Source organism: Diuraphis noxia, unplaced genomic scaffold (assembly GCF_037042655.1).
Source record: "Diuraphis noxia isolate RWA-SAM2 unplaced genomic scaffold, SU_Dnox_SAM2 contig0004, whole genome shotgun sequence".
Lineage (NCBI taxonomy): Eukaryota > Metazoa > Arthropoda > Insecta > Hemiptera > Aphididae > Diuraphis > Diuraphis noxia.
Window position 1 is genome coordinate 41,071,382 of NW_028301714.1, and position 69,945 is coordinate 41,141,326.

The 69,945-nt window shown below is 29.3% G+C and overlaps 1 protein-coding gene across 1 annotated transcript; it reads right to left on the bottom strand.

Moving 5' to 3' along the window:
• Window positions 1-21,091: 21,091 nt before the first annotated feature.
• mthl1 (adhesion G-protein coupled receptor methuselah-like 1) lies at window positions 21,092-60,513 on the bottom strand. The gene is made up of 5 exons (XM_089225939.1): window positions 59,220-60,513; window positions 31,664-31,742; window positions 28,517-28,701; window positions 27,223-27,361; window positions 21,092-23,131 (listed from the first exon to the last, which is right to left on the bottom strand). The coding sequence occupies exons 1-5, from the start codon at window positions 60,244-60,246 to the stop codon at window positions 22,816-22,818; spliced, it is 1,746 nt and encodes a 581-aa protein (XP_089082065.1). The 5' UTR covers window positions 60,247-60,513; the 3' UTR covers window positions 21,092-22,815.
• Between the last annotated feature and the right edge of the window lie 9,432 nt (window positions 60,514-69,945).

Consider the following 69,945-nt stretch of genomic DNA (forward strand, 5'->3'; position numbering starts at 1 on the left):
ATAACTAACTCATGATAAAATTATGGTTTTTAGTTGAACTTGGTCAAAAAATTTTGAAAATTGTGACCACAAAAATAAACTAGAGCTATATTTTGAAAATAAAAATGGAAAGGGGGTATTGGCGCCCGCAGGCAAATGTATTTTAAGGATCGAAAAAAAAATTTGGAAAAAATTATAGTCTTAAAATACAGTATAAATACTGCATTATTTATTATCAAGAAAAATGAATGAAGGATAATTGAATCATGATAAAATTATATTTTTTAGTTGGTAGTGGATAAAAAGTTTAAAAATTGTCAACACAAAAATAAAGTATATATATATATTGATAGGAAAAATGGAAAGGGGGTATTGGCGCCCTCAGGCAAATGTTTTTTAAGGATCAAAAAAAAAATTTGGAAAAAATGATGGTCTTTGAACACACAATGTAGACTGCAGTATGCATTTTCAAGAAAATCAAAAGAAGGATAATTAAATCATGATAAAACTATATTTTATAATTTGAAGTTGCTAATAAAGTTTAAAAATTGAGTCCAAAAAAATAAAGTGTAGCTATATTTTGAAAATAAAAATGGAAAGGGGGTATTGGCGCCCGCAGGCACATGATTTTTAAGGATCAAAAAATAATTTCAAAAAATTATGGTCTTTGAATACACAATGAAGACTACACAATGCATTTTCAAGAAAAATAATTGAAGGATAATTGAATCATGATAAAATTATGTTTTTTAGTTGAACATTGTTAAAAAAGTTTAAAAATTGAGTCCAAAAAAATAAAGTACAGCTATATTTTGATAATAAAAATGTAAAGGGGGATTTGGTGCCCGCAGGCAAATGATTTTTAATGATCGAAAAAAAAAGGTTGGAAAAAATGATGGTCTTTGAATACATAATGAAGACTTCAATATGTTATCTCAAGAAAAACAAAAGAAGGATAATTAAATCATGATAAAATTATGTTATTTCGTGGGAAGTGGCTAATAATATTTAAAAATTGTGACCACAAAAATAAACCAGTTATATTTTGAAAATAAAAATGGATAGGGGGTATTTGTACCTGCAGGCAAATGATTTTTTAAGGATCGAAACAAAAATTTGGAAAAAATTATAGTCTTAAAATACAGTATAAATACTGCATTATTTATTATCAAGAAAAATAAATGAAGGATAATTGTTTCATGATAAAATTATATTTTTTAGTTGGTAGTGGATAAAAAGGTTAAAAATTGTCAACACAAAAATAAAGTATATATATATTTTGAAAGGAAAAATGGAAAGGGGGTATTGGCGCCCGCAGGCAAATGATTTTTAGGGATCAAAAAAAAAAATTTGGAAAAAATGATGGTCTTTGAATACACTATGAAGACTGCATTATGCATTTTCAAGAAAAATGAAAAATGAAAGACAATTAAATCATGAAAAAATTATGTTTTTTAGTTGAACATGGTTAAAAAAGTTTGAAAATTGTGATCACAAAAATAAACGTGTTATATTTTGAAAATAAAAATGGAAAGGGGGTATTGGCGCCCTCAGGCAAATGATTTTTAAGGATCAAAAAATAATTTCAAAAAATTATGGTCTTTGAATACACAATGCATTTTCAAGAAAAATAAATGAAATAAAATATGAAGGATAACTAAATCATGATAAAATTATGGTTTTTAGTTGAACATGGTCAAAAAATTTTGAAAATTGTAACCACAAAAATAAACTAGTGCTATATTTTTAAAATAAAAATGGAAAGGGGGTATTGGCGCCCTCAGGCAAATGAGTTTTAAGGATCAAAAAAAAAATTTGGAAAAAATGATGGTCTTTGAATACACAATGAGGGCTGCACTATGGATTTTCAAGCAAAATAATTGAAGGATAATTAAATCATGATAAAATTATATTTAATAATTGGAAGTTGCTAATAAAGTTTAAAAATTGAGTCCAAAAAAATAAAGTATAGCTATATTTTGAAAATAAAAATGGAAAGTGGGTATTGGCGCCCGCAGGCAAATGATTTTTAATGATCAATAAAAAAAGGTTGGAAAAAATGATGGTCTTTGAATACATAATGAAGATTTCAATATGTTATCTCAAGAAAAACAAAAGAAGGATAATTGAATCATGATAAAATTATATTTTTTAGTTGGTAGTGGATAAAAAGTTTAAAAATTGTCAACACAAAAATAAAGTATATATATATTTTGAAAGGAAAAATGGAAAGGGGGTATTGGCGCCCGCAGGCAAATGATTTTTGAGGATCAAAAAAAAAATTTGGAAAAAATGATGGTCTTTGAATACACAATGAAGACTACACAATACATTTTCAAGAAAAATAAATGAAATAAAAAATGAAAGACAATTAAATCATGATAAAATTATGTTTTTTAGTTGAACATGGTTAAATAAGTTTGAAAATTGTGATCACAAAAATAAACGAGTTATATTTTGAAAATAAAAATGGAAAAGGGGTATTGGCGCCCTCAGGCAAATGATTTTTAAGGATCAAAAAATAATTTCAAAAAATTATGGTCTTTGAATACACAATGAAGACTACACAATGCATTTTCAAGAAAATAAATGAAATAAAATATGAAGGATAATTGAATCATGATAAAATTATGTTTTTTAGTTGAACATGGTTAAAAAAGTTTGAAAATTTTGACCACAAATATAAACTAGACCTATAATTTGAAAATAAAAATGGAAAGGGGATATTGGCGCCCGCAGGCAAATGATTTTTAAGGATCAAAAAAAAAATTTGGAAAAAATGATGGTCTTTGAACACACAATGTAGACTGCAGTATGCATTTTCAAGAAAATCAAAAGAAGGATAATTTAATCATGATAAAATTATATTTTATAATTGGAAGTTGCTAATAAAGTTTAAAAATTGAGTCCAAAAAAATAAAGTATAGCTATATTTTGAAAATAAAAATGGAAAGGGGGTATTGGCGCCCGCAGGCAAATGATTTTTAAGGATCAAAAAATAATTTCAAAAAATTATGGTCTTTGAATACACAATGAAGACTACACAATGCATTTTCAAGAAAATAAATGAAATAAAATATGAAGGATAAATAAATCATGATAAAATTATGGTTTTTAGTTGAACTTGGTCAAAAAATTTTGAAAATTGTGACCACAAAAATAAACTAGAGCTATAATTTGAAAATAAAAATGGAAAGGGGATATTGGCGCCCGCAGGCAAATGATTTTTAAGGATCAAAAAAAAAATTTGGAAAAAATGATGGTCTTTGAACACACAATGTAGACTGCAGTATGCATTTTCAAGAAAATCAAAAGAAGGATAATTAAATCATGATAAAATTATATTTTATAATTGGAAGTTGCTAATAAAGTTTAAAAATTGAGTCCAAAAAAATAAAGTATAGCTTTATTTTGAAAATAAAAATGGAAAGGGGGTATTGGCGCCCGCAGGCAAATGATTTTTAAGGATCAAAAAAAAAAGGTTGGAAAAAATGATGGTCTTTGAATACATAATGAAGACTTCAATATGTTATCTCAAGAAAAACAAAAGAAGGATAATTAAATCATGAAAAAATTATGTTATTTCGTGGGAAGTGGCTAATAATATTTAAAAATTGTGACCACAAAAATAAACGAGTTATATTTTGAAAATAAAAATTGAAAGGGGGTATTGTCGCCCACAAGCAAATTATTATTAAGGATCAAAAAAGAAATTTGGAAAAAATTATGGTCTTGGATAACACAATAAAGACTGCTCTATGTATTCTCAAGAAAAACAATAGAAGCATAATTAAATCATGATAAATTTATGTTTTTTAGTGGCAAGTGGTTTTTAAAGTTTATAAATTGTCAACACAAAAATAAAGTATATATATATTTTGAAAGGAAAAATGGAAAGGGGGTATTGGCGCCCGCAGGCAAATGATTTTTAAGGATCAAAAAAAAAAGGTTGGAAAAAATGATGGTCTTTGAATACACAATGAAGACTACACAATACATTTTCAAAAAAATTAAATGAAATAAAATATGAATGATAACTAAATCATGATAAAATTATGGTTTTTAGTTGAACATGTTCAAAAAATTTTGAAAATTGTGACCACAAAAATAAACTAGTGCTGTATTTTGAAAATGAAAATGGAAAGGTGGTATTGGCACCTGCAGGCAAATGATTTTTTAGGATCGAAAAAAAAATTTGGAAAAAATTATAGTCTTAAAATACAGTATAAATACTGCATTATTTATTATCAAGAAAAATAAATGAAGGATAATTGAATCATGATAAAATTATATTTTTTAGTTGGTAGTTGATAAAAAGTTTAAAAATTGTCAACACAAAAATAAAGTATATATATATTTTGAAAGGAAAAATGGAAAGAGGGTATTGGCGCCCGCAGGCAAATGATTTTTAAGGATCGAAAAAAAAATTTGGAAAAAATGATGGTCTTTGAATACACTATGAAGACTGCATTATGCATTTTCAAGAAAAATGAAAAATGAAAGACAATTAAATCATGAAAAAATTATGTTTTTTAGTTGAACATGGTTAAAAAAGTTTGAAAATTGTGATCACAAAAATAAACGTGTTATATTTTGAAAATAAAAATGGAAAGGGGTTATTGGCGCCCTCAGGCAAATGATTTTTAAGGATCAAAAAATAATTTCAAAAAATTATGGTCTTTGAATACACAATGCATTTTCAAGAAAAATAAATGAAATAAAATATGAAGGATAACTAAATCATGATAAAATTATGGTTTTTAGTTGAACATGGTCAAAAAATTTTGAAAATTGTAACAACAAAAATAAACTAGTGCTATATTTTTAAAATAAAAATGGAAAGGGGGTATTGGCACCTGCAGGCAAATGATTTTTAAGGATCAAAAAAAAAAGGTTGGAAAAAATGATAGTCTTTGAATACATAATGAAGACTTCAATATGTTATCTCAAGAAAAACAAAAGAAGGATAATTAAATCATGATAAATTTATGTTTTTTAGTGGCAAGTGGTTTTTAAAGTTTAAAAATTGTCAACACAAAAATAAAGTATATATATATTTTGAAAGGAAAAATGGAAAGGGGGTATTGGCGCCCGCAGGCAAATGATTTTTAAGGATCAAAAAAAAATTTGGAAAAAATTATGGTCTTGGATAACACAATAAAGACTGCTCTATGTATTCTCAAGAAAAACAATAGAAGGATAATTAAATCATGATAAATTTATGTTTTTTAGTGGCAAGTGGTTTTTAAAGTTTAAAAATTGTCAACACAAAAATAAAGTATATATATATTTTGAAAGGAAAAATGGAAAGGGGGTATTGGCGCCCGCAGGCAAATGATTTTTAAGGATCAAAAAAAAATTTGGAAAAAATGATGGTCTTTGAATACACAATGAAGACTGCACTATGCATTTTCAAGAAAAATAAATGAAATAAAAATGAAAGATAACTAAATCATGATAAAATTATGGTTTTTAGTTGAACTTGGTCAAAAAACATTGAAAATTGTGTCCACAAAATTAAACTAGAGCTATATTTTGAAAATAAAAATGGAAAGGGGGTATTGGCGCCAGCAGGCAAATGTATTTTAAGGATCGAAAAAAAAATTTGGAAAAAATTATAGTCTTAAAATACAGTATAAATACTGCATTATTTATTATCAAGAAACATGAATGAAGGATAATTGAATCATGATAAAATTATATTTTTTAGTTGGTAGTGGATAAAAAGTTTAAAAATTGTCAACACAAAAATAAAGTATATATATATATTGATAGGAAAAATGGAAAGGGGGTATTGGTGCCCGAAGGCAAATGATTTTTAAGGATCAAAAAAAAAATTTGGAAAAAATGATGGTCTTTGAACACACAATGTAGACTGCAGTATGCATTTTCAAGAAAATCAAAAGAAGGATAATTAAATCATGATAAAACTATATTTTATAATTTGAAGTTGCTAATAAAGTTTAAAAATTGAGTCCAAAAAAATAAAGTGTAGCTATATTTTGAAAATAAAAATGGAAAGGGGGTATTGGCGCCCGCAGGCACATGATTTTTAAGGATCAAAAAATAATTTCAAAAAATTATGGTCTTTGAATACCCAATGAAGACTACACAATGCATTTTCAAGAAAAATAATTGAAGGATAATTGAATCATGATAAAATTATGTTTTTTAGTTGAACATTGTTAAAAAAGTTTAAAAATTGAGTCCAAAAAAATAAAGTACAGCTATATTTTGATAATAAAAATGTAAAGGGGGATTTGGTGCCCGCAGGCAAATGATTTTTAATGATCGAAAAAAAAAGGTTGGAAAAAATGATGGTCTTTGAATACATAATGAAGACTTCAATATGTTATCTCAAGAAAAACAAAAGAAGGATAATTAAATCATGATAAAATTATGTTATTTCGTGGGAAGTGGCTAATAATATTTAAAAATTGTGACCACAAAAATAAACGAGTTATATTTTGAAAATAAAAATTGAAAGGGGGTATTGTCGCCCACAAGCAAATTATTATTAAGGATCAAAAAAGAAATTTGGAAAAAATTATGGTCTTGGATAACACAATAAAGACTGCTCTATGTATTCTCAAGAAAAACAATAGAAGCATAATTAAATCATGATAAATTTATGTTTTTTAGTGGCAAGTGGTTTTTAAAGTTTATAAATTGTCAACACAAAAATAAAGTATATATATATTTTGAAAGGAAAAATGGAAAGGGGGTATTGGCGCCCGCAGGCAAATGATTTTTAATGATCAAAAAAAAAAGGTTGGAAAAAATGATGGTCTTTGAATACACAATGAAGACTACACAATACATTTTCAAAAAAATTAAATGAAATAAAATATGAAGGATAACTAAATCATGATAAAATTATGGTTTTTAGTTGAACATGTTCAAAAAATTTTGAAAATTGTGATCACAAAAATAAACTAGTGCTGTATTTTGAAAATAAAAATGGAAAGGTGGTATTGGCACCTGCAGGCAAATGATTTTTTAGGATCGAAAAAAAAATTTGGAAAAAATTATAGTCTTAAAATACAGTATAAATACTGCATTATTTATTATCAAGAAAAATAAATGAAGGATAATTGAATCATGATAAAATTATATTTTTTAGTTGGTAGTTGATAAAAAGTTTAAAAATTGTCAACACAAAAATAAAGTATATATATATTTTGAAAGGAAAAATGGAAAGGGGGTATTGGCGCCCGCAGGCAAATGATTTTTAAGGATCGAAAAAAAAATTTGGAAAAAATGATGGTCTTTGAATACACAATGAAGACTACACAATGCATTTTCAAGAAAAATAAATTAAATAAAAAATGAAAGATAACTAAATCATGATAAAATTATGGTTTTTAGTTGAACTTGGTCAAAAAACTTTGAAAATTGTGTCCACAAAAATACACTAGAGCTATATTTTGAAAATAAAAATGGAAAGGGGGTATTGGCGCCCGCAGGCAAATGATTTTTAAGGATCAAAAAAAAAAGGTTGGAAAAAATGATGGTCTTTGAATACATAATTAAGACTTCAATATGTTATCTCAAGAAAAACAAAAGTAGGATAATTAAATCATGATAAAATTATGTTATTTCGTGGGAAGTGGCTAATAATATTTAAAAATTGTGACCACAAAAATAAACGAGTTATATTTTGAAAATAAAAATTGAAAGGGGGTATTGTCGCCCACAAGCAAATTATTATTAAGGATCAAAAAAGAAATTTGTAAAAAATTATGGTCTTGGATAACACGATAAAGACTGCTCTATGTATTCTCAAGAAAAACAATAGAAGGATAATTAAATCATGATAAATTTATGTTTTTTAGTGGCAAGTGGTTTTTAAAGTTTGAAAATTGTGAACACAAAAATAAACTTGATTTTTATATAGTTTGTTGTACTAATTATGATCTGAGTACGCATTATTTACTGTGATTGACATTAGTTCATATGAAATACTGGTATAACACTACTACTCGTATGGCTTTAAAACCGTGATCCAAATTATGTCAATATTAATCAGGTATATGTTATATTTTAAGTTTTAAGTATTCTTTATAAAAGCTAAAAAAAAAGTATGTATAATTAACTAATATATAAGTATAATATTATATTTTAGTATAAATGCATTATTAATATTTTCCTCGTTAATTTTTAAATATTTTTCATTGTTATGTTGACAATTTCGAATACCTTGTTAGTTAGTAAGAAAAGATCTATGCAAAGGTCACGACCAGTGATGATAGTCATCTATCAACACTTGAGCTCAACTTACCATTGTCGATAGGTACCTAACCTAAACTAACCTTCTGATGACTTATGTAGGTAACCATCTACTTGTCCGCGGGGAAGGCAGTGCCGTAGCCAGGGTTAGGATTTGAGGAGGGAAGAAGTGTATACAGTACTATACACTCAATACCCCTCGGGAAGGCTGACTACGACACTGGGTTTAATAAGTATCAATCTAAATGATCGTAGAACAATAAATGCTATTTGGGTAACGCGTGACAAACGGATGGTTAACTAGGACACTTTGAATAAAAAGATCCATAGTTGATTTCCGATATATAATTGTTTACTTATCAAGTTGTTCTATTGATTGTTAACCTCTTAGAAATAGCTCTTATTATTAAGATGTTGAGCCTCTTGAAATATTTTTCCCCCTACTAGATTTTTAGGACTTCGGTGCAACTGCTTCTTAGATAATATATTACCTATGAATAGAGCCATGCCTATTTTTTTGATGTATATAACTTTAAGCACATATTTATATGACGACGAGTGTCTGGCCGCGATGAGTGCATAAATGAGTATACGTGAAGGGAATTGTTGTTAACACATCCATAGTAGTACGTTCTATCAAGTCTTAATCGAAAATTGTCATCTTAACTCGCAAATATGATTGGATGTAAATTGTACTAGTAATAACTAATAATTATTAAAGATTTATGTGTTTTTATTGTCTCCTTTTGAAGAGAATGAGAGTGCGACATCCTCATTAAAGCAAAACAACTTTTGAATTATTATTACATAAATTGTGTAATATCTAAATTATTTCCCCTTCCAACACACCAAAATTATAATATTTATCATGCTTTTCTGGGCCCAAAAACGTCGGGTGGTACCATAATGGTAATTTTATTTTTATTTTTATATGGTACCTAATAAAAACGACCCTAGACACCAAATATTGAATTATTACGATTTTGAATATTTTTTAAATGAAACGATCTAAAAAAAATGTTTACACAATCTTTTCTACAATAGAATATTATTATTTATTATTTCAACATAACATGTTGCTGTGTGATTGGTAATCTTTACATCACAGTGTCTGTACATTTTTTTTAACAAAGGTCAAGTGTCCAGAAGAAAATTTAATCATCTAAAATATCTCAAATTACATACTTATTGTTAATTATTATTATTAAAAAGTTATGATATGAAGTATAATATCTCATATAGACTTAAACAATGTACAATTGGTTTCTTATTATTTTTTATTATTACATAATATACTTTTTTTTTTTTTTTTAACAAATCCTTCCGCAATTATATATCCATAATGCGTGTGTTTGTTTAGAAACACGTGAGTATGTGGGGTAAGGATTCGTCACTAAGAACCCAGGTGGTCACCCATCCAGGAGCTAGTGACGCCAGACGATGTTTGACCACGGCAAATCACCGCGCCACACCATACCCCAAAATACAGTATACGACTAGTGTGCAGTGCACATATCAGGCCAGAGGCAATTTTTTTGTTTTCAAGATATCAACTGCATAACCTGATTTTACTGTTTGGTTTTAAACACATGTAAACAAGACGAGGATTCGTCACTAAGAACCCAGGTGGTTGCCCATCCGGGAACTAGCGAGTAGCGACGACAGTCGATGTGTTGACCTTTAGGTCCAAAATTTACTTTTTAACATATAGAAACCATATCTATTAGATGAGACAGTTAGTACTTGTACGTCTATTTTTCATCAAGTTCAAGAATTTTATTTTATTTTTATAGCTAATAATAACAACAACACGTATGTCACTTAAAATATTGAATACCTAGGTAATAAATACATACTTGAACAACAATTTTTTTTTTTTTAATTCTAAAATCTTAAATTTAAAAATTCCATTAAACTAGTCGAAAAAGTATACGATTAACACTAGTATAGATTCCAACACTCAACTAAAATAATACTTTAAAAATGATTATATTTTTCAGAAAAATTACCCATCACCAGATCTTATTTCTTCTTTCCAGCATTAGAGATTTGGATTAATTTTAAAAAAACTAGTAATATAACTATATAAGTTGCTTTCAATTTCATAATGAAATTCTTTTAACTCTTAATCACCTTCAAAAGTTGTTTTTCTTTTATCTGGACAAATTACTATTCCAAATTTTTATTTTAAAACATTTTATGTTTTCTAAAGCAAAGACTTTTTATGCATTTTATATATTATTTCTTTTTTGTAAGCTTTATTGTATGCTTATTTCTAGGTTAGTAGTAGTACACAGCATATTTAAAAACTTATGTGATAAAATTCTAAATGTTTTAAGTGCATCTTTTGATAGTTTATCGAAAATCAAGCACTTAGGTAAATATTTTTATGGATCAAAATATAATTATATTAAATATGAAAGAAAAATGAAATTTTTACTAGCACTTTAATTTTTTTTTTTTTAATATATACAAATTATACAATATATCATGTGTCTCAAATAACAGAGTACATTTTATTGGTCATTAACCTGTAAATATCTTTCAATTCTGTTTGTTGGACATTAAACTAGACAAATCAATCATAAACTCCTATATGACATAAAATTCTTATAAGTCATGTATTTCTTCATTCTTTTTAAATGGAAATCCCTATTTTAAATATCATTTTTCGATATCATGAAATTCTCATACAAGGAAGGGCTCTTCTGATCATACCAATCTAGTATGTCGGACTACAAAAAAAAAACTATTTAATTTTCAATAATTTACAAAATAAATAATGCCATTGTACACTATAAAAAAATCCAAATTTACTGGAGACCAAACCAAAAAACTAAGAAGTATAAATAAAATATAAATAATCACACAGAGATGTTTAGATTCAAATAAAATAAAAATCTATTATAACTATATTATAGTCCAAATGATGACTAATAATAAATAAAGATCAAATAAATATATTAATATAATACCAAATAAAATTAAAATTATAGTCAAAGCGTTGAATAATAATAAATAAAATATAACCCAAAGAAGATTAACACATTTTTTTTTAAAGAATTAAACACAGAGATGTTTAGATTCAAATGAAATAAAAATCTATTATAACTATATTATAGTCCAAATGATGACTAATAATAAATAAAGATCTAATTAATACATTAATATAATATCAAATAAAATTAAAATTATAGTCAAAGCGTTGAATAATAATAAATAAAATATAACCTAAAGAAGATTAACACATTTTTTTTTAAAGAATTAAACACAGAGATGTTTAGATTCAAATAAAATAAAAATCTATTATAACTATATTATAGTCCAAATGATGACTAATAATAAATAAAGATCAAATAAATATATTAATATAATATCAAATAAAATTAAAGTTATAGTCCAAACGACGATTAATAATAAATAAAATATAATCCATTAAATATCCGTACTATACCAAACTTTTGATTCGAGTACCAAAATATTAGCATGACATTTTACTAATCTAACACAATGTATCGTGAATAAACAACATAACAATATATTTAAAAAAAAAAATAGGTACTCATGGGAAACAAAAAGTAGAAGTCTACGCCAATCACAAAAACAACAAAACCAAGTTGTATGGATACCACTAAAATATTTGAGTTAAAAGAATTTTAAGTCATATAGGAATCTATGATTGATTACAGGGTATAATTAAAGGATAATGAGTGATAAAGTGTACCTACCCTGTTTTGTGCGACACACGGTATATATATATATAAACATATGATAAAATGCATAAAATATTTAATTAAGTAATTTTTATAGTGTAATAAAAGAATGTAATTTTTTTTAAGGCATATCTAACTGCATATATTTGATGAATTATTAGTATAAGTACATAAAAGCCCTAGCTCTACAGTTATTAATCATAACTTTTACTTCCAATCATGCCTACTTTCAATTTTATTTTTTTAATCACAATCATAATACAATCTTGTAAAGTAATATTAAACAAAAGTATTCAAATATTTTATTTTGAAATTGAAGTCCTAAGATGAATATTTTGAGAATGAGAATTTATAATATTTAAATTTTTTTACTTATCAAGCCACAACTCTAATACTTTTTTTGTTGAGCATTACAATATTTATTATAATATGTTCAATGAAATTGTAAATTTGTATATAAAAATAAAATTTGTTATTTTAAAGATAATATTCATTTGATTGATGTGATATTTTAACAAAATATGTAATGACAAAGTCATACTTTTTACAAGACTTATAATAATGTAAACAATTAACAATCAAGAGCTTTTTTGACTTGATAACACTTAAGGGGATGTCAGTGCATTTCTTTTTTTTCTCTCTGACCCACGCACAACATAGCAAATATTACGTTCACTATAATCATAATAATTTCTAAAATTAGAGTGAAATGGCCTCTTTTAAAATTTTAAGATACTTATGATTAATACCTAGAGCATCTTATAGCTAGGCTATATTTGAAGCGAGTTATGAATACTTTAAAAAACTCATAACTCAGTTAATAATTAAATTATTATAAGCCTATGATATGCCCTAGATAAAAATCTAACCATTCATTTTTCTCTAATTTTAGAAATTATTAAGATTATAGTGAACAAAAAATTTGATATATTGCGCATGAGTCGGAGAAAAAAAATTCCACTGACATCCTCTTAATCGGCCTAACCAACCTTCTCTTTTTATTCTATCCCATAAGTCGAAGGTTGTAAACCTTACCTAACCTGGTAGTATCACTCAAAGGGTCAAGTGACCTTTGCAATTAAGATCCTTTCCTACATATTCAGAATTGTTAACATAACTATTCTACCTAACTATCTCCCTTCCCCCACCTAACCTAATCCTCTCTCTCTGCCACTACCCCTCTTTCTTCCTATCTCTCCCCTTCACCTACCTCACTGTCTCTCACAACCTCTCACAATTTTCTCTCGCTTTTTGTTATGTTCCCACACCTAACATTATCATCTCCCTTTGACACTACCTCTCTCTCACCCTATCACTTTCACATAATCCCCCTCACCTATCTCTCTCAAACTCTTTCGTCTGACATTCCCCCTCTACCCGTTTTTCTCACACTTGCACCCTCTTATTCACTTTATCTCCTTATCCTTCATCCTATCTACCTCTGTCACTCCCTCTCACACTATCCTTCTCTCGCCCTCTCTTTACAAGTCACTATAGTACCTACCTTACCTAACCTAACCCAATCTAATCTTACCTCACACTATCTATCTCTCTTACTATCCCTCCTTTTCTTCCTCACCCTTTTTCTCTCGATTTTTCTTCTGCTTCTCTACCATTTCTCTACACTACTTCTCACTATCTCTCTCTCTCTCTCTCTCTCTCTCTCTCTCTCTCCCCACCCTATCTCTTTATCCTTCTCTGCCCCCACTCTCACACTCCCAGTCCCTATAGTACCTACAGGTCATCGTACCTGATAATTGGTGAAAATATTTAAATATCATTGAGGAAATTATTAAAAAAAAAATTTTAAATATTATACCTGACCAATTTCCTAATTTTTATCATGATTTTATTGATAACTTGAATAGTGCTATACCAGTGGTTACAAAACGAATAATTTAAAAATTGCAAGTAATCTATCCCCTGATCAATTAATACATTAATAAAATTAAAATAAACCTACTGAAAAAAAGAAAATCACTTACCTAATATCTGAATCTACTATAAAACTTCATCTTTGAAACATTGTTGATACATTTCACACAGGCTTCACTACGAATATGATATTTAGTTGGCAAATCTTCACTGACGAATACCATCTCTGAAATTTCAATAAAATATTCAACAATATTTTCTGACCTATTCATTTTAGATTCTGAACGAAGTAATGAATGTATTGATTTTACAATGATGTGTGTGTTTGTTTTTTGTGTCTGTACAGCATAACTATTCGAAATAATGCTTCATCTTCAAACGTTGGGGGTGGTTTCCGATATAAAAGTGAATATCCTTGGTGCATTATAGAGGTCAAAAGTAAAAATGTTCGAGAAAAACAAAAAAAAAAAAAATGACAGAAAAACGGAATTTTTACGCAAAACCAGTTTTCGACCAAATCGATTTTTTATATGGTTGTAATTCAAAAACTGATCACTGTAAATACTTGAAAATTGAATCCAAATGTTTATGTTAGTGTAATCTATATACAGTTTAATTTTAGAGTTATTTATAGACCACTGAAATTTTCAATTTGTCTGAAAATTTTTTTTTGAAGTGTCGATATACATTTCTTGGCCCTATCAAAATACTTGAAAATTTAATACAGAGTTCGTCATAAGTTAGTCTTATAGTGATAAAAAAATTATAAGAATACATAGGCATAATTTTTTTTTTTATAAGCGTTTATAGTTCAAATTTTTACGAAATCTGTCGAAAACGCGAAAATTTGCAAGTAATTTTGAAGTTGAAAAATCATAAAATTGTTTGTGTTTATAACTAAGGATTAAAAATACAACACTAAGTTTTCCATAAGTTTTTCTTCAAGTAGCTATAAAGAAAACTCGAAGCATCATTATAGGAAAAATTTTAAGTGTGTTTGAATTTTAATTTTTTACGAAATAGCGTAACGATAATGATTTATCCTCAAACGATTTTAAATATTTGTTATTATTCAAAAAGTATAAGTCATAGATACTTGAAAATTTTACCAGTTATTTAAATTGGCATCAAAAAAAATTTTTTATTAGCATTTGAAGTTCATATATCGACTTAATACGTAAAAATTACGGCAATTTTCAAATTACCTTAGATAGAAATTCATAAAATTTTTTCTTTTTAGATCAATGATTTGAAAATTAAATACAAGGCTCCTAACACATTATAACAATAGCAGTTGAAAAATATTAAAAATACATAGGCACGATTTTTTTTTATAAGCATTTAAAATTCAAACTTTGACTAAATACGTAAAAACCATGAATATATTATTTTTGTGTCTGTCATCACGTTTTGGAGCAGTAAAAGTGCTTCGATTTTGACTTCAGTACGTTATTCGATCAGAAAGTGAATCTAGTTACTTTTCTAGGTACTTTGGTGGTCAAAAGTATTCTTAATATTTTTGTAAATAATTGGGATAAACAAACTAAAAATTAAGGGAGAAACGGAAAATTTTACGCACAATCAGTTTTCGACAAAATCGATTTTGATTTTTGATGTTACTTTAAAACAAATGACCATTAATACATGAAAATTTCACCGAATGTTTATATAAGTATATTCTAACCACCATAACATTTTCAAAAATGTTTGACTTAAGTTGAACTATTCATAGGTATATGGAATTTTCGATCATTATTAGTTTTTTTTAAATTAATATCGATAAAAATTTTTTTTTTGGTAAGAAAATCTTGAAAATTTAATACAAGGCTCTTAACATATAGTTACAACAGCAGTTGAAAAATAAAATAAATTCATAGTCACAATTTTTTTTATAAGCATTCAAAATTTGAATTTTGACAAAATACGTAAAAATACACTAAGTTTTCCTTAAGTTTTGTTTCAAATTCCTATAGAGAAAATTTGATGCGTCATTATATGAAAAATGTTTTGAGCGTTTGAGTTTTAAATTTTTATGAAATCGCGTAATGATAACGATTTATCCTCAAACCAGGTATATGTATATCTATGATAATACAAGGTATTATGAATTATGATAACTACATGCAATGTTTTTGGAAAAATTGATTAACATTGCCTTATGCAAAATGCGTCTTAATTGAAAAATAAAATATTTGTTTCAAAATACAATATATTATGATAATATTTAAACATAATATATCCTAAACTAACAATCATCTTCGTTCAGAATCGTTTTTCGTATACAATAATACCTATCATTGCATTCAAATTTAACCTACCCTTGTCAGAGGTCCACCCCACCCCATAACCTGTACAGCAGAGCGACATCCACTTACCCACTTTTTTTTAACATTACAGATAAAATATAGCTAAACAATCTGTTTGATGTTATTATGTGTTTTGATTATTTTATTCTAGAACTTATTAATTTTATATGGCTATAAAAATATTATACCTATACTGTATGGCTACTACGCTACTAAAACTGTAGTACCGATTTATTTTTATTTTAATAATTTTTTATACAAATTTTAATTATTATTGCGTATTTTAGTTTTTTTATTTATTTTATTTCAAGAATTCATGAATATTATAATTATTATTCTATAATAATTTTTGAAAGATTGAGTTTTATAAAATGAATAAAAATTCGATTGCAATAAATTAGAGTTTGCTTATTTACCTAACCTTACGGTTCATAATAAATAATGACTGTACAATTTTGAAGAAAATAATAACTCCTGTGTGTATGTATTAGGTAGATACACTATTATAACAGATATTTATTATATGTATTATAACTAAGTTATAATATATTTTTCATAACCGCTTAATTCACCACTCAGTGATCAATTCTTTTAGTCTTTAGGTCATAGGGCTTTATAGGTGTATCTACAATGCAATAACTTAATAAGTACCTATGATATTAGATATAAGATAAAGAATAAAGGTTATAAATAACTATAAATATCTATAATATACATAATAATTTATCGAAATAAAATATATTTTATTCTAAATTCCTGACTTCTAACGTTGGATTTCGAACAAATTACCATTTACGAATTAAAATTGATCCCTACGAGTTTTGGAGACTAGAGTTATCAGTTAAAACGGATATTACAATTAACTAACTAAACAAAAATTGAAAAATGTCGATTACAAACACATGCCTAGGTTATAATTATGAAATTATAATTATTATACATCTGGCAACCTGAAAAACGACGCAGCGCGTTTATATTATTCGATCTCACCTATTTCTTAATTTTGCGCCTAGAAATAAAATATGCGTCAACGATACTTGGAACTTGGGAATATATTTTTCGTGACGTCAAATATTTATTTAAAGCCTAACATAAGATTCAAGCCTCAAAAGAATATGAAAATAAACTTACCTCAAACATCGACTCTTTTTCGGGGTTTTGGTGAAATCCGAGACGTGTATGGGTACACTCCGATATCGACGTAAGAACGCGTCAGATACTTAATTGAAGTCTGAAAATATTATTAATTATGAAATTAAAATTATATGGAATACAGAATATTTTTAGTTCATGTTTTCTCTAGTGCTAATTGAAATTATAATTTTAGAATCTTTAATCGAATGCCACTTCTGATTCTGAAAAGACAATTGCCACAGATTGTATTATGTTACGCTAACAGGATAAATCCAAAGATATGTAATATTCCAATAAAATTTCTATTACCAAGGAGGTTCACGTTTATGAATAATGTTCATAATTATAAATTAATTAAATATGATACAACAATAACCAAAAATATTTGTAATTTTAAATTTAAATTATAATATAATATATTATTTTTCTTAGCATATTTTTGTTTGATTATTTATTACGATCATGCTTCTTTTATGCATTACAGGTATTATATATCTAAAATAATCCGATTAATGTTTAATTTTTATCTTCCCTACCTAGTTAATAAATTATCAAACAATATACATTACATATGAAATTTGCATTTATTGAAAAGCCTAGAATCTTACAAATAAAAAAGATTTAATTTTATCGCGCAAAGCAAAACTTATTCCAGATACTTATTATCATTTTCATAAAAACTTAAAAATATCTGAAATTGATAATACTTATAACAAATACTAATAAAATAATAATAATAATAAAAAACTATGAAGATGGTGATTAATGTATATAATAAAATTAGACTTATTATTTATTTATTTTCAAAGCCATAGGTAGCATAATATTATTAAACATAAGGCCATGATAAGTATAATGAGTAACTTTTTTTTACATTGCATTTCAAACAAGTATTACCTATATTATTAAAATAATAATAAATTATTTAAAACAGAATTGTACAAATTAATTTAATGTAACATGTTAATACTAAAATACTAAGAATGTAATCAAAAATTCGTGTACTAATGGCCTATTTGTCGATGTATATTTCAGATCAATAAAAAAAAAAAATAATAATAATAAATTATTCAAATTCGTACATAATGTTATAGTCTTGTACTCTTGATGTTCAAAAGCATTTGATAATTTTATAGTCAATATCAGTTTAGAATATATTTTTTTTTAATTTGTCATATTATTTGTTACTTTGATACATACAAATAAGCTTATTGACTTAAAGACAAGTAGTATTTTATTTTTTATTTAGGTTTTATAGTAAATTATTTTTAAAGATATTGATTACATACCTACAACTATTAAATGATTCATTTTCATCCTTATATATATTACCTGTACAATTATAAATTATAACACAACAATTTTAATCAAATTTCAAAAAAACTAACAGTTAATAATATTTTATTATTCATTAATAATTTAAAGTTCAATACTGCCATATTTTGGTATGTCTGAAAATCAATTTCTGTATGCAATACAGCCACATATCAAAATATGACAGTCTTGCATTTACTAAAAAAATTGTAAAAGGCCATAATAAGTCTGACTTTTTGGGTTCGAGCGAATATTTTAGTATATTTGAAAAAGTCACAATATAAAGTATGTTTAAAGTGCCTATTGTAGTTTTTAGTTTCAAATGCATAGGTGAAGAACTCTTTGCAAACATCACCATTGTCAAAGTGTACGAACGTGTACCTCAATTCTTTTATAATATTAAGCCGCAAAAGAATTGGTATTAAAACAAACTTACCTTAAATATCAATTATTTTGGGATTTGTTAGAGTCCGCGACGTGTATGCACTCCGACGCTGAAATGGAAACGCATCAGATACTGCTGAATTGAAGTCTAAAAATAATGTGATTTTAAAAAAAAAAAGATTAAACGGAAAACAGGATGTTTTTCGTTCATGTCTACTTTGCTATCTAATTGAAATGTTAGAATCTTTAATAGACTGCGTCCTCCGCAACGACTTTGACAATCGCCATGGATTATATTGTACTAAATCAATAAGAGAAATCCATAGATACCTACCTAGGTATTATTATAATACTACTTTTGTATCAACGATGCCCTTGTATACAATCTGTTCATTGCAGGGCATCGGGCAATAATGAAATGAGATAACTATACAGAAATAATGCATAACTTTAATTTTAAATTTATGTATAACAAAATAAAGTAGGTACCTTGGTATTATTTTAATTATTTTTTTTAAATTTATTTATTTGATTATCGATTAAAAATATTTAAGATGGTGTTTAAATGTTAGAAGCACATGCATATTTTTACTAAAATATATTTCTTTATGAACTATTAAATAAATGTGATTACTGCTTTTTAAAGTTAAAATTAAGTTATACAGTGTACACATTAATTTTCCGTACCGACCATGTCGGGCGACAGCTAGTTTGTAAAATTCCAAGTCAAAAGTTTTCTCCGAATACGAAACAATAATTAATTACAAATTTGTTATTTATTATATTTATTATAATTAATTAATTATCTACGGTAAAAGCCACCAATATGCCAATCATGTGCCACCACAATCTCACTAAACACATCTTCGTAGCATAATAATATTGTTAATCATAAGGTCATGACAATTATAATAAGTAGTGATAGGGTTTTAAAGCAAATACTTATTTTTTCATATAGGTAGGAGATAGAAATTTAATTTTTATATATATATAAATTAGACTCACGCTATTCTTATTTCAAATAAACCAATTTATTTTAGCTTTTTTTTTGTTTCTTTCAGTTATATTAGATGTCGAATTTGTATATTATGTTTATTATCAAGGTTCGGATTTTATAGCATCAAAAATTCTAAAATATGCTCTACAAATATTCCCTAAAAAAATCAAAAATAGCAACAAATAAAAATAAATACAAATCAAAATTTTATTCAATTTATCATATATCTTTATTAAATCATATATTTATAAAAATAAAACTAAAATCTCCGTATGCAGTTTAAAAAAATTTGTATGTACTGATTAACTATTGATACCTTGAATTATGACATCGTTTGTACGCAACTATTCAAAATTATCTGAGTAAATAAGAATAAAATTTCAATTCTTATTGATTCGCATTAATGATTACCATTTGTCACGAGATTTATGAAAAATGTAAAATAAAGCGTTGAATTAAGAATATTAGCAAAATATGGCACCAAAACTTTAAAAGTAGCACTAAGATTCTAAAATTCTTCAAATATGCAAAAAATAGCAAAATAAAATTTCATATTTAGAGTCCGTGGTGCATTAAACAAATTTACAGCCCACTCTACTATTTTTATCTCTATCTTTAAAAACATAAAAATTTCTCCGCAGATAAAGGCCCCTAAAAAAAATGTTTGCGGTCCGCCAGTTGATGACTGGAGTTTTCTGTATTAATGTTTCTCTGATAGAATACATAACATATATATATATATAAATATATTTATTATAAACTACTTCTATCCAGTGGGGTGGCGAACATATAGGTCCCAAAATGGCAATTGCCCTCTTAAATTTTTTAGGGGGGAGGGGGTACCACCTGACCCTATACCTCTAAATTTGTGAACCAACATTCCTGTTTACTGCTATAATGTGTATTTAATACCAGCAAGACAATGTAAGTCACTTTGGGCATATCAAAAGTTTAATAATTAATTTTTTTTTTGGTGATGGACGTCTAAAAATATGTCTTTGTCCACAGATGATACATCACTCACTTTTGGCGGCATTTACGGTTTACAGAAAAAATTGGAACCTTATCACACATCAATATTCAATACATGATACATCGACTTAGATGCAGAACAATTTTATACTGATGACATAAAAGTATGAAAAAAAAAACACAAAATATTAAAATATTTACAAATACAATATATTTAACAACTCCGTCAAATTTGCTTTTCTTTTAAATAGGTAGGTACATCATATCTACACAGTCTTGATCCGATGACTTACACAATATAACTTCTTATAAATTACGAAAAAAAAAAATGCTACAAAATAATTTTAAAAACAAACTTACAACTGACGCATAGTTCTATAAAGATCTTCACAAAAATAACGCGGTATCAGGCTTATTGGGTAAAAAAAAAGTAGTAATAATATTAATATTAAAAAAAAATTACATTATAATATAAATAGATCATTGTTAAAAATTATTAATAAATTAGATAGGCTTACAGGAACTTAATATAAAAATATGTTAACCACAAGGAAAACAAAATATATAATAGTAATAATACAAACACAAATAAAATACAATTTTTCACAATCAGCACTTGTTGTTTTATGCCGATAACGTGTATAGTTATCACAAACAAAAAGCATTATAAATTATTGCCTGTACACGATTTTTTTAACGAGATAAAATCTAAGATAATTGTTTTCGATGGGAAAATATTAAGTAAAAACAAAAGAATAGCTGCAATACATATAATTTACGGTTCAAAATGAAAATCACTAAATAGCAAAAAAAAAAAACATATGTAGTTATTACCAAATATAATCTACGTAAAATATCATAATATAATAATATAAGATATATCGTCTATACGTGATAATATATTTTAAATGCGGGCGATTTAGTTATTTATTTGAAAATAGGAAGGTACCTATGAATATTTTCATATGGATAAAATACATTATTTGCGATTGAAAGTTTACTATAGTATTGAGTATATTGTAAATACCAAAAAATTGGCCACAATTAATAGTTTTATCATCGATATTTAATCGAAAATGAAAAAAATATATACAATTTGTCGATAGAGATTCCATTATTAAAAATATATCGTACACCGTGTAATATTAAAATGGTGATTGATCTGGCCATAAATGGACAAGTTTAATCGACTTACACGTTAAACATTTGTATTATGAGTTATGACTTATATAAATATAATATTTAAATTGTACTGCTAATTAAGCGAATAATAATAATTATTATTAGAAAGACTGGCATTATGAATACTACGGGTAGAAGTTTATAATTTAGTCAATAAGATAATTCGGTCGAAGAGAATGGTCTGAGGCGAATGTACAAAAAATATTGTTCATCCTTTGCAGGTGTTTGTCGATGAGGAAAATGTACCAACAGCAAGGCGAAAGAATAATAATAAATAATAATGAGAAAATGATTGATAATTAATAATAAAATGAAAAATTCCTCCTAATTCGATTATTATACATCATTACAAATACGATATACTTATTTATTAATACTGGTTAAAGAAAAAAAAAAATTAATAATTATAAAACAAGATTTGTCAGTCTAAACATTCCGTTAGCGGGCAAGATTTTAAGATAGTTGTAACGATTAGCACATCGTACGTCGACATTCGGTCAACGAGTCCGTCAGTGGTTACACAGACTTCGATAATCGTATATAATACATTATACGACGGAAGTCTGGAGCAGTGGTCAGTGGTCAGCGGTTACGACGACGATGATATTATTTGACTATTTTCCTGTGCTTGTTTGCTTGCTCGCGTGTACGTGTGCTTGCGATGCGTGCGTGTGCTCTACGTGCGTGCGTGCGTGCGTGTGCGGTGAGGTGTGGTGCGGGGCGATCGACATCAACACAGCGTCTCCACCGGTTTGGACAGCGTCGACTCGTTGACAGTGGACGGCATCGCGTTGGACGTGGACGAACGGGCGTTGCCGCCGTCCGATGGGTTGTCCGTGCGCAGGCACCACATGCGTCGGACGGCCATCCACACCTGTGGCTGACAGCCGACCACTATGAATATGAGCACCCCTTGCAGCGCGTTCATCAGGTCCGTCAGGTACCACACGTAGTCCGGCCCGCCGATCACCCACGACAGCACGTCTACCACCCACGTGATGCCCATGACGATCACGAGTTTCAGGCACACGCGACCCAGTGTGGCTCTGCAACAACAAAATAAACATTTTATCAGTCAATTTGTTCTCCTTTCAAAAATATGATAACGCAATCTGTGTAGGAAATATCATATAAATATAAATATTTTATTTTTATAATAAACATACAATCTATATTAGCACAATTGCATAATAATAAGTATATGTGAGAAAATATTTTTAAAAAAATCATGGTATGTGTGTTTAAGAAGTCACCCACTATGATAGTGACTCTTTGCTTGAGAGGTGATCATGGGAAATTGGGAAGATATAAGGTAACAACTATTACTAATAAGAGAGATGAATTTAAGTGAGTTTAATGCAATAGATCTCAGAACCATCTCCTAGTCAGACGACGGAGAGGATTATTATTGGCCATTGGAACGTTAAAGTATTTATGTTACTGATTAATGGATTATTATAGTTTGACAATCGTGAGAAGAATCGCTTGTAAAATATAACAGATACTTCTTTTTTTATCGTTTTAACATGTAAATCGATGTATAATATATAGAAACGAAATAAATAATTTTATGCGTCAATATGATAATATTATCTTAACATTATATAATATTCATTAATTAGTCAACATAATTATTTATTATATTTTAATTTTGGTTGGGGATATAACACCTTTGAGAATTTTGACTTTAATTGAATCTATATAATATATTATAATTTAGGTAGCTACGTTATCATTATTATTATTTGATACAGATCAGGGATGGCATATTCTTCTAACATTACATATTTACATAGGTACCAAAAGTTACCTGATTTTTTCTTGCACGCTACAAAATTATTTTTATTTTATTTTAATTTTTTATTGGAAATAAACAATCTATTCAGCTATGGACAGTAAGTTTATGTGGTGAGCGAATAATATAGGATGTGAGGTGTTGAATAAGAAGCCACCCAATGTCGACACTTAGTAATATATATATAATGAAATAATTATGGTCTTAGATATTAAAATATAGTTTAATAAGTATTTTAATTTATCCCGGACCAAGGATTTTCTATTCCTAATATAGATCATTGTATTATGATGCGTGCCTATATTTATTTACCTATATCGTTCAAGTTTACTATAAATAATATATGGCATATGTGCCTATATAGGCATAAAATCTAAAGTTTTTTAAATTTCCCAGGAAAAGAAAACCAATTTCTTCTGCATTCAATGTCAACACACACTTATTATTATCACTATTTTTGACGCATTAATATAAATATATATGCACTATAGACACAATTTTGGGCGGTCAAAGAGATGACAATTACAATTTTATTTTTGCATACACACAAATAATCGAGTTTTTCAGAAGGAACGTTTGTAAATGTCAGTTGAAGCGTGCAAATTAATGCAATTTTAATAATTTATTAGTGTGTGCAATGCAGTTGAATTTATAATAATATATATTATTATATTAATATGTACATCGTATACATTTATAATAGGCTGCTAAATATGTAGATCCGTCGACGGCTACATCACTTCCTTTTCCCGCGTCAACTATGCTTATATAATAACTTCTACATAATATGCGTTAAAATAATTTACTCTGAAGAAATGACACCCGAACTAAATCTGATGAGTGTAAGTATAATACACATTTAAACGACGTACAAATAATAGTACTATATAGTAATGGAAAAAAAAACAAAAATCCAGATTCAAGTGCATTATATGTTATAAATTAATAAATTATGTTATTTGTAAATTGTATGCGCGACTGCAAAAAAAATCAGTATCATACATGAACACATTGGAGTGTTTTTAAGATGCATTTTTAGCCATGTGAACGATATTATTGTATTTATATTTTATTATTAATCGAGCACAAAAAAATCGCGAGTCTATGGCATATAAATCGTATTCATTATAATGGGGTTCATCGGACTTCCACGTGGAAGGAAGTTTACAGTCCGAATAATGATTGGATGTATGATAAAAAATGCACAAATGAAGATTCCTTATGGCTTATTATGCTTTTATTATATTCTATATTTACATTTTATGTTGTGTGCAAAATATAAAATCGAGCTCTAGACGAGAGAACGCTGCAAAGCGTAATAAAGCGTTGCAGTTAATAGCAGTTCACGCAGACGTATTATACATCATATTCGTTTATATAGTTATAGGATTGTATCTCAATAAAAATTTAAAATGCTCAGTATACTCATAAGTCGTTAATTTTACTAGTAATCGTCGGTTAAATTAAATAGGCAAATAAAACAAAAACGATTTAACCTAAATATTTATTGTTTTAAATTAATATTAGTGTCACAATAATTATTATCACTTTGATTGTTTTCTGAGCTAAATGTAAAATATTCTATACTGAAATAGTATCTACATTAATTAAAACGTATATGATTAAAGCTTCAAGTTTAACCAAATTGAATGTTTTCAATGACTTTCAGAAATCTTTAATAATAACGCCTATAGACTCCAACTCACGAGTAGTTTCGAAAGTTTGATATTATATCGTTGTATCTGTAGCTGCCCTTTACGCTGAACTGTAACACTTGGCTGAACTCGACATAATATCATAGGATCTCTCTTCGTGCCGCTTTTACTATATAGATTATAATCTAATACTGCAAGCGTATTGCGTATACACACTAGACTACATCCATTCTTTATTTAATTAATTATACACTTTTTATTCGTCTGCCATTTAAGTATTGTATGTTTCAATAACGCTAATAAATAGATAAAATAATTTTTTGTTCTTCTATCTGCTTATATACATATGCCTATATGCATTCAAAAACGTCAAATATAATCTATATAGATATCAGTTTAAATTTTCCATTCATATACACGACGCTGTGTATTTTTTTCCATCTATACCTAAGAAATTTCTTAATCGATTTTTATTCTTGTTTTCCCTACACTATATAGTCGCAGTCACCGCCATCCGTGACGTCGCTTAATCATGTCAAACCAATCTCGTCATTCAATATCTTTTCATCTTTAGCAAACTCAGTCGATTTCTCTATATTATTTTACACAACACTCCGACAACAGAACCTAAAACAATTTTACCATCGTAGTGATGCCACACCATACAAAATGGTTATTTTTTTTTCCTTTTACAGTTATCGAATTCCAAAGTAAATCATTTATGTAATACAGGTAAAGGTAGTAGGTACATATTGATATAGGATTTCAATCAATCAAAGTAAGTATAAACGTCATCATCGGTGAACATCAATGTACATTAAGCACTCAGCACTGCACACTGCGGGGGTCTTTTAATGAATTTTTACATTAACTCCATACGAATATACTATTAACGTATATGGGCTGTTAGCAAATATATATTATATAGTATTGATCCCTCCATCCTTGCATATGCATCATAGTAAGGACTTTTCGATACACATTAGGTACGCATTAGCCATTAGTTCATTACACAACCGTTGCAGCATAAAGATACAAAATTATAATAATTTGGTTTGTAAAAAAATACTGTCAATAAATTTAAACGCTCGTCATAAATATAATGTTATGCAACAAAGCTACAAACATTTATCAAATTACCTGTATGAAATCGCATTCCAATTATTTATATATTATAGCCAAAACATATAATAATATAAGTAGATAGTTTAAATACTTTAATCGACATTTCACTATATTACAACTAACAACCGACCTTGGAATTATAACATTCAAGTTATTTCATGCCTTCTCATTTATTTGACCTCTGTTTTTGAAAATCGAATACAAACAAATAAGTTTTGAATTCGCGTTTGTGGTCTATAAGAATTACTGTTTATTTTTTACGTTTCCGTTGAACAAAAGTAGGTACCTATATAATTTTTATACGACAATATAATTATTATTATTATACAATTAGTAATTCTTAAATAAGCACTATATAGATCCGTTAGGTAATGAGTTAATTTCTACAAAATGTCTTTACATTAAGGTTTTAACAATTATATTATATTAGCGCTATAACTACCATTCCTTAACCACCGTTATAAAATCAATTATCAGCAAGGATAATTATATGTATGTGGGATCGAAAAAGTAGGGCAATCCGGCAAAATTAATGTTTTAAGTTGTATACATTCATTTGTACCTTTCGCTAGTAGATTTCACTACTTCGGTTCTCCATAAGCCACACGTCAGCTCCCTAGCCGTGGCCGCGAACAATGTTAGATTCATCATCAACAAAATACCAATAGGTCCATAAAAATACGACAGAACCTCTGCGTCACCTGAAAGTACATAAATACGAAATTAACAATATTTCCTACATTTACTTTGTCCAAAAATGGACAGAGGTTATTTTATATTTTTCTAAGCAGTCAATCATCATGCAAATAAATGATTCTATACAAGGTATTTGAATATCTTGTGATTAAACCATGTCAAAAAAATGTATTAATTATGATAATTGTTGTAATTAATTTGAACAAATTTAATTATATCAGCGTGTCATGATGTTTTATTTAAAAAAAGCTATTGATCGTTTAATATTTTATGTATTTCTTTATTTTAGTAGGCATGTATAACCTGTTAATATAATTGTCACGAGCGCTTGTAAATTGCACCCACATTAAGCAGGTAGTAAAAATACTATAGTAAATTGCGTCCGGGATTTTTCGATTTCTAAAATAGGTATATAGTAAATTGCGACCATAGTAAAATGTTTGTGATGATATAGCTATGAATTAATGCCTATGATGCCTGAAGATGATCGACTTAGACAATTTTCTTGCTATATTTTATTTGCTGATTTTTCTCCGAATATTTGGGCATCAGCTTCAGCAACATTATCACGGACGAATCTTTCCAGTTATTTTAATAAAAGCTTTTATACACTTCATCCTCATATTTACAATGTTATGGATAAAATATTTAAGTTACGATCTGAAACCTTATAAATTTAAAAAAAAAAAAAAAAAAAAATTGAAAAAATGGAAAAATTATTCAACAATACAATGAAAAAACTATTACAAGGACTGAATATGTGAAGATGATGTATCATTATTTTGCAGATAACTTATAACTGTATTTTTTATTATAAACATTTTTAACGTAACAAAAAAATATAATAATACCTTATATTGGGAAAAAAATTTCTATTTTATTAACTAACCAAGTAAACCAAAAAACATTTTTGAAGGACAGTGGATAGCCGCCTCATCGTGGTTTCCTCTGAGTAATGCTAAATAACTATCATAAAAATAATATTTTTACTGGGCTTAATTTACTCCACAGAAATTTAAAAAAACGGACTAAAATTAATGGACTCGATACAATATTGAAGGAATATAGCCGTAAAGGTTTTTATTATAATAAAGGTTACTAATTGTAATATTTAAATTTTAATGCTGAATACCTCTGGCAATTTAAATGCAGTTACTTACCATAGAACCAGCAGCGATGTTCACCAAATTTAGGTCTGATCAGTGACATATATTGATCTGGGGGAATACGGTCCAATACAGCGGCTAGCGTAGCGATCACCAAGGGCACACCCCACGCGTACAACTGGTACAACCTAAGCCTACACGCCTCTTGGCCTTTATCCAAGTTGGCGGGCCTCAAGTCCCTGGAAAACACCATTAGCACATTAAATAATTACACATCAAGGAAAATGATAGATACCCATAATAGTTTGTCTTGCGCTTATTTTATAAAAAAAAAACGACGCGCTTGACGTATTATTTCATACAACAAGCATTTATATTTCAAACACTTCAGATGTATTTCCGTAAAAATATATACACCACATTTTCGTATTATGTATGTGTTTTGTTCCTACTTCAATATTTGGGTATTAAAAAAAAAATGGACTGCCAACTTAAAAATATACGTCAAAAAACTTGTAGTATAGCTCTATACCAGTATATACATAGGGTGTCCCGCGAGGATTTACCCATTGTGATATCTCCCAAAATATATCAAAATTCTGGTTTTGTAATAAGACTCATAGAAATAACAACTAAAATTATTTAATATTTAAATTTATTTTAATGTTTAGGTAAAAAAATTAAAAATATATTTTTTTATTTAATAATATTTCTAAAAAAATTTACAATGGCCATTTTTTGTAAAGTTTATTTTTCTATTTCAAAATTGTATTTTCGTTAATTTTCTGTTTTTCCGTTTTTTAGTTTCGAGAAAAATTGCGAATTATTTAACACCGTAGTGTTATCAAAGTTATGAAACACCATGCCACGCGCGTGATCGTACGGCAGGTTGGACGCTTTTAGTGTGCCTGTATAGTTATGATCATATTTTATTTCTTCAAACTAGAAAAAATATTAAAAATCACATTCATAATAAAAATAAAATTTAGAAACGTCAATATTTTCAGAAAGGTAAACTCTACAAAATGGCTCTTTAGTGTTTGTTTGGAAATAATTAAACAAAAAAACATATTTTTCAAATTTTATACCAAAACTTAAATAAATTAAAAAATGAAATAATTGTAGTTCTTATAACAAAACTAAAATTTTGATATCACCATTATTTTGTAAGGTATCGCAATGAATAAATCCTCGCAGAACACCCTGCTGTATTTTAAACTAAATTTAGTTTTTTTTAATATAAAAAACGTTCATAATTTTATGTTTATATAGATGTCATGTCTGATGATTTTGGGTAATAGATATAGGACTGTTTAAGTATTTTTGTGACAACTCGTTAAAAAAAAAAATAATTAAAAATTTAATATGAATCAGAAGAGTATATTAAAACATTAATAATATTAATATTAATATTTATTTATAAATAAAGAACAAAAATATAAATATACCTATATCTTATCATCAAATATAAAAAGGGTTCGTGCAATAAACTATATAAATATATATATATAATATTTCTCAATTAATTGTAAAATACTAATCGACTATGCAGACATGTGATTTTTAAAATTGACTGACTGAAATACTTATTTATTTTTTAGTTTTTTATGATATAGAAAGGTATGTATTAGATGTAAAGACATAATCTATATTATAGTTTATTATTAGATAACTTATATATAGGTACTGATTTATGTATTAGAAAATAAATTAAATTTCGTAGTAATTTAAAAAAAACATTGGTATAATTAATTGTATTTCATAAGAATTTAAGTTAAATTATTTTAATGAAAGTATGCTCATGTAAAAGCGAAAAAAAATCATAAAATTTAATTAAATACAATATTTACAACCAACCAATAATAATAATACTTGTTAAATAATTTAATGTTTAAACAGGTTTTATATTTATCAATGGAAAATTAATTTTAAAATTAATTCATTTGCTCAGATGTTGCATAAGGTAGATTATTGAAAATATATCATAATTATAATAATTAGTTAATAACATTTGTCAGGTCAAAAAAAAACAGGTAATCGAACCAGTTTTTGAAATGACAGCGATCAGCGATTGTATAATACTACTATAATATAATAGTCTTATTAATCAAAGTTAATATTTCACAAGTGTAAATTATAAAAGATATATGTATAACAAATATTCAATTGAACTTTCAAATTATTCAAGTATCCTGCAAAACGTGTGCGAGTTTAATGATAAAATCACGATAATATTGTTGTTATTATGCTGGATAGTTTTGTAATTTATGCATTACCGTAAGCGGTTTAATCGATGTAAAATGATATTCGTTCATGATTTGGAGCAAAATTATTTTTTTGATTAACCACCATTTAGTAAACACTGGTTTGCCTTGTTTTTTAATTTTTAATATTTTAGATCTAGCAATCTTTAGGTTACAACTTACATGCAGGTGCACATGATGAATTTTATAAACGTAAGCCTCCATAGAATGCAACATGTGGTTTTAAGAATGGGCACTGCAATTACATATTAATTTCTATATCTCTAATATGTAAGATAATTTACCCTAAATTGTAACAATTATCACCACGTTAGATGATAATAGTACATAATAATATAAAAATCGATGATTTGATAGTATTGAATTAATTTAATAGTATTTCGATAGTACACCTCAAAACGGTGCGAGAGGAAATTGAATAGTGGTAAATATAATATATATACAACTATATGATGTAGGTATACGTGTGGATCGTGGGAATAACATATACAGTTGAAATACACTTTCGTAATTCGATATTACTGTTTATTGTCTCGGGATATGTAAGCCTATTCAACAATAATATATATGTATATATATACCGAGGTGCGTTTTATTTATCCTTTTTTTCTACAACGATACAGGTAGACACGACGGGTAATGTAAAATACGAGGTCCACACATAATATATCCTCAGGATACTATTGTATACGTGTATATATATGACATAAATTATCACGCCCAGAAATGATGGTGAAATTAGTGGTACTCGTTCTTGTCGGTAAAACAACACTCATCATCTTCTTTTTCGATTTAAACTTTTGAATTGTTTTTTACCGTCCTATTACAGTGATTATACCGTGAAACGACTCCTTATCTCATTTAACGTAAAAATATAATACAAACGCACACACACACAATAATAATATGGTTAGTAATAAATTCATTTTCAACTCACCTAAACGTCCACCATATATTGAAACACATCGTGTTGAGCCAGAAAAACGCCGCCAGAAAGACAAAATGCATTACAATGGCTGAAACAAAATTATTAAAATTAATTATACTGAATTAAATATTATATATATTTGAATATAATGGAACACCAATTTATATATATATATATATATATATATATATATATGTATATATAATATATACATTATATTAATAAAATGAAAAAATAATTATTTGAAGTGAATGGACGCTTATATAAAAGGGTATACTGTTGATAATTTGGTCTAACTTATAATAGGTACCTAGTTATCTTAAGCCTATCTAATAATAACTCATTTAAAGGGTTTTATCTTATTTTGTCAACAAATTTTAAAGGTAGGTAGGTATTTTCACATACTATATTAGTATAGACTAGGTAGATTTATAAAATAGCTGATAATTAATATGCATTCATTTATTTCAACATATGAAGGTTACGTGTAATAAAAAAAGGGCAAATATAACAGAACGTTGTACCTAATAATAATGTTTTTTACAATAATTCAAGAGATGTAAAATATCCACTCATAGGTACACACTTACATTGTTGATTTTATGGAATCTTTTATACCGAGATAATTTTCAGGTTTATGAGTTCAAGGTGAACACTAGGTATAGTTTTTCTTATATCCTAAAAAAAGTATTAATCTAACTGGTTCAATTAGAAAACCATCACGGAATAATTAACACATAATCTAGTGTTGAATTTAGAAGATCGTCGGGTGTTTCTGAATAGATATCGTGTATGAGCTATAAAATGTAAATATACATCACATATATTTGACGTAGTATTAATTTACAGGTAAATTTAGTTAGACACTGTAAATAATATATTTTACCAAAAAAACAACTGTTCTAATGAAAAATAAAAAGGTACAATTTAAAATTGACTTAATTTGTTTGTATATAATATTATAGATACAATCAATTATAGTTACCTATTATATCAGTATACATATAGCTGTATATATACGCATATTAATCTATGTACATCGAATGAATATAATGAACAAACTTTAAGTTAATTGTATACACCCAAATTCACAATAAATTATTTATGAATATATTCATTAATACTAATATTAATACTCACTAATATATTAGTTTAGTATTGGTGTTAAGAAAACTATATCTTTAATTAAGAATAAAACACGTCAAGAATAATTATATAATCAATCACTTGGTTTTTACGACAGACACACGATGAATGTAAACATACCTAGGTATAGCATATAATATATATATATATATATGTATTGGTGGTATTGTATAAATTACTCAATGGAATGCAGTACCTACTCGTTATGCATGGGCGATTATAATAGTATAATATTATAACGTATACAAACTTAAGAAACACAAAGAAAAAGCAATGTTGTAAGTCTATAGGGTTTGAACTTTTTACAAGTACAAGAATAAGATAAAAATTTTACTGTCTTTATATTTGTGCTAATTGATGTAAGTAGGTTTTCTGTTGTCAAACGTAAGAAACTCAAGGGGAAAAGCCGGAAGAAAGCCAGTTGTGTAGGCAGGTACGCGTTGCTGCAGCAATAGGAAACTCGGTCAACTACAATTGAAAAACAGTAACCGTCGTCGCGATAGTTCATCAGTTTTAAGTTTTGCGAAAGATGTGTGTACTTGACAGTTAAATTCGCTACACTATATCCAATAAAATATATACGAGTGGCTTGGCGTCGTGTGTTAGCTGCTACCAACCACGGAATGCGACTGGGAGTAAGTAACGACCACAGCTATTAGCTCCCGGATGGGTGACCACCCGGGTTCATAGTAGTTAAAAACCTTGCCACACATACACGTGTTTGCTACCTACCGTAACAACCGTAAAAACAACCTACCATACCAAAACCTTACCCCTACAACAGCTAATGGCCTTAGTCGCCGGGCTTAAGATCAATGAAAAAAAAAAATAATATATACAATCATTTCATATGAATTCCTATAGGGAAATCTATTACATGTGTATGCGCAAGTTCTGTCACATGCAACCGTTCTATAAAAATGTAACGCTTAATGAATAGTTAAGTAGAACGACACTAAGGATGATTGGCGAATATATTAACAAGTTCTATATTTAAAAGAATTCAAGGGCGGACTCATTATTCATAAAATGTTCCTTGAATTTATGTACCTAACTGTAAGCTGGTATATTATTAGTTTATTAGTACCTATTTGCAATACAATAGACAATGGTATTGTGTACAAAAATTATTAAAACTTAACTTTAAACAAACATTGTTATGAAACAGCTTATATAAATTTAAGGAAACATATCAATTAACAAATGATATTACATGAAACAATTTTGCAAATAACAATTAATATGAATAATAATTATACTAGGCTGCAGTTATGGATAAAAACCGTGTATTAAGTTTTTGAGTTTAATTTTAAATCTGTTGTTTTAAAGTATTATCTTAAAATGCATATTGTACATAATATTATCAAAATGATGGCATAAAAGTATTTTTATACAATATTCGGCAATCCTAACTTTGTTAAAAATTATATGCATATTACAAGTATAATAAGTTAAACCACACAAACCATGGCGATTAATGTTCTGGACATGATGCAAAAACTAATATTCTTTAACTTTACTTAAAGACTGTTAATTATTTATCCCGAGTGGCCTTCCACAGAATATATACTGATGATAACGAAAAACAAGAGAGAAAAATCGGAATAATCAGTGTTTTTTAAATTCTACATATTTTTGAGTAGGAGTCAGTATCTACTTAACTAAATACAATAATATTTATATTCTAATTTCTAAGAACTGGTTTCAACTTACAAATATTATATCACAACATCCAAATAATCATTATCAGATGAAATTTAAGTACTTCAGTACCTCTATCAAATTAAAATAAGATAAGAGTAAATAGTATTATAGCTAGTAATCAAAACATGAGTTATACAATTTTTGTATTAATACATATGATAATAATATATAATATTAAGCTTCTCACCGTGGTCTACCAAATTGACGGAACTTGCTCAAAATAAAAAATAAAATACGAACCCAATAATAACATACCATGAACATTAAGAAAAGTACCTACTAGACAACTACTAAAATTGGAAAATGTTCTTTACAGATGCTTCAAAAATAGAAAATGGAGTCGGCATTGCAATATTGTACACACTGATAAACAATTAAATACAGGTTGCCAAATGAATGCTCCATATTTTCCGCCGAAGCAATAGCCATTCTCAAAACAACAAAATGCATCCAAAAACAAGATAAAAACTTAAGAGGATGTGATACCCCCATATGTTGTCTTCGTGGGGAATCGTAAATTCCTACGCGAGAGTAACAGGTAGACAATTACATACGTTAATTCCTACATATGTGATGTGTAAGTTCCTACACGAAAAAAAAGGTACACGTGTAAGTTCCTAAACTAGGAATATTATAAGTTATCAATCTAATAACAGTTATATCATTATTTTTAAAATTATTAAATATTATATAGAATGAATAATTTATATTTTTATTTTTTTCAATAAATGACGAATTATTATTATATTATTACAATTATTATTTTTTAAATTATTAAATATTATATAGAACGGATAATTTTTATTTTTATTTTTTTCAATAATTGACGAATTATTATTATATTATTACAATTATTATTTTTAAAATTATTATATTGATAATATTTATAAGGTAAATTATTAAATATTATTAAGAATTATATATTATATAGAATAAAGGGTTAGGTATCAATGTATGACAGTATTAAAATATGATGTATCATTATAACTAATATCATATTGATAACTTATAATATACTTAGTGTAGGAACTTACACATGTACCTTATTTTATCGTGTAGGAACTTACATTCACCCGTCTTCGTCTTACAAGTGCATAACATTGCAAATACTACTGTTTAACGCGGGATAGAACCATTCAGTCTGTACTCTTAGTAGAAACACCAAACGTTAACACAATATGGAAGATAATATTTTCTGTGACGTAGTGTTTTTATTTGTTTGATATATTTAATAAGAAAAAAGTTGTAATACTTTTAAAAATCTGATATTTTCAAGTTTTTTCTTATTAAATATATAAAACAAATAAAAACGCTACGTCACAGAAAATATTATCTTCTATGTTGTGTTAACGTTTGGTGTTTCTACTAAGATTACAGACTGAGTGGTTCTATCCCGCGCTAAACAGTATTTGAAATGTTACGCACTTGTAAGACGGATACAACCCATGCGGGTATCACGTTCTCTTAATAAACAACCTTATACTCACTGGCTCATTGAACATACTACGAAGTTTAGAAAATACAAGATATTGCGAAAATCATATAATAAAAAACCAAAATATTAAAACTTAGGGGAATAAATATCACTTTCATTTGGGTACTGGGTCACACAAATATAAAAGTGAACAAAATGGCGGACCAAGCAGCAAAGGAAACAGCACAACCAAACACAACCATATACAACTTTTGAATATTGTAACTTATAATGACATCAAAACTCATATTAAAAACAAATTTCAAATAAAATGGCAAATGCACTGGTCGATACAACTGACCAAACTCAGGGAAATAAAAAACACAATTTTAAATTGACAGGGCTCGAATCTCACAGAGAAAAAATTATAATCAATCGTCTGCGAATAGGCTACACTTGTTCCTTATGGCCAAAGAAGGAGCCCTCTGAATGCACAGTCTGTGGAGTTACCCTAACATTAAAACATATAATAACAGATATCTACCCTATTTGCTACCAATATTCCAACGAACTCAGAAAATTCAACATTCCAACCAACATGAATGAAGCATTAGGTATCGAAAACATCACAAATATCTTAGTTATTTCCTAAGAAAAACCGACCTATACCTACAATACAATTTAAACCTTCAGCTAACGATAATCATAATATTCATGTCAGTGGAAATCACACAAAATATTAACGCCATATTAATTTGTATAATTTTAGTTCTAAAAATCAGTTATTATGAACTAAACAAAACACTAATAACCTTTGCCGTTGATATTTTTAAGTTCAATAAAAAATATATATATAATATTAGAAATATTGAAATAAAATCCTTTGAAAAGTAAAACAATCGATAGCCTATGATTAAAATGTAATAAATATTATACCTATCTTGCTCATGAATTGCAAGGAAAGTGGTATTTAATTAATTCCGATCCGCTATGCACGTTGTATAGCGTAGGAGGTACCTTCACGTCTACGATTTTTACGGTGATAAAAAAAACCGGCTTCATTAACGAAAACGTGCTAGTGTCGGAAACAATAGTGTACGCATATAATTAAAGTAAAAAAATAAGACTGATAATAATATAGTGGCAGTATTATAGTACGTATATTTATGCTATATAGAGATAAGTACTTTAGCGACTGTTTGGATATTAAACGCTACGCATAACGTAACGCGACCATCATGAACGCGAAATGTACAATGTAGGTACAACACGTAGGAAAACAATAAAATGTTTAAGAGATTTCAAAATGGCATGATGAGCACGATCGAATATCAATGCTATTAATTTTTAAGTATAAAAATAGCCCAGGAGTAGCTTAATATATTAGTATTATTCTACAATTATAATATTAAATCTGCTTATTATATTTCTTACTGTAAAGTAGTGAAATTCACCTAAAATGGAAAAATATTATAGATGATTAACTAAATATAAATTGCATTACTTGCTTAATTTAGCCCTTTTCTATAAGATTTCTTACACAAGTGCAATATAAATACAATAAGTACTTATGTACTTAATACTTATATTATATGCAATAATCCAAAAATTATAAAGAAATTAGAAGTAAGAAATTTAGTTCTTCGACCTTTTCTTTACTATCGTTATCGGTGTCACATTATTTATAATTTCAGTCCTCTAAATCAGCACGGTTTCATCCTAGACGAGACATTTAATGTGCATATTTTAATTTTATTTCATCATATCATAATAATATTATGACAATCTATACGATTCATCGCCTACACCACTACCACCTACTAACTGTTGTAATGACAATGATTGAATGATAGTAAAGATTTTGTTTTTAACGTCCACGAAATCAATAGCGTTCGTGACTCAAAAAAAAATAACACTTCAAGAGAGTACTCGAGTACCTACGGCTATCCAACTAAACATAGTTTTATATAAATATATATATTATAAATATTATTTAATATAAAGTAAAATATATTTTTTATATAATTTAACATAATAGAGAGGGACCTTTAGGTTTTGGAAAAAATAATATCTTATCGGGTAGATACATCGAATTTTCATATAACTTTCGAAAGAGGCGTGCTGTGTATAACATATATGGTTATAAGTTATAAGTTATAACAATAATGTATAATATAGCACATAAATAGTATGTATAATATTACACTATTATATATATAGAGTTTTTATAACAAGTTAGTTAAACATGTATTATAATATTACTATAGTTTTTTTTATCAAGGTTCATACATTGTGGAGTATTTCTTACAAAGGAATTTAGTTTCTGATAATTTTTGTATAACGGTTATTTATACCCATACTATATATTATATTGTGAACACAATAATAAAACTGCAAAATAAGAATTTTTCATGCCACTAGCGATTTAAGAATCGGTCTCCCAAAGAAAAATACTATCGTTTATTGTCAATTTATTACAGTTTCTATGGCGCAATTGAGAATATTCATCCCCTTATAATATCTCTATAGACTATAAAGTAAGTATAATGCAAACGTGTTTCGATTCAATTGAACTTCATTCATATACATTAATAGGCTCTGCATGTGTATGAGGTCCGGCCCTAACGGTCCAACTACTCACAAATATAATATGTATACTAGATGTGAGTGTGCGTCCACATGTGTGGGCACAAATTCAAATTGCCCCCCGTTGTGGGACAATCAAAGAGGATAACTGTGGCTTTAATCTGCTGGTAATGGGCGCTTTTTATGGAAGATAATAATATTGAAATCCTACAATTTATATGCAATTTCAAAAGATAGTATATAGCTTACAAAAGTAGCGTTTCGGATTGAACGCATTTCATAACAATATAATTTCTAATGGCTATTATAGCTGGTTATAATATATAGTAACTATATAAGGTAGTTGTCATTTGTCAGCGATGTGAAGCGAAATATCAATCAAGAAAAATCCATTGGTCGAAGATGCACCTAAAAACGTTTACTTAACGAAGTACAATAATATTATTCGAAATATTTTACATACTCTATAAAATTTAAAAAACTAAACAATTCGTATTCAGTAATATTAATTATTGGCATATGAGATTTATCAATCATTTATAATAAGTTAGAATCGTGTAACAAATAACTAATATTGGTTATCACCACGTATATGTGTGTGTATAACGTATTAATATCGTTTGTGACTGTGATTTTTACATTTTTTTTCTTGATAAAATGTTCGTATTTTCATCATCACAGAATTTCCAAGATAATTAAAATGTTAAACTTGACCTGTGCATGGGATGCGAGGAAGAAAAATAGGTTGTTTAATAAATAAAAATGTGGAAATATGGGTAACAAAAAATGTATTTTCGTAAAGTTTGTGAATTTATGAATGTAGCCCGAAAGAGCTTTGCAAAATAATTGTTCTTGGCTTTTTGAAGCGTTGGACCTGATTAGTTTTGCGCTTATAAAATCACAATATTCATTACATATAAACACATGCAATATCCTTAAAATCATAAATGTGCTTATATCCTATAGTATTTCGAAAACATCACCGTATGTTAACAATGGTATAATTATGAGTAGGTACATTCAAATAATATTATGCTGACCGACTGATAGAAACAAAACAATTCGTTTCTGAGGAATAATAGATATACATGTGTTCTAAAAATTATTATGCAGATCTCCGTTAATTGCAAACAATTTTTAAATTACGACAGTAGAAACAGTAGGTACAAATATTGTTATATAACAGTGATTGGGGACAAAAGAAAAATGCTCGTATTGTATATGTGTATTTACAGTTAATAGCATTGTCACTTGTAATTCAAGCGAAACTGTATAATATACAATAATTCTCAGCAGTTTCGACAATGTCAGTAAAGTCGAATCGTATTGAGAAAAATAAGATGTTGACATTTTCGGTTATAGATATTCCATACGCACGATTGTAATACGACACCTCTTTAAATTAACTGCATTAATCGCTTCGGTTAGATTTGATTATTCGATGTACAAGTATTACGCCGAGGTTTTCGCATTAAAATATTACATTTGTGATGAATTGCATCTCTCGTTGTATCATGTGGAAGGGAAAGAATAACGTTTGTTGTATTATTTTTATTATTATTCCCACAATCCCACGCGTGAGCCCAAATGCATAAAACAAATGATGACAGAGTCAACAGACTACAGAGTTGACTAATGGCATACGCATTTATTCTTCAAAACACCAGAAAACTCCCGGTCGAACTTTTATTTCCTCACGCGCCGTTACGCGTTATATCAAACGCGCAATAGTGAACCGACCGGTACACAGCGGCAATATGTCATCGGATATCGTCGTCATCGCCTGTTGCAGCAGTTCACGGACATTCCGTCGTAACGTTACTGTACATCGTTCTCTCCGTCTCATCCATAATAATACCTTTCTTCGTTTCAAGATTCTTTACTTTTTCAAACACACGGCCTGCACGCAGTACCACACAGCGACAGCCTACTCGCAGCAGTATCCGGTATCTATAATGATTTCAGAAAGAAAGAAAACCTCTTCTGTATATTATATAATGCATAGTACATATACAAACATTTATTTTATTGTTATATATATATATATATAATACAAAAACGGGAGAACGCATACAATATTATATATACCCGAGTCTCCTCATTAGGGCACGCGGTGCAGTGTAATACGTGAAACACATTGCGACACGTGTGCTCAACACGTCGTCTTATCGGTTAACTGGTTTCTATTGTCGGCTGTGAACCGTCGCTAACACACACATATACATATATATGAACCGCTACCCCATACACTTAAACCCTCTCTGGTTGACGATATCGATGACTGTCGAAATTTTGATGGAAAAACGATTTGAACTTATTATACCATCTGTGATAAGCACGTGCGTCGAGGTAGAGAAATGCTTATGTAGTTTGAAGTGTAGTGCATTCCGAATATTTCATCTACTATACGGTTTTCTTTTTGGCAATTGGCATGAATTTTAATGTGCAAACAATGTTGAGGAAAAAAGTTTCATAAGTAAATTGTATTAAAAACTAAATATCATAATGTATATATATTTAGTATCTAGTTATCTACGTATACTGATTGATGTTAACGTAGAATTATCAAATCATATTATTCCTATAGCTTTTGAAATTTAATTTCTTTCCAATTTAACGTAGGCGCCTATATAATAGAGCTATACGAAACAATAATAATAAGAGAGCTAAAAAAAACGTTTTTGAGTTTTAGCTGCAGAGTGCGTTTGGTAATACGTATGTAAATACAAATTAAATACAAATCAACCGCACAAAAAAAAAACAAGTTCCGAGTGTTCCGACATTGTGATGATGTTTGAAGAGACAAACAGGTTACCACAGATCTTTCGAGTGACTTCGGTTCAGTAACATATACACGTGTGTACAGATTTAATGTATATTGTATATAGAAATGTATGTATATGTATAAAATTTACGGCTTGTGGTTCGAATGAATGTCTGAATGTATGCGGTGATGGTAGTGGTGTTCTGGTTGTTTAGTTTTTTATGGATTATTTCCTGTAAAACTATAGTTAACTTCTAAGCCAACTTTTTACGGTCACGGCCACAATAAGACGTTTTTTTTTTTTTACATTTATAATTTGGTAATATTTGCAATACACCGCGATTCAAAATATACCTCAAGTATGTAATGAAGATATTGTATAAAATATAGGTATTACACACAAAATTATATATTATAAAATAAATATACTGTACAGTTTAGATACGTACGCATTCTCAATGAACACACGGTGGCCGCCACACGTGGTATATAAATATAATATTATTTATGATATGATTTTAACTTCAGATTTAATACCGAGAATGGCACATTGCAGAATTTGAATGGGTTCCGTCGTAAAAAAAAACATACAGGTCTTTAAACCACTGTCGGTTTTACAAGTAGAAAAAAAATTCTTTACTAAACACACTCGTATACACAACACTCGTGAATCTCGTTAAGGTACATCGAAATTTGTAGCATATCCAAAACAGAGATACTAATTTAAAAGTGTAATCAAATCATTTCTAAAAGTAATAAACCAGTTTTCTAATGAGTATATCCATAAACATATCTACTATATATACGAGTTTATCATTAAATTTTCGTTGAGATTTCACTGTTTTCAGATATTTTCAGTTGACAATAAATAAACAGTATCTATTAAATACTTAAATAAAATATGTACCTATATAAAATAAATGTATATCTATTATATACATCTATATAACATGAATTTGTTGAAAACCCTCATCGAAAAGCATGGTAGGTTGGATAAATTAACGTACTGATGGATATATTTTTTGTGTTTTTTTATTTTATTGCATCATTGAAAATCACGACATTATTATAAATTATAATATTATCATGTAGATTGTGTTTAGTAAAAATGTTGACACTAGATTGCTATGACATTAGATCTTGCATTATTTTATTTTATTTTATTGACTATTACGATTTATGACATTTATACAAAGGTCAACCGGTCAACGGTATATTATAAATTATAATACAATAACATTTAAAAATATAAAAGCGACTTAATAATAACTTCGTGAACCGTATTATTATAATACCGGCTATAAGGTATAGTATAATCTACGATTAGAATGATCTCATGTATATTATGGTCAACTGATCTATATTTTTTGGAAAAAACAGTATTAATGTCGTTACATAATGCATTATTAGTTACACGACTGTATTGTACACTAACTGTACCGGCCGAAGTGTTATAATATTATGTGTCAATGATCACGCGTAAAATAACATAATATTATGTATAGTTGTGTTGAATACAGGTTCAACAGTGATCGTGGTTAGAGGTCGTAAACCTCCGCACCAGCTGGTGGTTTCGCGAATTGTTTTTTTTTAACGTCACAAACGCAAAATATTACTACATTCGATTTATCGTAAATGAGTGGAACAATACGTATGCGCATGCGTTTGTGATATAATTCGCGCAAAAACATTGTTTTCAATTAGTCAATTTAATATGGCTTAAACTTTAAAGCATAGATTTAATAAACGAAATATTTACACCAGTGGCGGCTCGTGGGTGCTGGTGATGGGGGTGCGACTTTAAATATAATACATTAATGCCCTGCCCCCTAGTCATAGATATAACAAATTGTCAAATTAAGTATAATGAAAATAATAAAATGAAACATTTATTATAACATTATTTGACATGTTGAAATAGGTAATTAAAATAAAAAAATAATAAATTGTTCACTTACAAGTTATAAGATGTATGCAATGACGACAATCTTAGCCGTTTCCTACTAGTCGCAGCCTCGCAGGCCGCAGAAGAAAATAGAAATGAAAATAATATTATAATTATATATAATTATATCATGGACGACGCTACCAGTCGTCAAAAACGCGTATATAAGACCGCAGTTCAAATGTACACGCATGTTTACATGTATATATTATTTTATTATTAAAGTGTCATAAATAATAAAAATGTTTCAAGATAATAATCGACAATAACAATAGCGATTAGCAACCGATAACAACGAGCGTATACGGTTAATTTTAAAAATAAACACTAATATTTTTCTTTATGGACGACGCTGCCGATCGTCCAGACACTGCTCGTGTGTGCATGCGTACCAGCGTACCCATATGCTCCTGGTATCTAAGGGAAACAAATTTAATGTTCGTATACGACAAAATATACTAGAAATTTAAGTTAGGTCTTAATAAAAATTATTTTTTTTAAATTATAGAATTAAAAAAAAAAATAAATTTTCTTCTTTTAATTAATTTTAGTAGGGGGTGCGATCGTCCCGTCGTCCAAGCCACGAGCCGCCACTGATTTACACGAAACAATATACTATATTGCTAATTGTGTGTCTTAAACTCTTAGTGAACTAATGTTACTATTATAGAGTATTCATTAGGTACTTAGGTACCTAAGAAATAAATGAATTAAAAAATAATAATAATAATAATAATAAATCAAAAGAAACATTTCAAATTTTATATAAAAATTGAACACATCATTCAGTGCTTGAAGAAAAATAAGGAAGACTAACTAAAATTGTGTTTTTAATTTATTTAATCAGTTATAATAATGAAAAGATAGAAAACATGCAATTGATTGTAGAATAATATAACATGTATATAATATTATATACTACTGTGACTCTGTGAAAAGTTAAATTATAAATAATTTTTAATAATATAGTGTCTATCTTTTTTTTTAAAGTATCTAACTTTAAGTAACTATTTAATCAAAATTCTACCGTCAACCCATATCAAATAAATAATGTGTATTTCATATTTGCGTCATAAATACAAAACATCACCCGCAAGATTACGTGTGATTGAAATAAAAACAGGATTGGCGAGGAAAAAGAAAATACAAATCGAAAATATTCATATAAATCATATATTTTATTAACACTAAAGTGGGTTCATGTGCAAGTGCAAATTTAGTTATAAGATTTTCAATTGTTTTTGTTCCAATCGAGGTTTCCCAACACAGGTATATCAAGGGTATATACCATAATACGCGTAGGCATGTTTTTTAGCTACATACAATTTCAACAATGTCAGCGTTCGTCAGTAGTGGGTGGTCGCCACTGAACGGAAGAGAAAAATCGTCGTACACACCACGCACGTATGCAAAACAACAACAATAATAAAAATAATATCATTGTCGCGGTCGTCGGCGTCAACCGCATCAGTCGCGTGGGCACCGGGAAAACAATAGCCCGCCGAGCCCCCGTGGTATACGAATTACGCGGCTGACGACAAATTGCACCTCTCACCGCCAGAATATTATACATTATTGTCGCCGTCTTCATGGTAATATACGTATGTTATTGTATAAAATATACATATTTATTATTATTATATTGTTTCGACGACAGTTTTTCGCGGTGGCCGCCTTGTGTTGTATATCAAAAAGTAGCACGGGAAAACGTTTCGTCCTAGTAACAAAATTATTGCACTTCCACTCAATTCCAAACCAAAGACAATAGCTTATTCGGCAGTTAATTTATCAGGAAGTACTGCAGTATAGGTACGTCCGTATAAAAGCATTTTTGATGTACATTACCTACATATATTGTAATTCACGTGTATACGCGTGCTGATGCAGTATGTCAACGGGGTAAGGTTGTATTTCTTAAGGGCCATAAAATTTTGATTTCGAAATTACCACGATGGCGAATCTATAAAGCCCACCGATGAGGTGCAGAGTGAAAGAAAATACTAAAATATCAAATACCTAATGACGTTGTTACGTTATATGTCATTGTCATAACTCATAGGATAAAAACGAATTTAAAAATCATTTGCTTAATTCTTAGTACAACAGATAATGTAATATGGCCGTTTAAATACCATCGAAAACGGAAAGATTTCATTTTATCGATTATTGTATTAACGTATTAAAAAACTATGTCGTCTGCAGACTATCGCTAGCGGCAGGTTTTTGGAAGAAAGTGAATACAATATAGATCCTATCTATTAAACATTTCTATTGCCCACGAATTTTACCTCGTTCTACAGGAAACCATTGATTGTCTATCTCTCCGCCGAAGTATCGTAATAAATAAAATAATTTAGTTAAAACGTGTCTAATGTTTACGAGGGTTGACCGTCAACGACGTCAACTACTCGCGTGGACGGGCCGTAAACACACGCAATGCCAATGTTTATAACATATAATATTATTATCATCGTATAAAAATCTCCGGGATATTATAACACGAATAAATAATACATATAAACATATCGTCGTAGAGATGTTTTTCTAAAAATATAACGCGGATATAATAATATCGTAGCAAATAAAGAAGCAGTGGCTAGCACTTTGCAGTGAGTTTTGGCAGGAAATAAAGTTCGGGCAAATTTTCAAGCTTCTCGTAAATCACCAAATCGTCATGCGAACGAATAATAAAATTATAATAATATTAGCGCCAGTTATTTACGATACATCGCATATATGTACATATACTAATATACTATTTATATATAAATATAGTATATTATGCATTTTAAAATCATTATTCATTTTATTATATACGCATATATTTTACACCGTGGCCAAAGCTTGATGGCGATATTGTACATATTATATTAATATTTATAATACTCAGGGAAATGTCCGTCAGTGCACCGCCACGTTTCGGCGACGGCGGGAAGAACAAAATATGTTTAAAAATAACGGACGCTCTTGTTTGACCGCGGCGGCAGGACCACGGCAGCTACACGGTGGCGTTTTTTATCCACGATTCGTACTCTATGTCACATACCCGCAAGTATAGCTACCGTACAATAATAATAAATTGATCGCGAGAGCATCTTGTTTTTATAGAAAAAATCGAGATATTTTTTACCAAAAGTATTATGAAAAATACCATCATCGTTATTCGTTAAAACAACTCGATTTCGGTGCAATTATATTATACTGATTGAGAATTCTACTCGAAAATCATCATCGTTCGTATTACGTCGTAATATGCCGAACGGGCGGCATCGACTATCGCCTGTTTACTGTTGTATATTCGTATAGGTAGTACAATATAATATATAGGTAGGGTGTATTATGTAAACGTACATTAAATTTTGTTATTTGCTCTCCTTCAGTAAATAAAAAGTAGTGAAATCGATATCGATCTGGATTATTATAATATTATTATCGTTAAGACTAGAAAATCCTGAACATTTTATGTGTAGGTACGACGCTTATCTGGCGTTGCGACGATGTTATAATAGTATGCAGAGCGCGCGCGGATAATGATCCGTCCAAAACCGCAAATAGAAATTCGGCACGAAACACGACGGCGGTCTCGTTTACCACAGCATAAGCTCACCCAAGTTCTACACACGGATTCCGTGAATATTATTTTATTTATAGGTAACCTACTATATACAGCGGATTACATTCTAATCACACCGATTTACAGCAAAATATGTATATATTATTATTTGGGTTTATGTTTCGGTCATCGAGATTCGATCGCGCGGTCGTGATAATAATAATAATATAACATTGCTGACGTCGCATTAAATCCCAGTATATTTTGACACAGAGCATTAGCAGCATCATGACATTATAATATTATTTACTTCTATTCCGGAGAAAGGAATTTCAGAGTGTTAAAATCTATTACAGTTGTGTGTGTGTGTGTGACGAATACGAAACTAACGAGTTACAAGTTTACCACATAATATTCAAGCGAGCCTTGATATATTATTAAATTTATAATATAATATTTATGTTATGTTAATTATACATGCATATTAGATATAGTTAAACAGATTCAGTTTCATTAAAATATTATTGCTTATCGATGTGCTTATACAGAATCTGTCACGGATAATAAATTAAATATAAACTATTATTGAAAATTATATGCCACATTTTAATGTTCTTGGATTCTTGCTTATATCCAATATCTTATCAAAAACAATGGAAAATAATGATTAATTTATCAACAAATCCAAATTATATATGTACACTTACTTGAATGGTATATCTATCGATGCCATTGTACATGGCCCTTGGCCCTACAAGTTATGTCTAGAAATCTTAATTGGTTAAAGACAATTAATTTCTTGCAATCACACTATTTTTGATTGTTCAAGAAGGACAAAAATATGACAAACAAAACAGTTGATAAGAATGTATTCATGATTGACATTTTAGAAATGCCAGAAATAACTAAAAAATGTATAATATAAAATATTAGTAAATACTTTTGAAGAATCTGATAAATTGAACTCCATATCTACTTATCATGTATTTAGCGTATTTTGTAACTGTTGTCTTAAGTCGTTAAATATTTTAATAATACATTGATAATAATATTATAATAACGAAATTTGATTTTAATAAATACATGTTATCTAGGAAAAAACTACTTAAATAAAAATTATGACAAACACATCGGTCAATGTAAATATACCAGTAAAATATTTTAATAGATGCGTATGATATGATGGAGATGGATTCTCATTTATATATTAATAATAAAATTCTAAATATTTAAGTTAGTAATAGGTACACAATACACATTACCCATCATAATATGACATTTGATCTTATGGTTTAAATTACGTTTTATTCTTAAGTATTCGGATTAGGTACGGCACACACTGACAGTTCTATGATATATAGGTCACAGCTTTGTTTAATTGTATAACTCAATGACTCATTTTATAAAAAAAAAAACCCTATAGATAAATTCGTATAGTTGTAAATCGTAGTTTGATTAATGATATATACACTATATATTATCACACGGACAACGTACTCGTATTTAGAACTATTATATTGTATTAAATTCTAAACCAAATAATAAACATTATTTGATTTATTATCATTTTTTCTACTGAATGAGCTTCAATAATGATTAAGACTTTAAATATATTATACATTTATTTGTTTTACAGGCAACCGAATATATATTATATTGTATTGCTTAGTACCTACTTACTTTACTTATAGTACTTTTTACTAACATTCATAAGCTAAAAATCAAAATATTGTTTTTGAAACAAAATTTGATATGATTTATTAAAATTTTAAGATATTACCGGGTTAATTATTGTAATATTGATCATAAAACAACAAAACGTTTTATAATATTGTCTATAAATTATAAGTATTGTATAACTAATATTCTACATACTACTATTCTCGCTTATGTCCATGTTTATAAATTTTAAGTTATTAGTATACACTTATAGCCTATAGGACTTGCCGTACGTGAGTGTTGAATTAAGATTTTATTAAATAAAAATTATAATGTCCATTATTATTTATTATAGTTTTGAAATGGAGCGACCGTCCGTTCGATGTGTTAAAAACGATTTACCACGTATAAACATTTACCTACCTATATAACTGAGTGTTATCGCAATTTTTAGAAAACAGTTCGTTATCATTTGCGGAATTCATCATCATCGGATGATAATCGCGAAAATCGCATTTTCAACGTAAAATCATCGCAAAGTACATCATGTAAATATACCTCTACTGCACTTCCGGAGATAAAACAAATAGGTAGGTCCTAGTAATAACGGTTGATTATGTTATTTGATAATACACATTATAATATTTGTTATCAGCTGAACATGTACCTATTATATATTATTACATATATTATGTGTAGATTTAATTAGCATAACAAATGGACTTTATATTAACATGGTAAGTACGCCTATAATACGCAGCGTATGTTTAATATGTATTACCCCGTGTATTACCTATGACAATTATTGTTTTTAATAAACAGCGACTATAGGTAGGTAGGTACTACGCATACTAATAATACTATCATTTCGTATAAACACACCACAATACACACACATAAACACATTATCTATACTGGCATGTATCGTATAAATATTATAGGAACCAGACGGTTGGCGGCGGTGTGGCCTCCCGGAACGTATATAGCGGGTGAAAGTGCGCGTTCGGTAAGATTATTATTTATTAGACGTATGCATGTGTCCGGGTATTATTATACACCTATGTAGCTATGTATAATATGTACCTATTCTTATAATAATATACCTATATTGTATTATAGCGACGCGGCGTGCGGAAGGTAGACGGGGAAAAGGGAAGAGACTAAACACTGCAGAGAGAGTCAGCCGTCGCGTCTGGTCGACGTTCATAATATATACACGTAGACGAATCGATTATAAAACCTAACGAAAATACGCGACTCATTGATAAAAATGAAGAAAAAAAAAACAAACAAGAAAATAATCGTATAAACACAGGTGAAAAAAATCACCGTCTATTGCGTAAGTTATAAGTAGTTATTTGTATATAAAAAAAAATGATTGTGAATCGACCAGCACTGCATTTATGCCAACCAATCCAAACGCTACAGACAACTGTAACATCACAAATAACGTAACATGGCATACCTACAAGGCTATAAATGTTATAATATATGCCTATATGGTAGCCGGTAAGTTAGACCGGCGGACTTCCGGGCAGGATCTATTTTTTTCTGTGATGGACAATCGCACCATCGAACGAAATAAAATATAGACGTATCGAAATGTTGAATAGCGAATAATATGACTTATGAGGTCGTGCCATACGCATGCGTCGATATATAATAATAATTCGTGAGCCGTTAAGCCAAAAACCATACTTTGACGTCACTGCTTATATTTATGTGTAATAATAACAATATAAACGTGACATTTGTCATATACTTTGTGCGTCGCGAGTCTGGTCATTTTTTATCCCGACAAACATTTTTGCAATTGAATTTCATCGCCTTGTATAGTCTGCAGCAACTGAAATACACTATGATATATATATATATATATATCATATTATTATCTCGACTTATATTAAACACTGCTGCAATAACAAAACCATGAGAAAAATTAATGTGGCAAATATTAAACTGTGCGTTATTTATGACGAAAATTGAACAAGTTGTCAGCATACAAGTATTTCCTATTCGTGTGCATAGGTACTACATCGATATATTATGTGACGAGTGGTGCATAATGGAGTTAATTGCGCGTGAGAAATAGCAATAAAGTGAAATTTCTATCTACAGTCTGATTGCTGTGCGATCGTTTATCATTGGAGATACGGTGTAAACAAATAGGTGACCAAATTTCTAAATTCCGGATACACGTTTGACGACATGGTATAATATAATATTGTTAGTCACCATAACGGTACAGCACATACAGCGACCACAACGATTATAAAAGTATCTATTATTATAGCCTATTGGTATAATGTCTATTATTAAATTATATTGGTATGTACAACCGCGATGCATTAAAATATAAATATTGTTCTGAAAAACGTTCGACGCGTCGAGATTGACTTAAGAAAGAGTACATTGAAAATCTCCTCGTTTTGCTACAGCATTTATGCTTGATATTCAGTATCATCCATGCTCGACTGCACTTCTAATTTTTTATTTCTTTTTTCCAGCTGTCAATATAATCGCAAACAGGAGGCGAACATATCTTTCCTTAACAAACTCTAAACCAATTGATTCACTTGATTCCCCATCACTGCCAATGTCAACTTTAGGGTCGAGATTTCACACGGTAGTCACACCAATTATCAAATGTCGCTTCTTTCATGCACCAATCAATAATTTTAATGCAAAATAATCTTACACACAAATTTACTATTCTTTTACTAAGCCGTTATATTATGATAACATGATAAATATTATGTAATACACTATATTATATACATAAAATAAAATATAATTTACTGCATTATCATCTGATCCGTGTATATATAACTGAGTGGTAAATCGGTTCTGCAGTATAATATTATGCATATTAATAGGTAGGTAACAGGGTGAGGCCACAATAAACGTACATTGAGCACACGACGCCACCTATAAGCCAGGTGTTATTTCATCGAAGTGCGTCGGAAGCCAGTTTTTATTCCGTTTGATCTCGTCATTCTTATATATCATATAAGGTAGCTATTAGGTAGTTGAGTACTTGAGTAGATCTTTTATTTGCCGTAGTGTATGTATAGAAAAATAATATTAAACGAGTAACCGTACATATCCGTATTATAGCCAATAGGTATAAAATGGTATAGCCGGTATAGGTATATATAGCATATACTTATAATACAACCGATGGAAAATTAGCGAAACAAATTTGTTGCGTTGAAAGTGGTTGTACCTAAACCAAAACGTACAAAATAAGTCTACATAACGATATAAGTAGGAATAGTAGTAGTCGACACGAAATATTATTTTTATGGTCGCGGTCGGAGGGGCGATGATCGGAGAGCACGAGGTGTGAGGTGGTGGTGAACACAATTCTACACCGCATTCTTCGCCGGAGCTATAGGTACATTATTACAAGGCCGTCGTCGATGCCGCCGCCGTATAATTACCATATCATTGCGACGACCGACGACGTTGCGCACCGACAGATAGGTCTTGTTCGGCGAATTTCCTCGTGTCCGATTCGCGTTTAATAGATTTTTTGTTTCGTTGTTATTATTGTTTTGTTCTACCATCGTATTATAAGCGGAAAAGCGAGACGCGCTTCATCCATCTATAAATATATACAATATTATATTATAACTGTATAATAGATAATAACTAGATGATTCGTGGTAAAAAATATATTATACATTGTACTAATATTAATATTAATCATATACAGGCAATAATTGCGATTAATTAATATTTAAAAAATTGTCGAGCGGATAAACACGAGCCGTGCTTTCATTAAAGTATTTTTGAATAATAGACATATGTTTCATCCCGCCATTGATTCTTATATTTTTTGGTATATATGTATAACTAACTACTAGTACTTAGTACTTGGTACTTAGTATAACTAAGTGTTTCTTTTCCGAGTCAACCGGAGAAAACTTACAGAATATTATCCGTATCGTTATTGTGGCGGAAGAAAAAGCGTAGGCTAGTCATATTATTATTACTATAGGTGTACAACAACACTGTCTACTAACACGGTCGCCGCCGTGCAGAACGAATTTCCACTACCGTATCTCCCCTGCAGTACACATATTATACAGACGATATAAACAACACCTATTCTATGAAACGGCCTACGGCCACAAACTATTACGACGGCGGAAAAACAGACCTTGGGAAACGAACGATATAGAAAAGTAATACTTTGGACGCCACTGGGCCGAAGGTTTTTTGGAACGTCGCGGGAAACAGTGGCGTGCGCGCGTGCCGATGTGGTACAGTATATTATACAATAATTATACAATAAAATATGTATAAATATTATGTACAAAACGACGAGGACAAATCGTGGAAGGCACGCAGCCGTAACGGAACACGCTAAAATAGTCGTTTTGGATAATTAAAATTGCCCAAAATCGATTATGTTTAAACATTATTTTATCTGCCCAACCAGCAATTCGGGCGTCATAATATTAGAATCGGTCGTTTCCTTTTACTGGGAGTCTATGTTTGATTAATTTTGATTTTTATACCTATATTTTTAACACTATTGATCTTGAATTCAACGCAAATATCCTCACACTGGAAAACGTCGACGAGGTCCCGTGCCAATTTTTTTGCGAGTGGAAACGAGTTATAATAAGTTAGCCTCCTACACAAGATATACTACAGTACATATTTAATTTAATTAATTATAATTTAGGCGTAAAATTGTTAAATGTACCCAGAAGGTTTTGTAGATAATAATTAATAATATGTTATTATAGCACTATGCCACTATTCGTTTAGCACTTCAAATAATCCAACATAATATTAAGTATTGTACATTTACGATGATAATATGTAGGGCCCACCCTTTCAAGAGTTTGACGGATACTATCGTTAACTTTTGTACAGCCTCTGTGTACAATCTTGTAATACCTATATAGTTCACTCGTGTGATAAACGATGGATTCATGTATATATAATATTGTATAATAGTTTAATGTATTGTACTGCATTGTTTCAAGAGTCTAATGTTGTACGTACACCTACGTACAAATTACAGTTTTATACGAATATATGCGATAGTCGTCAATAAAGTTATAGTTATACATTAATTCGTTGTTATTGTTATTAAATATTTTCATTGAGCGAAAATTATGAACAATTTTGCTGCTATCAATGATTACGGGTACAAGATGCTCTTGCAATATAATAATATAATCTTACACTACACTCTACACACCACATTATGTTATACAAGTTTAATAATAACATATTATGCACGCATACATTGCATCGAGTTAATGATAGTGCAATATATTATACATTTGATATCTTTGAAACAACATTATTACAGAAGGTGTGTCATGATTGATCTATATATAATATATTATGCGTATATAATATTATCTTATACACCATATTAAACGGCATTGAGTAAAATGAACGAGATTATTACTTTTACTCCGCGGCATGTTTGACCATAGCACAATAGCTTTACGATGTATTAATTGGATTTTGCTTTTTCAAAGAGAATTTCTTTATAACTCAACAAACTCCATTGCTGTTATGTCGTCGTATATTATTATATCTTTTCCAATACACGTTATATGATTGAAAGGGGAACTAGGGGAAGGGGGTAAAATTAATTCCCGGGGTGGCAATATTTTTAGAAAATATTTATTAGGAGGCTATAAATTTGCATTGAAAATTTCTTTTTTCATAATACAAGATATAATTAAACAGCTCGTAGGTATAACACATAATTAAATTAATTAATTCGTTAATACGGTAAGGAATTATTTATAGCTTATCCAAATGAGAGAAAAAGAAATTATAACTAATAGATGATGAAATAGTTATATTTATAGATAAGTTTTACTACACATTTTGTTACATTTTAATGATCATAATTCATAATAAACCTGACGAAAACATACATACATAAAGTGTACAAATACGTATTTATAGAATATGCATCTACAATAATAATATATTAGCGAGAGTAGTATATAGATAGTTGGTTTAATTTTCTGAGGACCAACATTTTCTATAAAAAAAATAGTAAGACCTTAGATTTTAAGACATAACTTCCTTATTTTTTGATGGGGGGGGGGGGGAGATGGTGGCCAAAATTTCCAAGTACAATCCGGCCTCTTCCTTCTGTTTTTAGATCACGTTTTCAATGAGTTTAAATTTTTACATGGACAGTGGGCACACCTAAACGTTTATGTGCAATGCGTATATTGTATATATATATATAGGTACGTAACAATATTGCTGCGAGCACTTAACTTGTGAATGAATGGAGTTGCGCATACTGCAGACATACAATAATATTAAAATATTTTATTTATGTCCGTTTAGCATTCTTATAAAGTATTTACGTTCAAAATGATTAAGTTAAATACGCTTAGTTTTCAATACACAAGTTTTATACTTGTATCTATCAGTTGTATCCATATACATTATACATATACATTGAAAATATAAATATTATTACCAATGAACGTTATATGAACATCTTTTACATCAAAAAGGTAGACTAATAATAAATTAGTTCTGTAGGTACAATGGAATAAAGGTCAACATTTAAATTGATGGCCATTAAAATTTTCGTTTAAATTTGCCACTACAGTGCTACTGTATACAAGAAACATTCGTTCAAGTAAAGCAATTAAAACGATCAATAGGATCAGAGGGTAATTCGATTATTTTTTATAAACGTTATTGATTTTGTGAATTGAATAAGCGTAATTTGCTTATATTTATTTGCAACTTATAAATTGCCATTGCATTTACCATAGGTGTATAATGTTGCATTTTAATTGAGTTGTGATTTTTAATGTTATGAATAAACCCATTGATCTGTCTCTTAAATGGATACAATTTATAAAATTTCTTTCAAAAACTAGTACTATAATAATAGTAGTAATGAATAATGATATGTAGTGGAAAAATATCCAATGGAGGGTAGGTAAATAAATTGTGTATGTGTATAATATATGATGCATAAAGAACTTTTTACCAGCCGAAATTTGGGTAATAGTTTTTTTTTTTTTACTTAGTTAAGCAATACAAATTAATTGTTTGTTGATTAGAATCATAAATTAAATATAACATGTACAATATGTACTATTATATTATATACCAGGGATTTGGTTTTATAGTGTTTTTTTAGTAAAATACAAAATATTAGACTCGTGTGATTGTTGTATTGTTGTTCATTTACTTAAATAGTAATAAATAAACCAACAATTTACTATTATATAGACTATTTACTGCTATTTACTATTACACAGTTCAAAGTACATCATACATGGATAATCAGTTTTTTAAATAAGATTTTAAATGAACATACGTTTCCGAAAACGAAGATAGTATACCTGTATACTTATACCTAATATTAAATAACAACATAATATTAGATTATATTTGTGAGTGGCAGCGATATCGTACAGTGTAAACTTTATTTCCTTGCACTTACCTATATAATCGAAGATAAGAAAAAACGAATCTAAAAGAGCACGTGCATTCCGAATCGCAAAAAAAATCAAATTCAATTCAAATTTCGATTTTGCTTTAAACAATCGAAAAAACATTTCGGAAATACAACAATTGCAACGTCGGGTGGGTCATTGCCACTGAAGGGATTCTGGTCGTAGGCGAGTAACACCATAGTGGCATAGTCCATAACACACACAAGCAAGAGACTATAGTCTATAATATTATTTTATATATTTACACACCGAAATATAGATCTTATAGGGGGTGTGTGCCCGTCAATGGTCTGTATACAAACTGCATGTCGTGTCCGGCAACTAATATATTTATAACATGACGTGTATACTGTGTATACATTATACAGGATGTGCGTCGCCGTTAACCCTCTCGCATACAATGTCTTATATATTATTATTACGCACTTAACACTCAGGACCAGTTATATACATACAAATTTTGCCAAAAACTTAAAATTAAGGTTCACGTAATTTTACTATACGAATATTTTTAATGAAAACAGTTCAATTTTTAAGCATTTACAATTTACATAAATGGTTAGCTCTGTAAATCTCATATTTTTTATGGAAAAAACTCGAAATCTTAAATCTTTTTTGTTCGTGTTGAGATAAATGTAGGAAATTCAACGAATTGTGAATCTTGTGATATGATCGAGCGTTCGATGGATAACTGTTATAGTTTTCCGAATTAAAATAAATATCCCTGAAACGTCTAATAAATGGTAATAATAGTTGTAACTATCGATATGTTGACCGCGGGGACAAACTCTAAATTCGGCATATCTAAAATAGACAATGAACTATCTAGATACCCTGTATGTGTAGTGATATAAATTACGATATCGTCGGCCGCACAACCACACATTGATATGTATATATAAACGAACCGCATATACCTCTATATATATATATACGAGTGTCGGACAAAAAGCGGAGCCCTTGGATCTTCTCCAATGTGTATCATGTAATATGTTTGACTGTATGAGCCTAATGAACTGTATAATACTATACAGAATGAGGGACGTGAGGTATAATATACAACGGGTTTAATTCACTCGGAACAACAGAAAACTCAAAAAATAATAACCCTTTTGTACGCATACATGAATGTATACAATATATAGTCCACAGTTCATTTTTCTATAGATATTGGTATAAGCCTACCACATTATGACGTGACTCGTCACACGGTTATAAATTCATAGCAATTTTCCGTAATCGAATAACTAACGGAGCTCTGAAATTTCATACGTTGCTTTATATTTCTTCTATACTCTCTTTTGATGTATCTACAAAATATTATAATACCGAGTTTTGCGGGGCTTCGTGGCTTGGACGTATACAAAATAAATACAATAATAATGCGCTCGAGTTTCATCAAACTGTGTACAATATTTAAGTAAATATGTATACATACATAAAATTGTATGGTAACATATTATTATATTATATGTGTGCAAACGATGAAAAACAATGTATACTTTATTCCGATCGGTGCAAAAAATGTGGTCGCTGTGGATTTTAAATACACGAAATAAAGGTTATAATAAAACGTCACCCGAAACATGATACGAAAATCACATTGAGACACATAATTTAAAGCTGTTTACTATTGAGTGAATTGGGGACTATTGCTCAAAATATTATCGGTGCCAGAGCTTAAGAATCTTAATGCCTCATAGTAAAATATTGGGACCCTTTTAGGTAATTTAGGGTAACGTTATAAACTGACCCAATGAGCGACACAGCATCCAAGTAGCTTTTTACGTCATATTAATATACAAAAAAATGTCTAGATATAAATTTCCGAGTATATACTTTCTACGTCACTAATACTACGACTGGGTACGGATGACGTTTCTTTCAAAATTAAGTTTTTTTCCATAAAAAGTTGTAGGTAGACGAAACATATTTAGGTATATCGTATTATTTTATAATGCGTAATATTTGTAACGAATCGATGAAAAAACAACGATGGAGCAAAAATACGAATAGGCCACGCCAGTGTGACTGGACCCGATGCAAGCGACTCTGACACGACTTCCATACGCGACGGCATGTACCTAGTCTACCTGCCTGATCACATAATAATAATAATAATAATAAATAATAATAATATATGAGACGTACTACACCACGCACGCACTATCGTCACACGCAAAAAGAGCGGTATCGTCGTCACACGCGTACGTGTACACAATAGCCAACGCGCAACTATCGCACACGGCACAATAACGGGAAACGATTTTTTCTCTTCTTTTCATTTTTTTTCCCGCGCCTCTCGAGGTTCCCCTAATTTCGTCGACTCGACGTAGGTACCTACAATATATTAATAATAATAATAAGAGAGGGTCCCGAAGGCGACGCACAACATCACCGAATAATAATATAATATATAAATTATAAATACACAATGCAATTATATTACGCCCGAGAATCGTCGTCACCAGAATCGTCCGCCGTGACCGATCTCTATAACTTAACGGAAAATGTTTTTTTTTCTTGTTTTAACGCATTTCGAAAATGCGTAGGTAGTATAGTGATTCACATTTCGCGGTCAATCAAAACAAAACGATCGCGCGGACCAGAGTACGGTTGACAGAAATTAATAATAATATATTAATATGCAATTAACGGCCTCAACTGATAACGAGCGTACTTCGTCGTGTTATATTTTATTAATGCGCCGTTGCGGCGGATGTTAAAGACGAAAGAGAGAGAAAAATCGCCGAACACCAAACCAATAAAAATTGGCGGTGGGTCTTTTTGAGTCGTGGGTCATTGTTATCCGCGGTGGGTGGAGTGTTGGACACTTTCCGGGCAGATAAAAGGTAATAATACAGAATATAAATAATACTTAATAGCCATGTTGTATGCATATTTTATGAGTATTAATTATTAACTATGCTATTATAGATTATGCCGCTTAGTTGAAAGATAACAACGAACTATACCGTTAATCGTCATTATGGTAAGCTACACGCGTACCTAGTTTAGGTAACCTTAGCAGCGTCGAATAGATTCCGACCACGCTCTCGGTCTAAATATACTACAGTTTAGCATACTACTTATTAATGACAAATCAGTATAGATATCATATGGCTCCACATCGGTAATGTATCGTCTAATAATAATATTATGTAGAAACGGCCGTAGCGTACGTGTGCGAAATTACAAAGGGAAGAAACTAAAATTTCTTTCCGTCCTTCCGGGAGAAAGTATATTTTATGTTGTGTAAATTACTTAGGTAGTGATAATCGATGATATAAGCAATGACATTTTTTCACGATCGTACCTGTGAAAACGCATAGTGGTCCGCGCAAAGAGTCGCCGGACAGTTGGACGAAGGCCAGGAACAGGTCGCCGACTAGCAAGCATCCGACGTGGTTGACTTGGCACTTCCAGTGGAGCACGTGATAAGTGCTGGGCAGCATGCAACTGGCCACCAGGGTGACGGCCAAGAAGAACACGGACAGCAACAGCCCGAGCGGGTATAGGGTGAACCGGATGTCCTCGCGATAGCTCTTGGTCACGTGGTCGACGCCGTGCCGGGGCGCACACGTAAACACGGTCCACGTGCGCGGCTCCTGCGTCTGTTCGAGCACGCGCTCCAGACAGTATTCCCGAGGCTGGAGTGTGACTCCGTCGGTCGTACGCAGCTGTCCGCCGGCGGGCCACGCGCCGTTGACGGGCCAATGCGACTCGTTGATGCGACCCGACAAGATGTACACGTCGTCCTCGCACCGCGGAAATCCGGACGTGATGTCTTCCGGAAGATCGGCCGCGTCGTGCCGGCCCGAGTTCTCGCATCCTCCGTTCACTTCGCTGTACTCCGCCGATGGGCCGCAACACTTTTTCGTTTTGTTCGGCTCGTCGGGCAAGCACAGCAGCGCGCCGGCTCGGTCCAGGCAGTACAGTCCCGGGTCGACCATCAGGTTCTTTGGCCAGTGTTGCGCCAGAAGCGTACCGTTGAGAAACGACACGAACCGGGGCGGGTCTTGGGGCGTCGAGGCGGGCAGGAACGCGGCGGGCCGGCACGGCGGCCGTTCATGGACCAGGTTCCAGTAAGCCGGCGGAGGCTCGTTGGGGTTCAAGAACTGGTTGCTGTTCACGTCGAAAATGACGGGCACGAAGTCTTGCGGCGGCAAGGACGCCGGCAACAGGGCGCACGGCCCGTGCACGTCGGTCGGGTCGAGCATCTCGCCGCGACCGCAGCATCGAAACACGGTCACGTTGTCGGAGGATGACACCGCGGCCACCGACACTAGAAGTAACAACGACACCGTCGTCGCGGAGACGTCTCGCGGACGACCGCGCGACATTTTTCGTACGGACGATAGCGACGTTAATTAGGTCGTGGTCTACGCGCGCCTAGTGTTCCGTCAGACGACGCGACAAAACGTTCATAATATTATGCAATAACGGCGTGTTTTTTTTTTTTCGTCTGCTATTTACGGCGCGGCAAACAAATTTCGCGGATAACGCACGTCGGCTTTGTGTATGAATATTTACGCGGGTGTTGCGTACGCCAACTGAACGGACGGCGGCACAAACGTACGCGGACGACGACGAAACGACACTGGTCGCGTAGTACCACCGGTGCGGCGGTGCTTTCCATCCGACGGCGACGCTCTCACCTCCCCACCAACAAAAACGAGAACCCGTATAGTCGGAGCGTTGCCGCCGCGGGTTCCTCGTCCCGTCTCGTCATGTCGCTGCAACGCGAATAATGTTGTCATCGCTGTCGCAGCCGCCGGACTCGCAATTCGCTCGTCAGCCGTGCTTGTTCTTGCCATAGGTCGCGAATGTTGGTGAATATTTTTACGTCTATACCTGTTGCGTCGGAGCGATCGTGATAAGGATAATAATAATAATATTATGTTATTTGGTATTACGATTAAAATTGTACACACTTTGGTTACGAAAGATAAAATCTTATCTGCAAACTGTGAAAATATCATAGGTATATAATATAAATAGGTCGTAATAGGTACTATTTTATAGGTATAGGCTTCGTTTTTCCTCTGTATAAGTAGACAGTAGAAGATTTTGGCGCTTACTTTTACTGCTTTTAATACTTTATACAAATAAAAAATATAATCCATTTTTTGAGCGGAATGCGTATGTGTTAACTGATAAACAACAACAGAACTACATCAGCATACTCTACTTAAATAATTGTATTATTATTATTATTTTATATTGACGATAATACATGTATGCATGTAAATTTTTATTTTCCCATTATTTTTACACAGAAAATTGTTCGATTAAACGAGCGTTCTTAATCGTCGAAAACACATTGCAAATGCACTAGATACGACTTTTTTTCAATTAATCACTTTAATCATTGGTTTTACAAAAGTATACTTCGCCAATAATGCGACGAAATTACGCATTTATTTAACTGTATGCTTTATAATTTTAAATAATTCTCAAGTCTTAGATCACAACCAGCCGTCTTGGCCATTGAGCACAAAAAATTAAATATAAATGATGTGAAAGAAAACGAATAATGGTAATGGTTTGAACGTTTTATAGTAGACAGTAATAGATACCTATACTCGTAAATCATTTTTCAATTCGTCTAAAATATTTTATATTTTGGCATGGAAAATAATTTGATGATTCTAGTTTGATTTTAAATAGATTTATTTTCGACCAGATGTTGTTTGTTATACTGTTATTGTTATCAATATATAAATATATTATTATATTATAATCGTCAAGCTTCCGAGCTACCACGTTAAAATTTCAAAGTAAACAATCTCAGTAGATCTTGAGCATATTAATACCAAATTGTAAAATTATAAATACAATTCAATTTTCATATGTAATAATAGTAAACTATTTCAAGTTTATAGTTTGAATACTCTCGTATTATAATGCGTATCTATAGAAAATTAATAAATATTCGATTTAATTATGCTTAATAAACTCATGTCATTGTAGAAATAATCTGTAGTTAAACATGCAATAATTAAATAATTATTGAAACACAATATTATTTATGCAAATTTCATACTCAGTAAATCCTAATTTAATTATCAAGCCAATTTTATCAAATTGTATTATTAGATTTTACTCTATATTTCTATTACTATTAAATTAATCACTTTGTTGGCGTGGTTGAATAATGTATGTTATTTTAACTGAATTTAATCAATCACAATCTTTTTTTTATTATTTTAACATATGATCATTTTTTTAAATATTAGTCAAAGATTAAATATTTTATCAATGCAGTAGAATAGCTTTTTTTAAATTCAATAGATTTAATATGTATATTTTACACAAATCAAATCAATTGTATAATTGTATAAAATAACAAATATAGGTACTATAATTTTTATTGTTTAACTGTCTGTAACAACGATATTTTCAAACTTTTGAAATGCAATTATTATCACTTTTTTGATCGATCGATCGTCACAATTTTAAAAATATTAGTCTGAATTTGGGGCGTCTCCAGTCTTGGGTATGGGAGGGGGGGGGGTGAAATAATAAAAAATTAATATTAATTTACACGGTAAAGCAATAAAGCATGATTGATCATATACATTTTTAGCAAGTAATATAATATAATACAATAGTAATTACTATGTAAGTCGGTCCAAATTATGGGTCACCCCCTTCGCTTCCCCCGGGACGCCGCTGGTCTGAATATCCGGATGATATTTAAAGTCTCGTCAACGATTGACTGATTGCAGTTTGTATAGCTACTCATTGTAATGTTGTAGGTATATAGTATATATATTATTATTTAAAATAATTTCGGTATTTCTTCCATATATTCACTGCGTATACCAAAATTATGGGTCAACCTCAGATGAGATCTAAAAGAATTTTATTAGATTTTTAAGCAAACAGAAACACGTAGGTAGGTATTTAAACATCGAGCGTCCAGAATAACGCTAAAAGCCATAATCATTTTATAAGACTGTGGTACGTGACGCCAATTAAAGTTTAGACATTAATATAGAAATGTACGATAATTGAATCGTATGTGATATATTATTATATTCAATGTAGACGATTTGTATAATACGCACAACGCGTATCTACTTGGACGACTGGAAAAAAATCGTGACACAAAAATTATGTACTGATTGACATGTTCACGCATAAATATCTATTATAGGTATTGATACCTACATATATATATAATGTATGTATATATACAAGTAAAATCTAGTATAGATATGTAACACTATTATACGGTCACATATTTAAAAGTAAATACTGCAATATAGTCGTACTGCAGCAGTGTGCGTAGTAGACGCATTTTCTTTTTGTCCTGATGCACAACAAAATATAATATTATAATTATTATTATGTGTATAATATTTAGTATAGGTAGTCATTTTATACATTATATATTTACAGTGAAATTTTCAGTTTAACAAAATTTTTTTTGTTACACAAATGGTTTACTTCACCGTGCAATATACTCGTATAGTAGAGGAAATGTAGGAAAATTATGAGCTACCTATATGCATTTTATTTGTTTACTTTAGCAAACTTTGCTGACAATTTTTTCGTCTCTATACGTTCGATCGTTCATAAATATTAAAATTATAAATGTTATTAAAACGGTAGGTTCGTAATAACACGCAAACTTGGAATTTGATTTTTAAGAGATTTGTATAATTTGTATAAATTAAAATATCACACATCTAACAGATAATATTAACTTTATCAGGTCTTTATGAATTAGTTATATTTTTTAGTCTAAGAAATGAAGATAAATCATTCTAAATGTAGAAATAATGTTAAACGGTTACCAATTAAAAAAGAAAACTAAAAATAAATTGTTTAACTGAAAGCTAATTTGAGAGGCAAATTCATATAATATATATATTGGAAGGTGTTAGTTCGTAGGTACCTAATTCCACTCACGTGCATAATATACACAAACGTTAATGTAATTCAGAGTATACAATATAATACTAATGGATATATACGTTTTCGTTTAACACAAGTACACACAACACAAAGGCAATATTTGTCTTTAAATGTATTCATGTAAATATACTCAAAATACCCAAACACCAAAGTGTTTTCTAACTGGTCATTTTCTGTTAGACTCATATTGTGTACTGTGTAGTAGGTACCTAAGTATACATACATTTTTCTTTCGAAAATACTGACTGTAAAACATGTATATTACTAATGTCGAATGTATTCGTGTACATATATTACATGATGTTGGACACAGAAAATGACGAATAATAGTTTACAAAATAAAAATGTACAGAAAAAATTTATTGTCAAAAGTAAAAAGATAGTATGCTATATATGGTACCTATGTATAATATATATAAGTATATAACTATATATTATAAGGTTCGTTTAATCCCGCGAACTTGAGTCTTAGTAAAATCTACTATTTTGTGTTACTTTGGCGGAACATTTACTATCATCACAACTTATTGTGTGAACCGGATTTATAATCAAAGAATATTTCATATACCTATATGGCTATATATATATAACATAATACGCAGTTAGTTGTTAATTGAAAGAGTCTGCAGATTAAACGCATACAATATATAGTTAACTGTGAAGTACTCATGTGTATAGATATAACATATAAATATATAATACGATATAACAATAGTAGTTTTATGTCTTATCACTAATCAGTCATCACATATCATAAATATCCTTAAATTTAATCCTAATACAGAATAAAAAAAACGGTAAATCATTGATGTTGCTTTGCTGTACAGTAGATTATAGGTACAAGTGGGTTACTGTAATGGATGGAATTGAATTTGAATCCAATGATATTATATCATTGTAATATTGTATAGGTACGAAAAACGATTCTGAGCAGAGACGGTTTATCTGTCTAGGATATATTATAGATTATTAAAAATTTTCGAATGTTAGATTTAAAAAGAAAAATTTTTATGAATTTCTATATAAGATAATTTGAACATTGCCGTAATTTTTACGTATTTAGTCAAAATTTGAACTTTAAATGTGCTTATAAAAAAAATCGTGACTATATTTTATTTTTCAACAGTTATTTTAACAATATGTTAGGAACCTTGTATTAAATTTTCAAGCTTTTCTACCCAACAAATACATTTTTATCGATATTAATTTTAAAAAAACTAATAATGATCGAACATTGCACATGCCTATAAATTGTTCAACTGAAGTCAATTTTTTTTTAAAATTGCATGGTAAATAGAATATATTTATATAAACATTTGGTGAAAATGTCATGTATCTATGGTCATTGGTTTTAAAGTTACATCAAAAACCAAAATTGATTTTGTCGAAAACTAGCTGATGACGTACATTAATGTTGGAAAACATTTTCGAAACAGATCTGCCGCTCAAAGCGTATTTCATTATTAAGTAAATGTATGGATAATTATGAAACTCTCATTAAAATGTATGGAAAACGAGGAAATAAAGTAAATGTAAAACAATCATCTAATTTGTTTAAAAAAAGATTAAAAATCAATAAAATGTTTCAAAATAAAACAAACATAGGCGTAAATTTACTCAATTTGTGTACACAATGTGGATGTGGTCTATACATTGATCCAAAATTTAACTCCGATATAAACAACATTATACGAGACAGTCATGAAAATAATCGACCATAAATTAATATTGAGTAGTTTATCAGTATTTTGCTTATAAAAGAGCAACGTTCATATCCTTAGTCTATGTTTCAAAGTCGAATTATTGTGTAAGTGTGCAGTGTGCAACGTTACCTATTATTTTATACATACCTATGGGTAATAGGTGCCTATTATTGATTTGCTATACTTTAAAAGTTTCAAGTATCCAAATCTAATTATTGAAAAATTTCTGTCTAAACTTTTCGAAATTTTTCAAAATTACAATCTTTAATTAATTTTTGTATGAATTAAACAATAATTTAAGGTATTTTAAAAACTGTTATATATTCTAATTTCATAGAATAATTATTTGTTGAGTTCGGTCGGTTTCGTTAACATATTCTATAGAAGTAAAATATTGTAATGGTGAGATAGATGGGAGGTACCAAACTATCAACTACCTATACTAAGACTTAAGCAGCAAGGCTTTCCGGAGCAGCGGTGTGGTTACAAATTATTACATACATATAGTCAATAATATAAAAACAAACAATTTTCAAGTCAACATTTTGATCTTGAAGTGACAGGGTATCGCACTTAGATATTTTAATTTTGGCAAAAAATAGTACTACTTAACAAAATTAAGAAAATACTGTAATAGGTAATAATAACATAGTATAAACTATTTTTAGAAATATATACTGATTCCCAGATCTGCCCAGAATTCCATATGAAACGATTTAAGATTTATCAATTATCATTAATTTAAATTTAACACATCTATAATAATACGGCGACCTACTACTTAATGATTATAGGTATACGTACTCTAAGCATTCTAAGGGTCAGGCCATAATTTTCGTGAAATCGGATACATTATATTATAGCTTATATAAAAACAATACATATTGATATGAATATAGGTAACCACTAATATATATAGTATATATAATTATATATATAAAACATATACTTGGGTAAAAGAATATTTTAATTATATATTTACTTTATTAGTTGTACTAATTGGTTTTGTAATTAAATTTTAAACGCATCAATACTTAAGTTATGGAATTCTTTAAAAGTTGTCAAAAGTCACGTACGCACATTTAGTACGCACCTATATCCAAATACAGGATTGGTAAAATAATAAAAGGTAAAAAAAGAAGTAAACATTTGGTAAGTAGGAATTATAATTTATGAGACTTGGCTAATTTATCTTTAAATTTTTACTCCGTGTTTAAAGCTATTAACATCATGTCATCATGTCATTATGTCAATAATTTTCTCCACATAGTTATGCAACTGCACGTCTGCACATTTATTGAAACACAATTTGTTCTTCTAAATTAAATTACTCTTATAGATAATGCACTGCATGTATAATGTATATTGTCTAAATATTTTATAGTTTTAGTTAAAAGTCAGTTGATTTAAGTTTAAAAATTAGCACTTTGGAAATATGCAGTTATACACTGGTTAGTATTATTATTTTATCACTGTAGTCAGTAAATTAGTATAGACATTAAATTAATATTACGTTTCGGAGAACATCCTATACGCCGATCTTTTCGATATTAGATATTTTATAAAAATCGATATTTATAATTTTCATACTACGCATCAAAAATGAAAAAAATACTGTTTAATGTTCAGGTTATTTAAGTAGATTTTCTTATACAAAGGTCGTGACTCATCAGACTCACTTTGGGACTAGACCATTTGAGTCCACTAACCGAATGAGTCAATAAGGCGAAAAACCTAAAAAAAATGAAAAATATACGCTTATTATTTATTTAAAAAATATTTATTAAGATTTAAGCTATTGTATGTAATGAGATATATAATAATAAAAATAATGTATGGGTATTTATGACGATTTTTTTGCTGTATGTTAGTATTATACATGAAAATCAGGGCCAGCCGTTTTCAGTTTAATGGGTGAATGAGTCAATTAAGCATGATTCTAATAAGCGGTGACTACTGTATTATTCTTGTTTATTTTTTTCCAATTAAAATATTTTATGATTATTATACATAATATTATATTATATTATATGTATTATTTTGAAACTTATAATATGTTTATAACAAACTCTAAACGAAAACTACCATATCTACATATTAAATCTAATTGCATACATATATATATATATATATATATATATATATATACTTGTATATTATACATAGATGTGTATATAAATAAATGCTTTGACACATTTATCATCGTATTAATTTATATGATATTCATTCAATAAAATAAATGATTGTGTTGTTTAACTAATTATTAACAGTTTTATTAGCTGAAACAAGAAGCAACAAATAGGCTCTAATAGCCAGGTGTCTAAAGCAGTGTGCTGCATGTTTATTATTAAATATTGATTATAATTCTATGATAATTATAATTATAATTTTATTGCACACAGTCAATTGCATGTAATACAAAAATTGAACGTTTCTATGTTCGAGTTTTTACGTTTTTTTTTTTTTTTTTGGTACACTCTATAGTATTATTCGTTTAATATAGGTCGTTGTTATATTTTTTACGTACTTTTTAGGCATCACATAGGCAATATAGGCACAATTTCGGTTTCAATAAGCGTGTATTAACCCTTTGGTTTTCCCCTCGTAGAATTCACGCCCTTAAAATGTATGAAACAATTATGACTGCAATTCACAATATAATACCGTGGTAGGTGTTATGTCCTGCAGATTAAAGGATACGTTAGGATAAATACCTATGTATAAAGCGATTCAACACAATTAGTTTTAAATAATGATCGTAGAGGCGTATATACGGTGTGCATTATTCTGACTTATTCACAAAGAATAATAAAAGTGGTTTATGTGCATCTATAATCTTGGATCAAAGTTTGTACATCGCATAAACCACGGAAAATAGGCGACGTGATTCGTTGGGACGTTTGGAGTTGATGAAGTTTACAAATGTACCTACGTACAAGACTCATTTCGCCGGAATGTCGTCACAATGCACACCACTAACATTTTTAATGACATATGATATTTTATCTGATATATCGTGTGTCCACTGAAACAGAAAACACTCACTAAGTACAAATTACATATCTAAGTTCAAATTTCAAAATTCATCATGATCATGAAAGTATGAAAATATGATACAAAATTCCTTATGAGCACTGTTTAATGGAATTTGGAAACGAAAATAAACTTAAATCAATATTCAGTTCAAATGGATTTACAAAAAACCAATTTATTTTCCATATTTTTTAGCTACAAGAAAAAATAGTAAATTTAAGTCTAATTTAATAATAATAAGAAAATTACAAATATCTGTAGAAGTATAGTGTATATTTAGCTTTAAACTATAGTTTATAGTTTTTATTTTTAATTTAACTTGTAGTGAATAGAAAAATGTTTCAAGTTTCTACGAAAATTTTATAAAATAATAAAACTATTTAAATATTATTCATAACAACTTCATAGAAACGCGAACATTCCATTATTCACTATTAGTTAAATTTTCAAAAAACTATAATTTAAAACTATCTATATTATATAGGAATTTGTAATTTTCTAATTTGGATTCTGAGCAATCGATAAATGTATTGGGCAATGTGCTTAAACTATGTATTTAATATGACTTAACAATGTAACTTATTTAGAAAACTTGTATAATCTTCGTCTTAAAATAATATATTCTGTTGTGTATTTCTTGAATTTTTATCCCCAAGACTCAAGAGTCTCTCTTTACTAAAAATATAACTATATAATATTATTTTGACGAACAATATAATGTTTGAAAAATACAGAAATCCTTTACAGGTGGACGTGGTATAGAGTCGATTGTCCCTATTCACGGAGAACATTTCGTTTTGCAACAATCGTAACTTGGAGAAATTCGATAGTTATGGTACAATTGAAAGACGTCAATATCAAGTTTCTCTTCCGATATCTTTACTACATCATCATAAAAACCATCATTGTAATAAATACATTATACTTATTAAATAATATATATATAAATATAACATAGGTGTAATATTATAAACATAATATACATATGACTATATGAGGACATCTGCACCGCAATGTTTGTTATCTCTCTGTAGGCCCACGCGTAACATAGAGAAAACAAATTACGAGGAATCGTTTTTTTTTTTTTTTTTTTTTAATGTTTTTGAGTTATTTTAGAGTAATATTAGTTAGTACCCATTACAAAAACCACAGAAAATAATATTTATGAGGGTTTAACATATCGATTTTTTAAATATAATTGTGCCAAAACATCATTTAAATTCATTTTTTTTTTTTTTTTTGAAAGTCAAATATAATAATATAATTTAAAACTGATATTTCATACTCTCAAAAACAATATCATCTATAATTTTTTTAATGGGTAATTTTACTCTAAGATTACTCATGAATCATAACTGCCCCGAATGTCCAATATCAATA

Bases quoted from the DNA above. Each gene is read 5' to 3' on its own strand.
- mthl1 (XM_089225939.1), bottom strand. From the start codon at position 60,246: ATGTCGCGCGGTCGTCCGCGAGACGTCTCCGCGACGACGGTGTCGTTG. The intron at 31,743-59,219 runs GTACGATCGTGA...ATTTTGTTTCAG, and splicing joins ACCACTATGCGTTTTCACAG to CCATTGTAATGCATTTTGTC. The intron at 27,362-28,516 runs GTAAGTAACTGC...ATGTACTTTCAG, and splicing joins ACATCGCTGCTGGTTCTATG to GTGACGCAGAGGTTCTGTCG.